Below are 72,089 nucleotides of genomic sequence, written 5' to 3' on the forward strand. Positions count from 1 at the left end.
ATCCCAATCTGTGGTGGCGAAGGCTAAAAGAAATGATGGCCCCCTCTCCCTTTCGTTCTGCCATGGACATCTGCAGGAGCAAAGAAGAGACTTAGGCAGAGAAGATTAGACATTTCAGAACGCCGCAGGATGGAAATATTCCAGTTTCAAAATGCAACGCTCTGCAGGTTTCAAGGCAACAAAGATGGTGTGGCAAACACAACTGAGATTATGAAAATAATTACAGTCTTTGAAATTGTAAGGAACATGAGCGAAGGTTCAGATCTATAAAAAGGGTGGTTAAAAGCTGTTGCCATGAGACACAGTCACATTATGCGGCTCGCATTATCAGATGGAGCAGGACATCATAAACCCCGTCAGAGTCAGATGGAAGAAAACATTTTCCTTCTGAATGTGCTGCAAATGGACTGTCAGGACCAGAATGGGGATGTTTGTCCAAGGGGGAGATAGGATGTCTGATGGGGGAGTATTAATCCTATGGTTCATACTCCTCCACAGCTGCTCAAACTTCTGGGACAGCAACAAGGGGGTGGGAAGCACACTGTCATTTACTGAGGCAGTAGAAGCTACAAGCAGTTTCTTTTCCGTGCCCTGATGTTGGGCAGGTTAGGGAATATGACAGGTTTTGAAGTGCCATTAGTGGGCAAGCAAAGGGCTGGTTATTTTGGCTCTTTGTTTTTATTTTATGTAAATTGTGGTGCCGTTTTGGATTTTTCTGTGCCATCCGTAAGTATGCCTTGCTCCATCTCTGCCTCACAACACACAAGGAGGTGCCACACAATAAATATTTTTGCCACTCCCAAGGAAAAAATGGCTGCTCCTGTCTTTAAAACGGAAGCAAAAACCCTGTAACAACTCTTTTTGTGTTCAAAAAAGAAGACTTAATATAGAAACAGCATTTCTATTTTCTTTTAATAAAAATAACAATAGCAATACAGCAGCAAGGACCTGATTGGCATTCTAAATTCTGTAATTTTAAAATGTAGGCTTTCGGGTTATACAGTGTTGAGATCTGTACATTTTAACAAACCGACCTGGTACCCACCAGATATGTGGAAGTGCATAATCCCCATCTAAGCATGGCCAAGGTTGATGGGATTAAAGCACCACATTTGGGAGGCCCCATGTTGTGAAAAGCTGCCCCAAAAGCAATGTATCAGCTTAAATCTAGCATCTCACTGATGAAAACAGGGACTGGCTACATGCCTATATTCACAACAAAGATGGACAAGTTCCTGATCCTGTCTCACCATTACATGCTGGAAAGCCTGCCTGGACGCAGTAGGTTCCCTGATTTATCATGCAGTAGCCTGTCATGGCCAGAATTTTTTGGCAGCAAAATGGGGCAGTCTTCTTGGAGTTCAAGATAAATGATGTAGATACAGAATTGTCCTTTATATGTAATCAGAACACATTTAACCTCCTGCAGTGTGCAAAGTGGCAAGCTGTCCATGATAGAGTGCCTTCGCATGAAATCTGAGTGCATGTAATAGGCATGTGTCCTGGAGGAGAAAGTGTTGTCGCTACCCCCTTTTTTTCTTAAGGAGTTGAAATATGAAATATGTGAAGAATGGTGATGGGGTGCGGAGGGGGGGGGGGACAAAAAACTGTGACTTGGAAACATGACTTTGGGAGATTATGACTCCCATGATCTGCCAGCAGAGCTAGCCTTTGAGTGTTGCACTAGGACACTGAAAGACTAGGTTTCATCTCTCTCTTTTCTTTTATTGTGTCAGAAGCAACTTGAGAAACTGCAAGTCGCTTCTGGTATGAGAGAATTGGCCCAGAGAGGCTGCCCAGTGGACACCTGGATGTGTTACCATTATGTGGGTGGCTTTTCTTATCTCCCCGCATGGGAAGCTGGAGCTGACAGACAGGAGCTCACCCCGTCTTGCGGATTCTGCCAATCTTCAGGTCAGCAGTTCAGCCAGCACAAGGGTTTAACCCAGTGGTTCCCAACCTGTGGTCCATGGACCACCAGTGGTCCCCAAGAATTAAAACCAAACTGAACCTAAATTTGATCAAAAACTGATTTGTAACCCTTTTAGTACTAATGTTGGAGAGTGGTCCTTGGTCAAAGTGATGCCTGGTCAAAGTGATCCCTGGTCAAAACAAGATTGGGGGGCACTAGTTTAACCCATTGCACCACCACAGCTCTGCTCATCCATAGAAACCCACTGGGTGGTGTTGGGCATAGGATCCACCCAAAATTATTCCTCATATTGGCTGCTATCCTGTCAGAGAACATTCATGGCAATTTGCATCCCAACTGATTCTTAGGGCCTCAACCTGCTTTAAAAAGAGTAATTTTATACCATATTCTGGCTGAAGATCTGAATTAGTTTTGTGTTTTTTCCCATGTGGTTGTCTTCAAAAGGCGATTTTGCATTGGAGCAGGAGACAGAATTAATAGTGGCTCAAACTTGGTAGGTGACACAGGTCAGCAGGTCACAAGATCATCCCTTCCAGGAAATGGACTTGGTCACAGATGGATTTTTAATCTTGAATTCACAGCAAAAATATTTTATTTAAGAAGGGGATGTATAGGCAGATAATCAGATATTTGTATACTCACATACTCAGTGTTAGTGCACCTCTGCACAGCAGGTTGGTTAAACACAACTTAGTCAGAAATAGAAATATGTATATTCACATACATGGCAGGAAGGAAAATGTTAAAGAAGCAGCCACTGCTTTGTGGCCATCAATAGTGCACATGGGAGGGATTTTTCACAGCAACCTCATGCAGAAATGGGTTTGTCCTGGAGACATGTATGGCCTCTTTAGACAACCTCATAATAATGTGATCTGCCACTAATAGGGCAAACATGACATCCATGCAGATCCAGAAAATATGGGGTGAATTTTCCCTCCCAGATGTAGACAAGCCAAAAGTCTCACGGTTTCAGAGGAAAGCAAGGGCAAGTCCCCTTTGGGCAAATCTGTTCAAGAAAATCCCAAGATAGCTTTGTTTGGTTGTTGTTGTTGATTCATTCAGTCGCTTCCGACTCTTCATAACCTTATGGACCAGCTTTGTTAGAATTGCCATAAGTGAGGGTTGAAGAAACTACGACCTTGCTGAGAGTTGAAGTTGAAATCCAAGAGAGCAACATTTCCAAGACACCATCTACATATATTCATCTGTTCCTTGAAAGGAAGGCATGATGGGAAAACTAATTTATGAAACACTAAATAAATGCGAGGTGGGGTGAGTAGAATTCCCTGGTTAAAAGGAGGCGCCCTGAAGGGACCATAGAAGTTTAACACTGGAAGTCAGCTACTTGTACTACATCTTTTAATAAAAGGCTGCACATCTGTTGAGGGAGAGAGACAGTGTGCCTCGGGGGAATCTTCAGGCCTTTAAATTGCTGCTCTAAGTTAGGAAGTACCCAAGTGAGGAAAGGTGGGGAAATAGCTCAGAACACTTAGCTGTGCCTCGTGAGTCAACAGCATTCATTTCCCTCATTGCAAAGAAGATAAAAAGGAAGAAAATCATATTGGGGTGTGCCCCAATATTTGGGGTGTGCCCACAACATCCAGTCAATTTACATGTTTTCCATTGTTAGAAATGTTTTTGTAGAAACATATGTTTAGATTAGGAATGGGGAACTTCTGTAGCCCAAAATCACCTATAATTCTTCATACCTTTGGTCCAATCCTCACTTTCAATACTTATTTCATTTGGCCAACTCCTTTCCCCCTAGGGATCCTTGTATTGCATCACAACTTACAACCTCACAACCTCTGAGGATGCCTGCCATAGATGCAGGTGAAATGTCAGAAGAGAATGCTTCTAGAACATGGCCATATAGTCCGAAAAACCTACAGCTACCCAGTGATTCTGGTCACGAAACCAAGAATTTTCACCAGAGAATGGTAGCTAGAATTCCTGGACGAACCCCAACATTTGTGAAATTTTTAGATATATGTTGGGTAAATGAGCCCACATAATCATAAAACTAGGAATGAAGTAATCAAAGGCAATCTATTTAAAGCTGATATAATGGCTCTAATCATGGTAACTTTTGCTAGGTTAAAGTGCTTTTGCGAGTATTACACAAAGAAGTATTCAGTACCTCTTTGCATAACAGTCTTGTTAGGCTATGCAATGGCAGGTGCAGCTCTGTCCCCCAACGCAAAGTGGAAACACTTGGCCAGGAGAGTGGGCAAGGAAAACTCCCACATGGAATTGCCCCCCTGCCCACCTCCATGCTCATATGAGGACCATGCTCATATGAGTACATATGCTGGTAGAGTGTCAACTCCCAACTCCTCCAGACAGAATTTCACAGAGTTTTTCCTCAAAACCATAGGAAAAGTAATCACATTACATTGGGATGGGTGAAGTCAGCAGAATTGCTGACCGAAAGGTTGGCAGTTCCACTCCGGGGAATGGGGTGAGCTCGTTTCTCAGCTCCAGTTTCTCATGCAGGGACATGAGAGAAGCCTCCCACAGGATGGTAAAACATCTGGGTGTCCCCTGGGCAAAGTCCTTGCAGACAGCCAATTCCCTCACACCAGAAGTGACTTGCAGTTTCTCAAGTCGCTCCTGACATTTTTTTAAAAAAAATGGGATAGGCAGCTTTGGCAGACAGGGGTTCAATTTCCTGTCTCCAGGACTTCCTAAGGACAACAAAGGCTGACAAAAATGAAGTGGTGGATACATCATTTCTGGTTTGAAAATATTTTAACCTGAGGGCAGGGATGACCTGTGACTTATTTTAAGTTGCATTTCTGATCTGGGAGACTCCCAGCAGAGGTGACTGTTTTTGCTAGAAAAAAGGCTGCCCAAGGGAGGGGAAAATAACTGCAGGCTACATGTGGCCTCGGGACTACATTTTACCCACCCCTGACTTAAATAGACATCAGGACTTTAACTGTATCCTATCCTGAACAGGCAAATTTGATGTCATGCATACTTAGCATATGTCCATTTAAATAGCAGCCATCTTACATACGGCACTGCAAATTCTATCAAATGCTTAACAGGGAAAACACAAATATTTATTTCAAAATCAATTTTTCTTGTTGATCTATAAATTTCAAGGCTGAATGGTTTTGAGTTCAACTCAAATGTGTTCCATGTTTATTAAGAGCTGGCTTCTATTTCACCATATGACTCATCCCATATCCCAATTTTTCCCTTATGTACTGAACTCAAAATATTTTTGCTGGTACAGAACAGGCATCCAAGATGTGATATCATGCTTCTTTCGTGCAAATTAATGAGAGTCATTTTAAGTCAACATGTTTCCTTAGTGCGCATCTTACAAATGTTCATCCTACCTACTTTTTGAGAGTTATGGTATCTGTGCCATTGTAAATTCTTTTGTTCCCTAGCGGGTATGTAGAAAGCAGATTTTTACACTTATAATTCTTAAGAGGAATTTAGTCATTACTTTTTTGACCCTTTAATTTCCTGGTTATATTATCTCCCTGTTGTGGATGGTTACTGCTATTCTGCATCTATTTAAGCTTTAATTAGCATATCAGGTTGCTTTGTTTGCATTTTATTGCCATTTACCCACAGTGTTTATATCCCCCCCCCCCACCTTATATCCAAGCATGCATATAGGTTTTAGCTGAGAATAACTCTCCATGCAGAAAGGACTCCAAGTCCATGAAAGCTTTTGCCAATGTATTAGGCTTTCCTATCTCACAAGACTCTGTATTGCTTTTGTGGTAACAGACTAACATGGTATGCCTCTGGCCAAATTTTCTAGTCGTTGCCTGTATTATTTCCTTAGGTCACTTTCCTTGCCATATTTACTGAAGGATTTTGTTAAACTGACAACATTTACAGAACATCCTATAACAAAGTGTTCTCTTGGACAGCTTAAAACATAAAATAAAACCAGTTAATATGCATTGATAGTGAAAATAGCAGTATGTCATTGTCATCTGCCATTATTTGGTGGCCCAGATGGGAGAGATTTATTTTTTAAAAAGTGCAACATATGCCAGTGGAAAAATAGGCAAGATATCATTATTCCACGCACTTCATCAACGCTTTAGTCTAGTTTGCAGACTCCGAATGTAAGACATCTGAATCAATTTACAATGAGTAGCTTTTCAAAATAAGAAAAGCACTAGCAGATACTGTCATGAAGTCAGCAGTAAATAAACATAGAAGCCCCAAAATCTAAAGAATGAGGTGGCCAATAAAGACATGGGTGAGGATACATTCACTTGAGTCAGGAATCTAGTTGAAAGTGGAAAAATGTATCTCCAAATGTAGTGTGATATGGAGGTCGACCTCAATGTAGAAGCCTGCATAATGTCTATGGGAAAAGCAAGAAGTATGGAAAATCAACTTGTCACTATGTATGTTTTAATTGTTTTATAAATTGTTATTTTGTATTTATTATGGTATGTATAGTGCAGCCCCCAGTAGTGCAGTGGGTTAAAGCACTGAGCTGCTGAACTTGCTGACTGAAAGGTCGCAGGTTCAAATCCGGGGAGCGGGGTGAGCTCCAGCTTCTGCCAACCTAACAGTTTGAAAACATGCAAATGTGAGATCAGTAGGTACCACTCCAGTGGGAAGGTAATGGCGCTCCTTGCAGTCATGCCGACCACATGATCTTGGAGGTGTCTACGGACAACGCCGGCTCTTCAGCTTAGAAATGGAGATGAGCATCATCCCCCAGAGTCGGACATGACTGGATTTAATGTTGGGGAAAACCTTTACCTTTACTAGAGTGCAGCACTGAATTTTTGCCATGATCTGTAAGCTGCTCCGAGTCTCCTTCAGGGTGAGAAGGGCAGGGTAGAAATATAGTAAATAAATAATAAATCCACTTATTTCTGGTTTAATTAAAAAAAATTAATCACCTACATGTTTAGCCCACCAACTACTGGATGACAATACTGCCAAACTGACAACTAGCAACAAGAAGTGAGACAGATGACTCCAAAAGAGCATCAGAGAACAAGTGCAGAATGCGCAACCGGGGGGGGGGGGGGGGTGATGTGATGCAAATGAATGGAATAAAAATCCTAAGTAGAAGGGGAGGCAGATGTGAGTTGACAAGGCAGTCTGTATTTCCACTAGAAATACATTTGTATTACTAAGCTGTAGACCAGTTGTAACAGTCAAGAATGCGGCAGACTTTTTGAGTTGAAAGTAAATCTACTTAGCAAGTTATCTTTTGCTGTCTGATTAAGATGGATAGGTTGTAGCTTTTACATATGCAGTAGTTAGTTTTCATTTTCATATATGTTGACAGCTTCATAATAGCTTTCTCCTTCTCTCTCTCTCCCTTTTTTGGGGGGGGGGGGAGATGGATGCTACCTTGGAAGTACATCATCACAAATACCTCAGCTGCCAAAGTTGACAGTAAATGGTGAACTCACAGCAGGCAGCAATGGCTGGGCATCTTCATTCCTCCACTACCACACATACGTACCTTTTTTGCATAAAGCATATATCACTCCTCTGTGCTGCAGGAAATAAACAACAAAGCGACACAGTATGGTTTGTTGGCATGCAGGAAAAATGGTTCAGGAGCACCCTCATCCGGGGAGAAGTTGGTACTACAGTCAAACAATTCATGTATTCAGGAAGTCCACGAATTACAAACATCTGACTTATTATCAACTCATAGTAACAAGTTGGTATGTAAGATAAACCTACCCCTAAGAAGGGAAATTCACTCCTGGAAGTTATTATGGGGAAAAGGTCCCTCAACTGAAGCTTTATCACCAATCTTTGTTTCCAAAACAAGCCAATGTTTTCAAAATCAAATTATCACAGGGACAGAAAGTGAGGTGAAATATTCTGAACAGGGACAGAAAACAAACACCACAGGGGTGTTAACACTTCCCTATGCTATCCAAAGCGTGTGTGTGTGTGTGTGACTGGAGTTACACTTAACAATGTACCTGTTCTGACTTACATACAAACTCAACTTAAGAACAAACCTACAGAACCTATCTTGTTTGTAACTTGGGGACTGCCTGTATATCCTCCAATGCTGATCTGGATGACATGGAAGAGCTCTCTGAATTCCAGCAGAACAAGCAAGATTTCTAATCCTGATCATTTAACACAGTGGTTCCCAACCTGTGGTCCGTGGACCACCAATGGTCCATAAGAACTAAAATATGGTCCATAGCCTCACAGTTACTACACCGTTGCAACAAGAGCAACTGGTCTCGTGAAACCCTCTTGTAGTGCCAAGGCTTATTAAACATGCTTTTCTGTGGACAAGCAGATACTGACTACTGAATGACATACACCCTGTTTCAGAAACTAGAGCTGATGTGGTCTATCCAAGGCAGTTTTCTGAATCAGCACCCCAAATAACCAAACTGAATCTAAAATTGACCCCAAAAACTGATTTACAATCCTTTTGGTCAAAGTGGTCCCTGGTCAAAAAAGGATCGGAACCACTGATTTAACAACATCAACAATTAAAAACCAAACTGTTGGGAGGAGGGGAGCTACAGGACAACATTGGTGTGAAACACTTAAGAGCTCAGATTGGCTATGAAACAATTTTGTGGGTGAAATGTACTCAGGGAACTCCTTGCTCTTTATTTCCCAAGACTGCTATCCAAGGCCCATCTATACTGACTTCAACTAGCTATATGCAGCCCAACAGTGTTTTCTCAGAGATTTATTTCCAAACCAAACATGGCAAGTGTGCAGCATGAACTTTTGTGAAAAACAAAATGACCTTCACAAGGCGGAAATCTGTCTATCCTTGTCATAAGCTATACATCTTCTAAAGCAGTGGTTCCCAACCTTTTTTTTAACCAGGGACCACTCTCCAACATTAGTACCAAAAGGGCTACGAATGAGTTTTTGGTCAACTTTAGATTTGATCTGATTATTTGGGGTGCTGATTGAGAAAATTGCGTTGGATAGATCACATCATCTCTAGTTTCTGATACAGAACATATACAGAACCTATGTGAAGTTTTGCAGGAAATACAGAACATATGCCATCTGCTCATCTACAGAAACCCATATTTCATAATCTAGAGCTGATGTGGTAGTAGTAACTTTTGTGGGTAGTCAGCCTCTCCTCTCATGACATCCCTGTTGCCTTGGCACTATCAGAGGGTTTTGCGAGACCAGTCGCTCTCGTTGCCGCAGAGTTTCGAGGCAACAGTGTAGTAATGGTGAAACCATGGACCATATTTTTGTTCTTGCAGACCACTGGTGGTCCACAGACTACAGGTTGGGAACCATAAATTCCTATTAACTGCTAGTGAATGATCTCTTCATCTGAAAGTGCTCTTTGTATCAAAAGCAGGGGGATTTCTTTTTTTACTGGTCAAGTTTGTTTTCTTCTCAGTATGGCATCTTTGCTGGATGCTTTAGAACATTGGTTTTCCCCACCCGCTCCTTCATGGGTTTTCTGCAGTAAGGAAAAAAGCAAGTAATAGAAAAACATTAATTGATAAAACAGGGGGAGGTTGCCCTTGTCCATGTTCATTCCCCCATCATCTGACATTCCTTCTCCCCTTTCGTAAAATTATGTAAATAAATGAGGCAAATTACTCGATAAAGCCAAATTGGGCAAATATTATCCTAGGCCACCACACAATAAACAGCACAACAATCATTTGGTAGGGGGTTGCTTTATTGGATGCACCAGATCAACAGAATCCCAAATGATCCAATCAGTTCCCCTTAGCAGCAGAGTCCAGGGGATTGGCAAAAGAATCCCATCCAAGAAAGAGTGCAAGGAAATAGTAGAGTCAACGAAGACACACATTTAAACCACGGCCCTTCCCTGCTATGTGCCAAAGTCCTCTCAACAGTGTCATCAGCCAACCCATGAAGCACGGGTGCCCTGCAAAACCAAGAGGAAACTCATGGAAAAAAGGCAGGGCCAAGTCTGGCCAAGGCTCAAACTGGGTTCAGCTCAGACGGAAGGACTAAAATAGTTTCTATGGGCTAATGTTTCAGGTGAAGACATAAAAAGGTATTGCATACAAGGGTTGCATATTTGCCACGTCAAAAAAATGGCTGTCCACAGTCCATTTCTGAAGCCCAGAGTTAGAGAAACGTGTAATTAAGTTGCTTGTCCCTTCTAATATACAAAGTCCTATATGTTCAGAGCAAGGTTAATATTTTCCTTTAAAAAGCAAGTCAACCTATTTCTAGTAGCTCTCTCTTATTGGGCCTGAGTAGTTGGACCCATGTTAGGACCTGTCTGGACACACTATTTTCCATTTTGTGTGTGCATAGCTGTAGACCCAAAAAAGCAGAGAGGACTGTTGTGGAAAATGTTCTACAGCAGCATCTTGTCCCATTCGTAATCCTTCGGCTTATACCCCTGACCCCACAAGAATGAGGCAAGAGACCATCTGAATATGATACACATAAGCCGCCAAAATGAATTTCTAAACATGGGACTAGGGAACCCAACCTTATAACCTCCTTAATCCAATCCACTGTTAGAAAGCAGACCTGAGCAGATGGGGAGAAAAGCACAGAAAATTCAAGTAAATGCTTGCAGGGAGGACAAAAGTGTAGGGGCTGCTCCAGGCAGCAGAAGCAGGACTCTAGTTTCCATGTGCTTCTCAGTGTTCAGCCATATGGCCCATGCCTCATCCTGTAGCAGCCCACCCAGATCCAGAGCTGTTTATATCATTTGACCCTTGTATCTCTGGCCTGCAGATGTAACAGTCCTCTGGCTCCATAGGCTTTGCAGTGGGATGGAAGGAGTCGCCCAAAAGTCCTGTATAAATACTTATTTACATAGCTGCCCACAACTCCATTCCCTACCCAAACTAGGAAGGGAAAGCTATGGAAGGACACAGGGCAGCCATTACTACTGGTAGTAATGGCTGTACACACACACAGCTGGTTGATGGCACAGCAGCACCTTATGGTCATGGGCAGACAAAGGCTTTAGTCCTCTGGAGGGTGCTGTGAGCCTGTGGAAGAGTCTCTGTTTTGGTGTCACCAATTAGCTTTCACAGCATTAATGTCACTCACTAGATTTTGCGCCAGGCAGATCCCAAAGATCTGAAATACAAAGGAGATAATGCATATAAAAGAGAGAATAGGGACACAATACTTGTACATACAGTATTGTAATTCTTACACCATCAGTACCCCACTGATGGTGTAAGAATTACAATACTGTATGTATTGTAATTCACTTTCATTACACAGCCCTCAATACTATCAATGTCATCATTACCATTCCTGATAGGAGCAAGGGAGTAATTTTGGACCCTTTGTCCTTCCAATAAAATGACCATTGGAAGTAAGACGTGGGTGCTGGGATGGAAGCAGTGTGGAGAGAGCACAAGATCCCCCTTTGCTCTCTCTGAAAACCATTTTAGAAGGCAGTTACAATTGGGAGCATTGAACCACATCAGAGAGTTTTGGTGGCCCGAAATAGAAAATCAATGCAGCATAACTCCCTTTTCTCTAATTATTATAGGGTACAATGCCTTAGGAGTTCATTCTGTCCATGAATCATACTCAAAAGTGTATTCCTTTCAAGGGGAACATGGGCTTCCCCATGGCTCCGCACTCCAATACTTAAAATGGAAAGAAAGCACCTTATATTTCCTTTCAGCATGTTGGGCTGATATTGCAATAACCGTGAGGATATAGAAAGCTGTAGAGGAGTTTCAGACAATACATAGTTATCAATCCATCTGGTCCCACAGGGATCTCATACCTTTCAGAGATTTTTGTGGGCAATTCTAATACAAAGGAGGATACGGTTCTAACGCAATCTGGAACCATTTATTTCATCTGCCCTTTTAATTATAAAGTTCATTTTAACTTGTTGGTGGTGATGTGCACCCTCAGTACGCTTCAAATTTATGAAAACCTTCAAGTGAACATATCATAAGGTTTTCTTGGCAAGATTTGTTCACGGGGAGTTTGTCCTTGCTCTCCTGTAATGCAGTCATAGAACCATAGAATCATAAAGTTGGAAGAGACAACATGGGCCATCCAGTCCAACCCCCTGTCATGCAAGAAAAGCACAATCAAAACACCCCTGACAGATAGCTATTTATCCTCTGTTTAAAAGCCTCTAAAGAGGGAGGCTCCACCACACTCTGAGGCAGAGAGTTCCACTGCTGAACAGCTCTTATAATCAGGAAGTTTTTTCCTAATGTTCAAGTGGAATCTCCTTTCCTGTAATTTGAATCCACTGCTCTGGGGTCTTAGTCTTCAAGGTGCAAGCAGAAAACAAGCCTGCAAGGTTAGCAAGTGTGTTTCCATGGCCAAGGAGGAATTCAGACACTGTTATCCAGAGCTGTAATCCAATGCTCAAAGCACTACAACATGTAGACTTTCTCATTTAAAAACTCCTGGCAAAGAATCAATCTGGGTCAATACACTAGTTTTATTTTGGAATAAAACAAATAGTTTATTTAATCATCTTGAGAGATGCTCTGATTTTGTCTGGAGATCCAATATAACTAAATCCTACCCACTGAAAGGTAGGTAATCACTTCCTTTAGCTGGACAATGTATTTGTGAGCAGATCCACAGCATTTTTGGATCCTTTATCAACATTACCCTGTCACGGGAAGCATCCTGCAAGGAAGAGAAGTCCAATATGTCTTGTTCTGGGACCAATTTTTTGTATGGATCACAAACCAAACACACACAGACACTGATACTTAAGTAAGCCACTGATAAGGTATATGCTAAACAAAAAGAGAAACAGTCTTCGCCTTGATACTCAAAGGTTTTGTATGATATATTTGATGTGAACTTTAGATTTCACTTCAAGAAAAATGCAGCACCATAGTGGTGGAAAAGGCAATCTTATCCCTTCAACCAAAATTGAGGCTCTTGCTTTTCCTTGTGAATGGATAGCTCCCAAATTTATTCACATGGCTGGTAAGATGTCCCTATTCATTTCTTGCTCTACAGAATAATACACTGACAAAAAGAGAAAAGCCACCCAAAAGCCCATAAACACATACACATTTTTCTGGTCCTTTCCAGAGCTCAGGCAAACCTCATACATTCAAATGAGCAATCATAACATTCAAAATTATTTTTAGCTGTTATTTGTTCCATCTGTGTTGTAAGTTACCTTGAAGCAAATAGAATGAATGTAGCCAATGCCGACTACTCCACTTTCTGCCTTATAATGTTTTAGGGAGAAGGAAAAGATTCTTGAGATGAAACAACATGGCCCATTTGGCCAAGTCATGGGGATAGTGCCGTTTTTAAAATTTCTACTTTTTAAAAACTACAACTCCTGACTACATCAGGATCACAGATTTTGAAAACTGTGTTTTTCAAACACAAATGGCAAGGGGAAGGGTGACACAGTGAAGGCCTCCTTGATCTGTGCAGTTGTCCCCATGATACTTTCCTCGTTTAAGATTAACCCAAGTATGGATGGTGCAGAGATTTGCCAAAGTTCAGAGAAAAGAATTCAGATGTCTTTGTGCAGGCTCCTCCTGTGCTGGAACTCAGGGCAACCATGTATAAAGCTTTCCATCTCAGGAATCCATGTCATGGTAAAAACAATAACAACAGCAGCTCAGAAACACAGGACCATATACCTGGAGCAATGCAACACCCACAAAGGTCCCGGCCACCACAATGAGATTGTCCTGGACCCATTTCTCAAATTGACCAGCACATCCTTTGGTATGGATGAAGCTCTGCTGCTCCAGCTCCTGTAGAAAGGCAAAAGTGTGCATGGGAATTGGCATAGACATATGATGCACTTTCTCTCATCCCTTAGTGAAGGTCAACCACATTGGTTGCCCTTCTGAGTTCTCCCCTCAGATACACATTACTCCATTTACCTATCTCACCCAGAGTTTTATCAATTTTATCCTGTGCATTTGGCCCTCCCACTGTGTTTTTATTCTTCCACTATTTTATTTTGTGTTTGTTTATTGTGTATTTGCATTGTTTGCATTTTACTTTGTTCCTAATATTTGCTGTTGTATTTTACTTTGCTGTATTGTAATCCTTGGACTTGGACTTATATTAGCTGCCCCGAGTCTCTTTGGGGAGAAGGTGGTGAGGTATAAATAAAGTATATTATTATTATATAGGCAGAAAGGAAAGGCCATCCCTGACTCACACAAGAGAAAACTGCTTTGGCTCCAACACAGTGAGACTAGGCAGCTCCTTCCATGTTTCCTGGAGTCAGCAACCCAAGTACTTATCTATTCCCTGGTCTTAGCACAGTGCAATCATCTGGATCCAGTGCTATGATTTCCAGTTGAGAGCATGCCTTACTTTGCTTCCCTTTGCCCTTAATTTGCTCTGAGCCTAGCTCTGTCTCATCCCAGCCGGTCATTTCAGAAAGGACACCCACCTGGCTCCAGCCACCACACCAACCTGACTCTCACCAGTTTAAGGCGAACATCGTAGCCACACTGTGTGTTGAGAACATCTTCCTGGAGGAGAAAAAAAAAGGAGGCACAAAGCTAACCAAATTTGCTCTTAAATTCCCTCAAACAACTTTTCCCAGAAAGTGATTCATTGCTTCTCCCTCAAATCTCTCTAGCATCTCCTCTGCCCTCCACACCCTATCAAACAGCTCCAACATCTACTTCCATCTGTGGTGCAGACAATAACACCATATCCAGTGGGTGCAATTACAGGAAGTCCCTTGGTTATGAACAAGATAGTTCTTATAGGTTTGTTCTTAAGTTGAATTTGTATGCAAGTCAAGAAAGTACATTTTTAAGTGTAACTCCAATCATATAGATAGTATAGAGAACATATACAGGGTGAGGCAGCATAACTTCCTCTATTAAAATGTGCACCATTCAGACATAGCGGAGCGCTAGTGGTCTCATTCGAGAGATAGGAGTATAAAGTTTTGTCCTGACACAGTTCAGTTGCCATCATGCCTTGGAACAGTGAGGAGCATGCTTTTGCCATTGAGGCCTACTTTTCGAGCGGATTTGGAGTGGCCGGCCCGATCTCCAGATTTGGCCCCTTGTGATTTTTTAAATGGGGATTTTTGAAATCTCGTGTTTATGTGAACCGTCCAAGGACCTTGCAAGATTTGAAGACCAACATCCAGGAAGAAATTGCCAACATAACGCCTGCTATGCTGGCAAGAGTCATGACAAATGCCAGAAATCAGTTTATTCAGTGTATGGAGAATGGGGGACATCACCTAACTAATTTGATCTTCAAAACTACGTAAAACAAAACTTTAGGCATGCGCCTACATTATAAAAAAAAAATTCTGATTCGTACAATGGGTTTTATTAAGTTTTGAAAAAAGGAAGTTATGCTGCCTCACCCTGTAGATAGAATAGAGAAGGGTTAACACCCCTTTCATGTTTGTTTTGCTGTCTATGCCCCTGTTCAGAAGACTTCGTTATCGTTTCACGTTCAGTCCCTGTAACAACTGGATTTTGAAAATGTTGGGTTTTTGTGAAGACAAGGATTGGTGAAGAAGCTTCAGGGGAGACAGCTTTTTTTCCCATAATAACTCCTACAAGAGTAAATTCCACTTCCTAGGGATACATTTTCTCTCACATCCTGTTGTCTCACTCCCGTTTGTAACTAGGAGTCATATGTAAGTCAAAAGTTTGCAACTCGAGGACTGGCTGTACACCAATCCATGACCAGTGATTTCGCTCTCTCTTTAATCTGGACTAGACTAAAAGTAGTCAACCTGGTGCCCCTCATATATTATTGAGCTAGAACCCTCCTTCATCCCAGAAGGAAGTTCAGATTATAAGAGTCACAGTCCTAAACATCTGGAAGACACTCAATTCCCTGGTCCCACCCTAGAGAGTCAATTGGACCTTTTAGTGATTTCTGCATTACATCTGAACTTGGCGTGCTCTCCATACATTCTCTAGGCCTACAGGGGACAAGCAACAAAGAATCTTCCATCACCGTCACTCCGCCACTGGCTGTTCCTGAGGTTATTTATGGCTGATTACTCATCCTTCTTGTCTCGGCTTCTTACCGCAGGATCCTTGACACAACAGGAAAAGGGCACCCCACAGCGTTCTCTGCTGGGGTTGGAGTCAGTGCAGTTGAAGTAAATGTTGAGATTCCAGTCATTAGGCCCGTGCGCTCCACAGCAAGACCACTACAATCATAGGGTACAGCATCAGACTGGGACAAATATGAAGAAAACAATCACACATTCATGGCACTAATGCGTGATATGGCTAAGGCCAAATCTAGCAGAACTGTTCCTGAGAATAGGACCCTTGGCAGGATTTGGGATGAGTCATTTAAGCGACATTTCCATGATAGTATGGTTGCATAAATCCCCCCTTGCATGGCAGCTGCTGAAATAATTTCTGCAACGTTGCACCTTTGTCATCAGCCACCAGATGGCAAGGTGAATTTCGGTTTGAGACCAGAACAAGGACCATTCTAATCCCACAGGGAGCAAAAGGCAGTTTATTGCCAGCTGGATACTCTGGAATATTTCTTTATTGTTATTCAATTTTATGGGGCATCTACATTATATTGGCATCAAATTGCCATTTCCCTGATTTTTTACAATTGTCTATCTGTTTCTACTCAAAGGGGCAGAGAATTCAACATTTTCAGAAATAATTCATAAATATTGGAAAACAGTGGGGGTTAATTTCAGTGGAGCAAAGCGATCAGACAATAACATTTGACCCTCAAATGTTCTCTGAACTTGCCAGGCTTAATACTGTTGGATTTACAGCAATGCATTATCTGTAAGCTCAATTTCTGCCACAAAATACAATAAAATTCAAGTGGTCAACTGAAACAGGGAAGACCTTCAACAGGTTCATCCAGTCATACCCTATTGCAAACTATGTCAGACGAAGTAGATACCAAAGCCAGAGAGGATATTTTGGCTTATGATAAGGTCATACAGGATCTGTACTCTTCTCTTCAGATTGATATTAACACAAACTGTCATACCCCAGCTAATGTACTGGAGTATTGCAACCATGCTGTTTTCAATTACCCTTAAACATTTGAATCTAAAACATCTATGTTCACCTATAGATGTCCCAGATTGGCCTATGGATGTCATTGGGGAACTATTAGGTTAAATTAGGTCTGACAAAACTACAATATATGATGGCATTTCTCTAGAGGTGTCAAAACATAGCATTAGTTGGTGAGCACCTATGTTGGCTTCTCTATTTTCTCTAATCAACAATATAATCTAGTATATTCCCTGCAACTTGGCCCTAAAGATTATCCCTATAATACCAACCCATTCATTTCTTATCTGTTATCAGAAACATATATACCAGTTATCTAAGGCTTAATTAAAAGTAAGGACTAATGATAACATTCTGGAGGAAAAGGAGATTGGTTTTTTAAAAAGCTTGTTCCATGCCTCATCATTGCCTAGTTTCGTCCCATCTTGCACTTAAATACACTGCACCAAAGGAAGACAATGTTTTTTTCCTGCATTTATTGATTTCAAATTGGTGCTTGGTTTGATTCCATATGACCTTCTCTAGAGTATATTGGAACAGATTTCCACTGACAAGCAACCGTTATTTCAAATCAGTTCCTGTACTATAATACAACAGTTTAAGTTAGCTGTACTAGTCAAGGAATCCCACAAATTGCCTTGACTCGGGGCTTAAGACAGGGATGTATTCTTGCCCCTACCTAATTTAATTTATATTCGGTTAACCTTCCTTAGACCTTGGCATCTTGCCACCCACCCACCAAAGACTGGCTCTATTAAAATGTCCATCCTTCTTTGAGGTGATGATGAGGTACTGACTTCCCAGATTCAATTGGGTCTTGGGAGATTGAGAGGCTTCTATGAGTACTGCATCAATAATCTCCTAACAATTAATTACTCAAGAACAAAAGTTTTGTTAAGAGGAAGATTAGGTTCTCACAGTCCATAGGAGAGAATAAAACTGAACAGGTGGACTACTATAAATATCTGGGTTTATGGCTTCACGAAGCTATAAAGTGAAGGAACAAGAATAAATACGTTAAATCTAAAGCGGAACAAAATGTACAAGCAATAACCTACTTCTTTTTCTCTGGAGGTGGTAAATTTCTCCCAGCAGCTCTCTGCTAAAATTGTCCCAACAATACTTTTTGGTACCACAATTTGGTTTCCTCTCACCAAGAGCTCATTTGAAAGAATCCAGTCTTTTTTTTTTCTTATATTAATATGTGTCACAGGACCTGTTCTTTACCTGGAGTATGACTTAAATGCCTTTATATTCCTGATATGAATTTACTCTGTTCATTTTTGGCTCCACTGAAGCCTAATCCTTAATCTCAACTCCCTGCTGTCCAAGGCAATGTCTGAATCTTTTAAATCACAGCAGTTGAGTGTAAAATCGTCTTGATGGGCTTATCTTCCTCCTTGTTTTTACTCATGGACCTAGATGGCACCGAAGTAACAGTTAAACAGAGGTTAATGGACACTGATTGCCCAACACTATAAGGAACTAGAAGAGGACCCTGCTGCTCTCTGTCACTGGGTTTACCCCTCTAGAAGGTTGACTAACTACTCCAAAATAAAGAAAGACTTTCTCCTTGCAAGGCTTTAATGTTTTCCACTCAAATCTATTAACTGACAGGTTTAATAAAACACTACTGAACAAGAGACGCTGTTTGAAACCACATCCCACATACTATAGTTTTTATTGGGGGGTCAGGGGAACGGTAAGGGATGACTGATTGTGTTCCATCATGCAATGTTTCTCTGGTCAGTGCCCTGAACCTCTTGTGGCTATCCCAGATAGACAACAACCTTGGGATCAGTGCAATGTCTAATTGTCTAATATGTTTTAGGTGTATGTCTGAAGATGTATAGTTTTAATGTGTAATTTTTAGTTATATGTCATTGTTTTAAATTTGTGATGTACCATTTTATTATATGTGAGGCATTGAATTTTTGCCATCTATTTGACGCTTTGAGTCCCCCCAGGGATGAGAAAAGTAGTATAGAAGTGCAATAAATAGTTAAATTAACTAATAAAATTTTGGATTCTGACAAATTACCCAGTCTTCAAATAGCAAAATTTCTAAATATAAATTTCTTTAACCAAACTATCTTTGTAGATATCATATTACTTTATTTAATGCCTATGTAATGCCTATGGCCAATCCACCCTGAACTTTATTTAATATTGTATTTTCATAATTACCTATTTGATCTCATTGTAATTTATACTGCTAATCCGAATGTTCACTGGCACTTTTCTAAAATGTACTTAGCATGCTGTGCTACTGGTCTGCTGACAACAATAAAGTAATGTATGTGTAGGTATATGGGAGAAAATTACATAATTGCTGCAACTGTTGCTCAGTTCAACACTACGCACCCCTCCACTCCTTAAAAAATAAAAATGGGGTTCTTCTAGTAGGGCAATTGCTTTGTTGCTGTAAGATTTATGCAAAGGTAGGGTAAAGCATTTTTGTGTGGCTAGATCCTAATAAGTTCGTATGTACTAATATACTCATGAAAAAGCAAATTCTGAACCCACCATTTAAAAAAATAATTTTTGTTTAGATTGTAGAACTAATAACATTGTCCCTTTATTATTTTTACAGGTTTTTCAAAGTTATAAAATGTATAGATTAAAAGATCAGCAAGCAAATGTCACCAGTGCTAAAATAATGCAGACTAGAAAAGCGGTATTGTGGGGATGGAGGTGTTTTGAAATCAGTGCTGTAAAATTGGCATTGAAATGTTTTGTTTTCAGTGAAATTGTATTGTGTAAACATTTGAGTGATGTTTTCCCCAAGGAAATGCAGTCAAATTTTCAGTGAAAATTAAATGATTAAATGAAACATAGATACACTTGCTGATAAAATGCTGCTTAAACAAAAGGTAATGTCCATGATTTACTGTTCTCATTTTTCTTCAGTCTGAAATGAAATAGAAAAAATTCCCATAGGGAAACAGTAATTTCATGACAACTGACTGTAGATGTACTCTAATATATGATTGGACATAGTGTGGCTACTCCATAATACTTGAGCGAAACAAGCATTTCTGATGTTTTATATTTAGGTTTTATATAATTTTTAGTAAATTACATTTAATTTAATTTATAGATGTCATGTTATAAGTTGTTGCCATAAGTAGGGTTATTTTGGGCTATTGTGTTTGTATCTGTTGTTACACTGAGGCATTGAATGTTTGCCTTTTCTGTCTGTTGGAATCTGCCCTGAGCCCCCTAGTTTATTATTATTATTATTATTATTATTATTATTATTATTATTATTTTGACGAAACTGTGATAGGTTATCCAGATGAACATACTGACAATAATATACTTTGATACACCTTTTCCACAGGCACCATCTTATCAGTGTGTTCAGTTTTTAATTTCACTTTCTAATTTGTTCTAAAAATAACACCTTTGTGCCATTTTTTTCAATGTTCACACAGTAAACTTTAAATGGAAAAACATTTCAGCACAATTTTAAATACTGATTAATGGGGAAAACATGCTGTCTTACCAGCTGACACGATATTAGCACAATGTTGTTTATTTTTAATCTTTTGCTGATGTTTTAATTAACACTAAAACACTTTTTGTCAACCTTAAAAAAGCACCACTATTGAAATAATCACACAACGGCACCTAATTATTATTTTTTTACACAAAGTACTTTCACTCTAATTTTAAACAGTAAATTAAAAGACAGATGGAAAGAAGAGAGCACTCAGGTAAACTTTCTTTCCCTGCCTAAACGGCCATGTCATACCTTCTGGTAAATGGAACATAATGAGTTATATGCCCCAAAGAGACACTTCATCCCAGTAGTGTACAGAGTAAGCTACAATTCCAAAAAAGTAAGGTTTGGGGAGCAAGAGAAGCCATTAGCCTGGAAGTAACCCAAAAGAGAACTAGAACTAAGTTAGGACTATTAGAATGACCATCACACGAATGGGATTCGCACAGGTAATGGCATCTTGGTTCATACTTTGTAAAAGTAGATAAGGTCTAGACAATCTAAGAACTAAGTTTTATGTCCCCGGGACTTACCATGGGCCCCTTTAAAAAAGAATTGATTAGAAATTGATTTTTAATTTCTCAAAACCAGTAGAAGGATACATGACTGGGGGAACAGCTGACTGTAGTGGGTAACGTGTGGCCAAATACAAATAAGGCTTGGATAATGTCTCTTCCTCAATGTATTCAGTACATGAGAAAAATACACATCCCTGAAGATGCCAGCCACAGATGCAGGCAAAAAGTCAGGAGAAAATGCTGCTAGAACACAGCCATACGGCCCAGAAAACACACAACACTCCAATGCATATCCCTAGTGATCTGCCCGCTAATGCAAAATAAATATTCCCTGAATGGGTTAAAATCTACAAAGTGGATCTTAAATTACTGTGTCATGTTGACACGAGTCCCCTTTCACTAATACTGCAGGTTAGGCTGGAGCTTCAGAAATAAGTTTTGAATTCAGACACTCAATAAGACCAAGCAACAGATGGCTCAACTTGGCTTCCAAAGCATCACATGAAAAGCAAGACTTTTCCATACAACACCCTGAGCCAAAACCCCACCACAACCAAGAGCAGGCATGACACTCACATATTCTTGAGCAAAGTCTATGAGGTTCTGGAGGTCGATGTCATCACGGTAGGCCTTGACATTATTGTTGATGAAGAAATTGAGCTGGTCCTTGATCCAGTCCTTGAAAATGAAGGCCAGAATACCTGCCGTCAGCTCCAGGAAAAAGATGAGCCCCAGAAACACAGAGAACTGGAGTGTGGTGAGGGATCAAAACAGAGACAGGTTGTCAATCAAGTGCAAGGCCAATGAAATCTGGGCATCCAAGAGCATTGCAAGCCCCTTCTAAGAACCCATCTGTTCAACCTAATCACAACTCTCAGGGATCTACTGCTCATGTGGAATTAAGTTGCTGTAAGAATTTTGCAGAAGGGGAAAATCATTCTTAATAAATATGTCACTGGGGAGCCTCCAAATTCTTATGTTATCTACATTCATCCTTCAATATTGCTGCAGTGCATTTCCTATCACTATTACACAGAAATGTACCTTCCTCTACAATAGAAGGAAATTAAGTTAACACCATATTCCTGCCTCCAACCCCAATTTCCCAGGAAGGTTCAGAGAGGGGGGAAATCCAGCAGCAGTGTCAGGAACACAATATGAGGATTGCAATGTCAAATCCTTTCTTTTTCTTCATTCTATACCTCTATATTAAACTCCCATCACATTAAGGCACATTGGCTGCCTATGAAACACTTCTATTTGAAGCAACAGATCCAATTATTTTTCTACAGCTTGTGCCAATCATTCCTACAGTGCCAAAAAGAAATCCAGTTGCTGTTAGTGTTCTTTGAGAAGCAATGCCTGGGCACAGCTCCACTTAAGCCTAAGAAGGGGAATACGTGACCTTCCAGATGCTGCTGATTTGCAACTCCCATCAGTCCTAGATATCATAGTCAATGAGAAGGGATCATCTAGAGTGCCACAAGTGATTCAGCACTGCCCTAGCCTCTTATCTGTATTTCTAAGGTCCAATGAAGCTGGATTAGAAATAAGATGATTACTAAGTAAAACTAAGATGTGTTTTCTAAGCACTGCAAGCATCCTGCATACATGAGCTCAGCAATCCTATAAGGTAGGCCAATCATTCTCTTCTCTGTATTACAAAGTATGTAGGTTGAAGCTGTATATGAGAGTGTCACTTAGGGCAAGCCAGTGAATTCATGTTTATGCTGAAATATGGATCAGCAATGTTGAACTCTAGAATTGCTATATAAATCTTTCCCAACCATACAGGCTAAAGATGTTGACGTTTTAGACCAACATACTTAGAAAGCACCAGGCCGGGAAAGGCTGTGATTTTTATTTATTTATTTATTTTGCCTTCAAGTCATTTCTAACATATGACAACCCTATCATAGGGATTCCTTGGCAAGATTTGTTCAAAGGGATTTTGAGGTGGACTTAGTGGGATTTGCCCAATGCCACCCACTGAGTTTCCATGTAAGGTGAGCCCTCCCCTCCAGAATCTTAGTCTAACACTCAAACCATTACACCATGCTGGTTCAAGGCTGTGCTACACCATTCAGAAAAGAAGGTAGCAGAAACAAATGACTTACAAATTTGAGCAGGAATGTATTCTCTCTCAAGGCTCCAATGCAGCCAGCAAATCCCAGGACAAACATCACCACTCCGACCACGAGGAAGAGCCAGACAGGATCAAAGCCTCCCAGGTCTGTGATGGAGGACAGATTGGAGAGCACCCCCTGGGCAGACACCAAGAAACATGAGTCTCAGGAAGAAGGACTAAACCTGACCACACAGCCAAGGATCCTTCCAGCGAGAATCAGGTTCAAATCTGGCATTGCATTTCTGGTATCCCAACAGTTATTACAGCAACCACCTCAAATGTTACAACAACCACCTGGGCATTAGTTCTGCCCAGCAGAGGACTTTTAACTGGTTGGAGTAGTTTTAAAATATTTTAAAAACATTTTAAAATAACATTTAATGCAGATTGCATTTAGTGCTTTTTAATTTTTGTATTTTGAACTGATGTAGCTACACTGTTTTAATGAATGGTGTAAGCTGTTTTAGGTGCCATGTGAGAGGAAAACAGGATATAAATTAAATAAATAATAACAACAAATAAAGTGTATAAAAACAATGGGAGAGCAAAGACAGAAAGTAGAGGGGTTGAAATTTATATATAAAATATTGGACGACTCCAAACTCTATGGTCCTAGGTGGCAACAGTTTGTGGAGAGCTGGAGGGTGCTGGAAAGTAGAGCAGTAGCATCTCACCCCCTGCTCTAGAAAGAGAAAATAATGTATTAAGCTGTTGGAGCAGCATAGTGCTCCTAATTGTGTGCATATATGGGCAGAGGAAAGAGGATGCTGTGTAAATAAGTAACATAATGTGTAATGAAAGAATTCTATATTCAGGACAAAAGCAGGCATCACTGCAAAACCTGGCACTTTTTCACATAACTACTTCAAGCAGGCTGGATCCATTGATGATTTCCCAGCAGTTGATGGCTTGAAGCTGACTTAGCACAGCATTTCATGCAAGGTCACACACAAATCCCACCTGTGGTTCTTTTGCTCTGATGGATGGCTCACCTCAAAAAACTTCCAAGTGTCTCTGGATACCAGAGTCATCATGATTTGCATGTGCACCTACTTTATAGCTGATAATGACTTAAGATCAGGAAATTAAATTCAAAGTAGAAAGACATGAAGTTTGTCCCTTATGTGATTGTGTTATTTTTTTAACAACAGATAGTGATGAAATGGGAAGGAGGGATTAATTTTTTGCCCCTGCCCCAGTCCCAAGCAGAACCCTCCACTATACTCCCACAATGGGAGGAAAGCTACATTGCAAATGATCTAAGTAGAAATGTATTTCCATATATATGTTTCAGAATAATATATAAGTCTTCAGATATTGTTTTAGTGAAGGGTTGGAAAGATAAAACAAAATGGACACTGACTAATTGGTGTAAGTATATAGTTACGAGTGGAAATAACAAATTGCAAATGGAACAATATAGATAAAATTGAAAAGGTTACAAAAACTAAGAGGATGTGGGAACTAGTTAGGAATTATTTAGGGAATGTGCTAAGATGTGGAGCGGAAAAATTAAGACTGAGATTGATTTTCAAATGTAACTTCTGTAGTTTGCTGTGTAAATTGCATGTACAAGGAGGGGAGGTTGGGAGTAGGATAAAACAATAAAATAACAATAAAAATATACCAGTCTTCAGATGTCACATCTTTTGCATGACATTTTCCCTTCTCACTGTAATATTTTCTTTAACAAACTAAAATTAAAGACTGTTTCAAAAGAAGGTTGACTTCAGTGATATTGTAACTGGCAAGAGGGCATTTAGAAGAAATTGTGAACATAAGAAACCCTACTCTGAATCAAATCAAAGGTCTGTCTTAGTGAGTATTGGAGTAGCTGACTAAATGCCCCCAGCAGGACACCCACAAGTGTGATAGCAGCACAGGGAAATTCAAGAGAGGTCAATGTGAGAAACAACTGATTGACTAACCTGGTTAGTATATCAATGGGTTTAGGAAATAGTGCCTATACTTGTTTTTCTTAGAAGCAACAGAGTGACTGATTCTGGGTGCTGGGGTGGGGGGTGAGTTAGAGACAAGATATACCAATGGAAGATTCCACATCATTATGTCTGAGAAAATGCTGGACAAGTTTACCTTTTCTGCCCAGGCCCAAAGACCAATGGCCAGGAACGCAGCTCCCAGCAACTGCAAAAGACAAACAGTACTTGTCACACAGAATGCAACAAGAGAGAGTAGCGTTCTTCCCCATCTACATCCCAGTAGCATTACACCCTAACTCACATCATCGGCATTGTCTGCTGAATTAAATCTATCAAGGTCCACACCACATTCTGCCCCCAACAGCCACCTTCCATATATTGAATGCACTGTTGAGAAACAACAATTCATTCTACCAATTTCCCCAGTCAAAGTACTTACAACTTTGCTTGAAGCTTTTAGATTCATAGAAGATATACCCAGAAGCTATAATGAAGTTTGCCTGGATTAAGAGATTAGTGAGGATTACAAGCCTGGGCTAGGAAAGAAGCTACTGTCGCACCAACAGCTTTTCCAGTCTCTCGACACCTGGGCATGACAGCCACCTAAAACTAATTAGCAACACAGGACAACTCCCAGGCATCCAAACGGTGAGTTGGGTTTCACCAGGAGCCTTAATACATATGAATGTTGATTTCACTTCCGCAAAAGAATCATTAGAGTAGTTGACCACACGGCCAGTTTGGATCTCAGAGCTTGGTAATTGTTGAATGCAGGACCAAAATTACTCCGGTTTCTGTCATCAGAGTCTTCATTTTGCCTTTCATGTTCTACCTTTCCTCTTCTTCCTTCCTCTCCACCAGCATTTATTATTTCCTATTTATACTGAGCCCAATGGGGCTTTTTCTCTACTATGTATTTAGCCTAATTTACAGTTTGGGGTACATGCTTATGTTTCACTCCACCTTATAATCACAAAGCAAGGGAACAGAGGAACAGGGAGAGTCAAGTGTATAAGAGGCAGAGAAATAGAGACTAAGTCTGAAACCCTCTAGGTTGCAATATGTTTTTTATTTTTTTATAAAATGAATGTTTGACTCTTTTTCAACATGTTTCAGGCAAAAATAGGGACACAACATCCCCCTTCCAGCCCCAATTTTCCCTGAAGTACTAACTTTCAAGTATATCCATTTGTAGAGCCCACAATTTACACATTTTAAAATTGAAATCAGAACAGGGTCATTGCCAATGGCAATGAATTGTTTGGTAGCTGTTACATTTCAGAGTTAAATATACACGAAGTACACTCTCCAACCACACACACATCACAAAAGAGTTGCTGTGGTTTGTTCAGTTATTTTCATTTAAGTGGTAAGCAGTCTCATTGGCTCTGGAAGCCATATTTCTTGCAAGCTTCAGTCAAAGTCAGAGAACTTTAGCACTAGTTCCTGAGCTTGATCTCTCTGTATCCTCAACAGATAAGAAACACACGCATCACAAAGACTACTAACTTCCTGCATCAATAGAACGTCATCGTCTAAGCAAGACTTTAAAGGAAAGAATATACTTCTCTCTCTTAAAACAAATTTGCAAGGCCATAGTACAGAACAGCTCTTACAACTTTCCAATCCCATTTTTAGTGGCAAAATACCCCACCGAAATGAATCCTGATTTATAAGCCCTGGGGAATCAAAGGCTAGAGACACAGCATTTGGTGTAATTCAAAGGCTGGCACAGTGCAAACAATGCCCACTCTGTTCCCATAGTGGGAGCTAGATATTCGTGGAACAACAACAGCATTCATAAGTGTTCTTTCCCTACCCACGCATTAGGCTTTGTCTATGGCAGTGGCTTCTTACTGAAAAGTCTTCAGACTAAGGAAATTTGTGTATAAGTTTCTCAACTAGTGGGGCACAAGGGAACTGGGAGCGATTGGGATGGCCCAACATGGTGACTCAGTTTTAAAGGACTCCCCAAGCCATCGGGCCCAACCTGCTGGTTGCCCAAGAAGCATCTCTGAGAAATGGTCATCCAGCCTCTATATTCAAATGTACAACAGAGAAAAATCTGCATTTCCAAGGTAGTCTATTCCATTGTCAAGTAACTCTTATGATCAGAACTCTTCCTAATGAGCTGCTAGAAACTGAACCTTAATCCAGACAAGACAGAGATGCTATTAGTCAGTTAGATAGAATAGGGAGTCAGCCTGTGTTAGATGGGGTCACACTCCCCCTGAAAATGAAAGATTGCTGTTTGGGGGTATTTTGAGGAAAAACTTCCTAATTGTGAGAGCTATTCAGCAGTGGAACTCTCTACCCGGAGCAGGCCCATAGCCAGGATTTCGTTTCGGGGGGGGGGGGGGCTGATTTTTTTTCAGGGGGGGGGTTCGGGGGGGCTGAGTTTCGGGGGGGGCTGAGTCTGAGTGAAAGAGGGCCTAGCCTAGCAAACCTTTTGTATCATTACCCCAATATCCCCATGCATATGGGATATATTGAGTATGGTGATCAGATCATGATATGAATAAACATAACAGTTTAAATAATGCACCAGTAAGGGCTTTTCGCGAACCACCATGAGAATTTTGGGGGGGGGGGGCTAAAGCCCCTGAAGCCCCCCCCCCCCCCCCCCGCTTCATGCCTGACCCGGAGTGTGGTTGAGGCTCCTTTTTCAAAAGCTTTTAAACAGAGGCTGGATGGCCATCTATCAGGGGTGCTTTGAATGCAATTTTTCTACTTTTTGGCAGGGGGTTGGACTGGATGTCCCACGAGGTCTCTTCCACTCTGTGTTTCTATGATTCTATTGTTAGCCACCTTGAGTCCCCACGGGGAGAAAAGTAGGGTATAAATAATAATAATAATCTCATATAGTTTGAATCTATTGGTTTGAGTCATACTCATCAGGGCATCAGGAAACAAGTTTGCTTGATCTTCCACTGACAATCTCTCAGTTATTTAGAAACAGTTATCAAATCAACTCTATCTCCTCTTATTCAGGCTGAACATGTTTGATCTACTTGAAGAAACACAAAAAAAAAAATCTCTACTCTGCAGAGTCCTATTTAAAATTTGAGTGCCCTGTGGGGTGAGAAGGGCAGAATATAAATACTGTAAATAAAATTAATAAATAATAAATAAATAAATGTTAAACTATATTTCCTTAAAATATTATTGCTATGTTTGAATCAGGCCTTTATCTAAAACCGACTTCATACTCAGCCATTCTTTGATCCCACCAAAGTTAATGTGTATATCTCACACAAATAAGTCATGCAATAGAAGGAGGATTTAGATTCACAACTACTAAGAATCAGTTCACCATATTCTTCTTGATATAGTAAGGGCAATACTCCTACGTTTGATTTATGTGGCAAAATCATTACTCTGATTTGATAACACTCATGGTCACAACATCAAGAATCATGCAAATATGGTATTACATATGCACAAATGAAATGCCAACAAAAGACCTTCTAGTACTACAATCACAGGGAGGACAAGATATCTTTTAGGTGCCCTTCAAGGTTTTTCCCCAACAATTCCAGAGAGCCTCATTCCCTTACCTCTAACACATATTTAGACATGACACATGCTGTGGCTTAAAAGTCTCTGGACAAAGGATGTGGCAGTCAACCAAGCATGTGTATAAAACACATTTGCCACCTGCCAGACAGCAATACACTGGAGCATTGCTTTTTTGAGATGGAAACTGAAGGGCTGTACACTCATTTTTTGTAAGTTAATCTCACATCTTCCAGGAAGCAAGTCCTTTCAAACAAAGAGGTCTGACAAAATACAATCCCCATCATCTTATTTATTTGCAAACCTTATGATAATTCCCATGTCAGATGTCATCTTTCTGTTACCGCCCAGGCTTGTTCAGCTGACAACTTTACAGCCTGGGAATAAACTTACCAAATATAGGGTATAACCTGGTATAACCTATGAAGCATACCACATCTCTATATATAAAATGCTCTGTTTGTTTTTAGAGACATCATAACTCAACAACCGCTGGATGAATTGATGCCATATTTGCCCACAACACACCTACTAATAGAAGGAGTGACCATCACTCAGAGAAACACCATAAAACACAGTGTCACGTACTTTTAAAAAACCCCAAAACCTAGAATATACTACAGCGCATGTGCGCAAACGACTTGCCTGGCCCTGCCCCCCTGCTGCGCGAGGGAAAACAAACCAAACACCTGTCCCACCTCCCTCGAGAAGAGACTGCAGAGGAGACCATCGGTAAGTAAAAGGAGGTTGGACTGGATAGCCTCCCAGTTCAAAGCAGGGATTTTCTACCATGATATTCTGGGATATAGGGCTGTGTGGAACGGCTCTGAGAGTAGAATTTCTAATCTAATGTAAGGGACCAGCAACATTTTTTAGTGAATGGTATCATATTCATACCCATTCACTATAATTGTTTCTCTATTTTCTGGAAACATATCACTGGCCACAACAGATGACTTCTGGGCCGGCACCAGTTCAAGGGCAAACCATGCTAAGTAAAATTGTCTTGGATTACTACACTATGCTACATCTCTGGCAAAGATCATCTCAGCGGGCAGCTTCCTTACTGAAACGGAGCCAGAAAATCAATTTCATTGAAGAACTCTTTATGTTTATAATCCCACCAGACCATGCAATGCCATCTGAACAAGGCACTCAAGAAACACAAGGGAAGAGAACAACAGCTGCAACTCTCGCTTTGCATGAGACGTATTTATGTAATTGTTCTGCCAGGTGCCTACTCAATCATTTAATCAAAGGCTGCTCAGATACGCCTCACCCTGCTCTCTCAGCAGGCTGAATCAATTCCTAGGATTTGCACAACATACGTGTCCTTTCAGATCTTCTTATCTGAATTTAGTGTAATGCCTACTACTATCTGGAACTGAATTCCTCTGAAGAGGCTTGCTTGTTGCTGCTCTTTCCAGTCTGAGGCTGAATGGATTACTCTAAGTTCTAGCTTTCCCTAGGATTACTCAGATACAGAACTTCCTGCATCAAGAAGCCTATCTATCTATTTGGAATGCAAGCCAAGACTATTACAACTGAAGCTGATGGAAAAGCTAATAAGTAGATTCCAACATTTGAAGTTGAGTTCATTATTTGGTAGATTTGATTATTACAGTAGCCTTGTTTAATCTGCATTATGAACCACATAGAGAGTACTGCTAGAGCAGTGTAACACTTTAATATTTTTTTTCTTAAACAGCAGTGTTCACTGAACAAGAAGTACAAGGTCAATTTTCATCACAACAGGAAACACGATATAGGAACCGACTATAATTAATCACAGCTTCCTCAACAATTGCACGCATTTAAAACAACACAATGTTATCATGACTTTCAAATATGACCAATAGAGTCCAGAACAATCACCGCCATTCAAGACAGGATGTCAACTTTGAGAGCTCCAAACTTATTCCAATGAAATGAAATTATTGTGAAGAACATTGTTTTATGGACAAAATAGCAGGTAATACAGACCAGTTACAATATTTCATATAAATTCACATATGTTTACATCTTTATTATTATTATACAGGCAGCCCTCAACTTTGATAGGCATCAGGGGTATGGTTTCTCACAAAAGTGGAACAATCTGTGACTATAGGCCTATTTTTTAAAACCTAGTGTTATTCAATAGTCGACATCTGGCAGAAGCAGATGATAGAATCGCATTGGAGCACCCAGAAATGCCTAGAAAGACATGTATAGGGCAGCAATGGAGGCTGCAGCAATAAATGAGTACAGTAATCAATGAATAATCAAATTTGTGAAGGCATACCTTGCAAATGTGGAGGAACGACTGTATTCAATGTCCACATTTGCAGGTTTGACTTTTGAGGATTTGATTCAAGGATTTGATTAATATGGTGTCTCTAGAAATCTCCAGCTCATTTTGTACCCCTCTGTGGTCAATTTCCTGTGGTTGCTGGTCAGTTGCACTGGAGGACCATAACTCCTAAAGAAGTGTTCTTGCGGGGTATAGTGCTTTTGTATTTGTGGTTTTTCCATTTTTACATGGGTTTTACACTTCTAACCTCAGGAAATGTGGAGGACTGACTGTCCAGTGTCCAAAGGTAGCACATTACTTCCTACATAATCCTGTGCAAGAATTTTGTTACATTTTGAACAGTCTGAAATCTCTTTATATGCTCTGGTTGGAGGCAAATGTTCCTTTCTGTTTCCAAAGAAAGAATAATTTGCTTATGCCCTGAAGATGTATAAAGGATAGAGATTACCTTTCCTGCTTTAAAAAGCATTTTAAGTATTTTTGTTTTGCTACAATACAGCTACCGATACTGTTTCTACATTTTTACTTGTTAAAAGAAATGTACACCAAACATCAAAGACGTTCACGTTACACTGAACAAACACAAGGTATGTTCACACCTGCATGCACAGCAATTCTGAGGGTTGTGAAAGTATACCTCTCCTGAGGCAGTCTAAAAATGTGTAAATTAAGGATGTCACCACTTCTTTTACCCTCTCGATACTGAAGGCTTCCTTTGTGAAAAGGAAAGCTTTCTATCCACTGAGGGCCTCCACACAATTTTAAAATCTAGCAAGTCAGGCTGAGGAGCTGGAGATATTTGCCCAATTCAGAACTTCTGGAGATATCTTCTACTGCATTACATTTGGTGGATACTTTGTGGCCCAGAAGAGCCGTTGCCGAGGAATTTGGAGAAGGGGAGTTGGTGAGACAATTCTGTGGGAGAGTGGAGTTATCTGTGAGAGGAAAAAATATGACCCCAAGGAGCGGTCCTGATGAACAAACAAAAAGACCAAGTCATAGGAGGCAGCTGAGGAGAGAAGGGCAGCCCAAAATCCCCTCACAGCTTTCTTCCAGCAGATGCAGTTATGGACTTCCACAGCCCTCTTTTTATGCATCAGGAGAGCCCTCTCTGATCACAGACCAAAGCAACACTTTGTCCTAAATAAACATCTAATACTTTTAATTTTGTTTTCCCTTGATTTGGTGTGTTTATAAATTTACCTTGTGTATATATATGTTTTTTTTTAAGTTCTTGTGGGTTTTTTCGGGCTATAGGGCCATGTTCTAGAGGCATTTCTCCTGACGTTTCGCTTGCATCTATGGCAAGCATCCTCAGAGGTAGTGAGGTCTGTTGGAAATAGGACAATGGGTTTATATATCTGTGGAATGGCTGGGGTGGAGCAAAGAGCTCTTCTCTGCTAGAGCTAGGTGTGAATGTTTCAACTGACCACCTTCATTAGCATTTGAAGGCCTGCATGTGCCATTTCATTACCTTTTATGCATGTGCTTAGGTCTTTCTTGAGACTTGCAACCCATACACAAGACAAATAGTGGATTAATGAGATGTGAGACCTAAGCATATGCACAACACATAACACTAGGGAGACGGAAGAATTGTGAAATGATAGGAAACCATGTTGTTTAACATCTACATGAAGCCGTTGGGAGAGATCATCCGGAGTTTCGGGGTGCGGTGTTATCTGTACGCAGATGATGTCCAACTCTGTCACTCCTTTCCACCTACTTCTAAGGAGGCTGTTCAGGTCCTGAACCGGTGCTTGGCTGCTGTGTCGGACTGGATGAGGGTGAACAAATTGAAGTTGAATCCAGACAAGACAGAGGCACTCCTGGTCAGTCGAAAGGCCGAACGGGGCATAGGGTTACAGCCTGTGTTGGACGGGGTTACACTCCCCCTGAAGACGCAGGTTCGCAGCTTGGGTGTGACCCTGGATTCATCGCTGAGCCTGGAGCCTCAGGTCTCAGCGGTGGCCAGGGGAGCATTTGCACAGCTTCGGCTCGTGCGCCAGCTGCGCCCGTACCTCGGGAAGTCGGACTTGGCCACGGTAGTCCACGCTCTGGTCACATCCCGCATAGATTACTGCAACGCGCTCTACGTGGGGCTGCCCTTGAAGACTGCCCGGAAGCTCCAGATGGTCCAGCGCTCGGCAGCCAGGTTGCTAACAGGAGCAGCTCTCAGGGAGCATACCACTCCTCTGTTGAGCCAGCTCCACTGGCTGCCAATTCCCTACCGGGCACAATTCAAGGTGCTGGCATTAGCCTACAAAGCCCTAAACGGTTCCGGCCCCACCTACCTCTCCGAACGCATCTCCTCCTATGAACCGACACGGACATTAAGATCGTCCGGGGAGGCCCTGCTCTCGGTTCCGCCTGCGTCACAGGCACGGTTGGCGGGAACGAGAGACAGGGCCTTCTCGGTGGTGGCCCCTCGGTTATGGAATGCCCTACCAAGCGACATCAGACAGGCCCCTTCGTTGCTGGCATTTAGGAAGAAGCTCAAAACCTGGCTTTTTGAGCAAGCGTTTGGCTAATCAGCGCAATTGTACACAGAATGACGGTAAACTGAACATAGGAACGGTATAAGGATATGAGACTGGATCTTGGTTGCGATCGAGGCATTGTATGAATGGTTGTGTGTTTGTTATTGGGTATGCTGTGTTTTAATTGTTATTGTTGTGGTAATTAATATTGTGTAAACCGCATTGAGTCACCTATTATAGGTTGAGAAACGCGGTATAGAAATAAAGCAAATAAATAAATAAATAAATAAATAAACTGCAACTTTCTGCTTTCACCCTTAAGGTGATGGCAGCAGTGCTCCTGTTTGTTCATCTCTCTGATACTCAGTCTCTCTTCAGCCTCATATCTCATAACAAGCAGTGACCAAACAAGACATGAGGCTAGAGAAAGAGTGAGGATCTGAGAAAGAAACAAGAACAAGCATTTTTTATTCTGCTTAATATCTTTTCAGTCTATTGCATTCATTTTTATTATTTGAACTTATTTGTATTGACTTCAAGTTGTAGCCACAATCATATGTATCTTGCTCTATTAACACAGTCAGGTAATATAGCAAGCAAAAGCATTTGATCACACATTGCTGAGTCATGCGGAAACATCAATTTTGACAGCAAGTTTGACATCTGGACTTCAAGGCACTCCTACTTAACCACAAAGTCTTCAAGGAATTTGTCAACCACTGGGTGGGGGACCACAAATAAGCAGAGGGAGACTGAATCCTAGAGTTGATAAGCCACAAACAAATTAAATAACAAAACAGTCCAGGGGTGAATGAGTTCATGGATCTGCTAGCAGATTAGCAAGAGTTTCTGACTTTCAGTTGTTTAACAGGGGCAACAACAAACTGGTCTCTTTTTCTGTTATACTATGGTAACTGAAGGACCTAGAGATTCCTAAAGACCATATTAATCAAAAACACATATATTCAAATTTACAATAGTTAAATCTGCAAATGTGGGAGGCTGACCATATTGAGTTTTTTTCACCTGGCTTCTCTTGGTGGATCATAGTTTTGTAAAAAAAATACTGCATATCAAAAGTCTGCCAATCACTCAGGCTGGATCTACATTGCTATATAATCCAGTTTCAGAATGCAGATTAACTGTATTGAATTAAATTATACGGCAATGTAGACTCACATAATCTAGTTCAATGCAGTTATTCTGCATTCTGAAACTGGATTACATGGCAGTGTAAATCCAGACTCAATCAGGAAGGTGAATTCATAACCCCTAGCACAACTTCCCACAACTATCACAAGAAGGAAAAAGCAAAGGTTGGAAATAGTGATAAATAACAAACTTCCCAGCTAAAATGCTCTCAGATGTTTACCAGCTTTCTCAGATAACATTCATGGGTAGAAAAGGTATGGTAATCTATTTCCTGAGCGATCTCTGCTGGCTCACATTGTTAGTACAGGTGCTGCTCCCAGCCAACTATCCTTTCCTTTCATATCCTTTTGTTTTGGTACATCCCACTGTAGCAGCCAGAGCAGAGCACTGGCTACAAATTCAACAATACACCTGAGAACAAGAGAAGGCATCTCAGAGGGGTGCAGGTTAAGGGCTGAATGAAAAACATAGGCACAAAGCAAATCAAAAGAACAGATCCAAATAGAAAAGACGCTCACCAAACAAAAGGCTCCTGGCCAGGATGAGCTGAGCATGCAATTCACAGCAATGAATACAAGTTTGATCAAGAGTAATGAGTTAAAAAACTTCTTTGTGCATGCCCACAAAAGCAGCTAACTTTGGGTGCTGTTCTGCTGAATCTAACAGAATGCAGGAAATCTGATGTAACATTAACAGACAGAAAATTACTTACCACTTTTTTTCTGTCAGGGCTAGGAGAATTCTGCCCCATACACATACACACACACACATACATATATTCCTTCTTTGGCATGTATGTGAGTGTATATATTCTTTCTTTGGTGTGTGTGTGTGTGTGTGTGTGTATCACACCAAAGAAGGAAATGCTAAAAGAAAGAAGTGTAGAGCATAAAGCTGAATTGTAACGCTACATACAATCATCCCCCCCATATTTGCGGTTTTGATTATTCATAGATCTGATTAAAATGTTCTCTAGATCCTTCAGTGTGTGGCTCTATGGTCAATTTCCTCTACTCATGCTGCAGGACTTAGAGATTTCTAGAGAGAACACCTCTTTAAGAATCTTTAGGTCCCCTACAATGTGATTCTGTATTCAGCTTCCCATACTGGAAGTCCTAGATATTTTCAGAGATGTGGTCTCTCAGGTAAAATAAATAGAAATTTATTTATTTGTGGTTTTTAACTTTCACAGTGGGCTCGGCTGCTAACCCCAGGAGATGACTGTACTTTGTATATAAAGATCCCAGGTTCAACTCTAAAGACCTCAAGTACACAGGCCATGTGTGGACCTTTCTCCTGAGATGATGCCCATCCAACGATTTTTGACCGTGTATTGTCGAAGGCTTTCATGGCCAGAATCACTGAGTTGCTGTAAGTTTTTCGGGCTGTATGGCCATGTTCCTCACCACCTCTGAGGATACATGGCCATACAGCCCGAAAAACTTAGAGCAACCGAATTTTTGACTGCATGGACTAATGGACTAATTAGAGTCAAGCACCCTCATGTGTTCGTTTCTTCAAACCCCACAAGTTTGGAAGCAGGAAATAATAATGATAACAGTAATAAGGAAATGCTATGTTAATCTTTGCTCTCTTCCCCAAGATAATTCACTTGTTCTGATCATGCAACACCTAAGGGAGACCCCTGCAATTTGGATGCATTTCTCAGGCATTAAGCAAATCATTCAGTGCTCTGCCACATTCCCTAAGTTGGTCCCTCAAAGCCAATCAACCAATTTCAGGAATTTGCTTCTGATAAGGACAGCCAGCAGGTGCAATTGAGGATTTGTTTGATTCTCCCTTTATCAGTAGAGCCTTGGGGGGGGGGGGGTGCCAATAGAGAGAAAGCAGGCTCCTTCCTCTGAGCTTAGCACTTCAAACTATGTTTCTTGGAATTTGGTCCTTAAAGAACAGACATGGGCAAACTTCGACCCTTCAGGTGTTTTGGACTTCAGTTCCCAAAATTCTTAACAGCCTACCGGCTGTTAGGAATTGTGGGAGTTGAAGTCCAAAACACCGGGAGGCTGAAGTTTATCCATGCCTGCCAAAGAGTTTTAGAGCACATATGACTGGACCACATATTCAATTGGAGGCTGAGAGGCATGCAAATATCCACGGGGAAGAAAAGGTGCCCTGAGCTCACAACCTCTCACTCGTTTCCTTTTTGTTGTTGTTGTTGTTGTTGTTAGCCTTGATGATGTTTCTGACTTATGGCATCCCTATCACAAGGTTTTCTGGGGTTGAGGTTATGTGACTCCAAAGGTCATCCAGTGGGTTTCCATGGCCAAGTAAAGAACTGAATCCTGATCTGGAATTATGGGAGTTGCAGTTTAGGTGAGGCACCCACACTTTTTGGCAGAGAAGGCTAAAAGCCTTATAAAGGGGCAGCTCCCACAATTCACACCACTGAATCAGGGCAGTTAAGGTGGGGTCACACCACAATTATTCTCCAATGCAAACGCACGCTTGGAGATCTCAAGGATATTGTATATTATTAGCATGGTGGCGCAGTGGGTTAAACCCCTGTGCCGGTAGGACTAAAGACTGACAGGTCGCAGGTTCGAATCCGGGGAGAGGCGGATGAGCTCCCTCTATCAGCTCCAGCTCCTCATGCGGGGACATGAGAGAAGCCTCCCACAAGGATGATAAAAACATCAAATCATCCAGGCGTCCCCTGGGCAACGTCCTTGCAGATGGCCAATTCTCTCACACCAGGAGTCACTCCTGACACGACCAAAAAAAAAAAAAAGCATGCAAAGTATATTATTTTCACAGAATTGTTTCATTCCCTATTCCAACATTTAATTCTTTCATTATAAGTTTACTGTTATGACTGTGTATTATTTTGTATTACTCCTGATGTTGTTTGTTTACTTTGCAACGCATTGAAAGTTGGTCTGTTCTGATGCTGTAAACCAGTGGTTCTCAACCTGGGGTCCCCAGATGTTTTTGGCCTTCAACTCCCAGAAATCCTAACAGCTGGTAAACTGGCTGGGACCACTGCTGTAAACTGCTGTAAACTTCTGTAAACCATCCTAAGTCTGTTTTGGGAAAGAGGTGCAGTCCAGAAATAGTTTTATTATTATTATTATTATTATTATTATTTGTATAGGTTTGCTTTGGGATACTTTCTGCTTCTTAGGGTGCATTTATTTGTTATTTTATATTTATATATTTTGTTATGATGTTTTTTATGTTGTTCTGTGTCTAATTATGTTGTATCATTTTTGGGCTTGGCCTCATGTTAGCTGCCGCAAGTCCCTGTGGGGAGATGGTGGTGGGTTATAAATAAAGTTTATTATTATCTACACCAGGCGTGGGCAAACTTGGGCCTTCCAGGTGTTTTGGACTTCAGCTCCCACAATTCCTAGCAGCCGGCAAACTGGCTGGGATTTCTGGGAGTTGAAGTCCAAAACACCTGGTCTGCCCGTGCCCGCACTGTAGAATAAAGGCATGGCTCAGTGCTATGAAACCATGGGAGTCGGAGTACGAGAAGGTTTGCCTGCCAAGGAGTGAGGGGCCACACTAAACTCCACTTCCCAGGCAATAAAGTGATGCCAAACTGCATTCATTCCACCCTAAGTGTGGGGAAAATGGAGCAGTCCAAGAGGCTGACCTTTCTCCTCGCGGAGTAACCCCACAAGGCACCTAGGGGCCCCCCAAGAGCACAACAGACCCCTCCCCTTTTGCCTAGGAAGGGCTCTCTGTCTTCCCGACGCAAAAAGGCAGGAGGTCCTGCTGGTTTCCCGGCAGGCATCGTACACCCCCCCCCCCCCATCTCTCCAAGGCAGGCCCAAGCTCGGTGCGGACAATAAGGGTTGGAATGACCCAGCGCCAGCGGGCCGGGACTCCCCCAGAGTGGGCTCTCCGCCCGCTCCCTCCCTCTCTCCCTCCCCCCCCCCCCGCACCCCGGGAGCACAGCGGTGCGATCCGGCGCGCGCCCCCATTCTTCCCTGCGCGCGCCCCTCCCTCTGTGTCTGTCTCACCCAGAAGAGCACGTTGGAGGCGAAGAGCAGGTACTTGGAGCAGCAGCTGACCTGAGGCCCCTGGAAGTGCAGGGCTTTGCCTGGCATGGCGGGCGAGGGGCCTGGGCGATGCCCGCCCGCCTCACAGCCCCATGCCGCCCGCCCGCCCCCCCGACAGACACAGAGCCGGAGAGCCAGCAGCAGCAGCAGCAGCGCCAGCGCCGCCTTGCCTCGCGCGCCCCCTAGAGGAGCGCAGGGGGAACCACACCTGACCTACGCCGACGAGCACAGTAGGGTCAGTGGGTGCTGGAGGAAAATCCTGAGAGTGGGTTGTTGTAGCTTTTTCCGGGCTATATGGCCATGTTCTGGAGGCAATTTTTCTCCTGACGTTTCGCCTGCATCTATGGCAAGCATCCTCAGAGGTAGTGAGGTCTGTTGGAAGTAGGAAAATTGGGTTTATATATCTGTGGAATGACCAGGGTAATGTTTCAGCTGATCACCTTGATTTGCATTCAATGGCCTGGAAGCGCCTGGGGGGAATCTCTTGTTGAGAGTGAATTGATGTGCCTGATTGTTAACTCTCTGTTGTTTTGCTGTTGTAATTTTTGAGTTTTTTAATACTGGTAGCCAGATTTTGTTCATCTTCATGATTTCCTCCTTTCTGTTGAAATTGTCCACATGCTTGTGGATTTCAATGGCTTCTCTGTATAGTCTGACATGGTGGTTGTGAGAGTGGTCCAGCACTTCTGTGTTCTCAAATAATATGCTGTGTCCAGGTTGGTTCATCAGGTGCTCTGCTATGGCTGATTTCTCTGGTTAGAGTAGTTTGCAGTGCCTTTCATGTTCCTTGATGCGTGTCTGGGCGCTGCGTTTGGTGGTCCCTATGTAGACTTGTCCACAGCTGCATGGTACACGGTAGACTCCTGCAGAGGTGAGAGGATCCCTCTTGTCCTTTGCTGAACGTAGCATTTGTTGGATTTTGAGAGTGCCTTGGACCGCGAGAAGATCCAACCAGTCCATCCTCCAGGAAAGAAAACCCGACTGCTCGTTGGAGGGAAGGATATTAGAGGCAGATGAAGCACCATTAAAGCCCTGGCAGACCATGCAAAAAAGAATCTGCGAACCCCACCTCCTCCAAGATGAACTTAACCACCTAAACTGGGCTTTATAGGCCAATGGATACTCCACCTCAGACATTGGAAGAGCTGCAAGGCCAAGAACAAGCCACAAGAGTAAAGACAAAGATCCACCCAGAGGAAAAGTGTTCCTGCCATACATCAAGGGAACCACTGACTGCATAGGGAAGCTGATGAGGAAACACAACATACAAACAATCTACAAACCCACCAAGAAAATCCAACAAATGCTACATTCAGGAAAGGACAAGAGGGATCCTCTCCCCTCTGCTGGAGTCGACTGTATCCTATGCAGCTGTGGACAAGTCTACATAGGGACCACCAAACGCAGCATTACCCAAACACAAATCAAGGAACATGAAAGGCACTGCAGACTACTTCAACCAGAGAAGTCAGCCATAGCAGAGCACCTGATGAACCAACCTGGACACAGCATATTATTTGAGAACACAGAAATGCTGGACCACTCTCACAACCACCATGTCAGGCTACACAGAGAAGACATTGAAATCCACAAGCATGTGGACAGTTTCAACGGAAAGGAAGAAACCATGAAAATGAACAAAATCTGGTGACCAGTATTTTAAAAAGTATAAAATTATAACAGTAAATAAAAAACAAAACTCAAACACAGGGGAACTCCAGAGAAGAAACAATCAGGTCAGGAACACCTAATCACCTCTCAACAAAGGAATTTCCTAGGCGGTAACAAGCGACACCTAAAAACCGCCAGGTCATCAAATGCTAATCAAGGTGACCAATTGAAACATTCACACCTCGCTCCAACAGACAAGAGTTTTTTCTCCCACCCTGGACATTCTACAGATATATAAACCCAATTTTCCCAGTTTCCAACAGACCTCACAACCTCTGAGGATGCTTATTTATTATTTATTTATTTACAGTTTTTATATTCCGCCCTTCTGACCCCGCAGGGGCCTCAGGGCGGATTACAGTGTACACATATATGGCAAACATTCAATGCCAACTTTTGACATACAAACATACAGACATACACAGAGGCTATTTAACTTTTTCTGGCCGCCAGGAGAGCTGTCGCTTTCATCATCCATCTGCGACACTGATGAAGCACTTCCGCATTCCCCGCATGCTTCCCTGCTGAAATGCTTTGTTGGAGTCTTCTTTATGGCCTCATAAATCAGTTAATTTAGCCTCCCCACACTTTAAGGTGGTACCTAATTTTCCTACTTGACAGATGCAACTGTCTTTCGGGTTGCAAAGGTCGACAACAGGCTACACACAATTGGTTGGAAACCCACTCCAACCCAGGCTGGCTTCGAACTCATGACCTTTTGGTCAGAGTGATCTTAATGCAGCTGACACTCAGCCAGCTGCACCACAATCCCGGTGCTTGCTACAGATGCAGGTGAAACGTCAGGAGAGAATGCCTCTAGAACATGGCCATACAGTCTGAAAAACCTACAACAACCCAGTGATTCCGGCCATGAAAGCCTTTGACAATACAAAGATGAAATATTTTGGCCATATAATGAGGAAACAGGAAAGCTTGAGAAGGCAATAATGCTGGGGAAAAGGGAAGGAAAAAGGAAGAGGGGCCAACCAAGGGCAAAATGGATGGATGGTGTCCTTGAAGTGACTGCCTTGATCTTGAAGGAGCCGGGGGTGGTCACAGAGCTGATAGGGAGCTCTGACGTGGGCTGGTCCAGGAGGTCATGAAGAGTCGGAAGCAACTGAACGAATAAACAACAGGGTCAGTCACTACTTGCTCATCACACATAGGCAGGGAGAAAGCACCCTGGAGTGCATCTGTAGTGTAGTATTAGTCCAGTTTTTGCACCATTTGAACTACCAGGACTCAGTGCTGTGGGATGGTAGCAGCTGGAAGTTGGCAATGCACCAGCACTCTGGGAATAGAAGGCTACAAAACTTGTGAAATGACAACTCCCTTGATTCTGTATCATTGAGCCATTACATTGCATTGTGCCTCTGAGGATGCCTGCCATAGATGCAGGTGAAACTTCAGGAGAAAATGCTTCTAGAACATGGCCATATAGCCCGAAAAAGCTACAACAACTCAGTGATTTCCAGCCATGGAAGCCTTCAACAATACATATACTTCGACAATGCATTGTACTTTTTTATTTGTGATCTTTTCCATTTTGTAGGGCTCCTGCACTTCTAACCTTAGCAAATGTGGAGGGCTGACTGTAGATAAAAGCTATTTACAAAACCTTGTGCTACCAGTTACTTTCCCTCAGTTTCAAAGGTGCTGCAAGATCCATTTGCATTAAGAAGCAAGTGACCCAAGAACGTTGATTCCATGCTGAAAAAATAGTATAATAATAACAGAATCATAGAGTTGGAGGAGCCCATAAGGGCCATCCGGTTCAACCCCTTTCTGCCATGCAAAAACACACAAACCACTCCTATCAGGTGGACATCCAACCTCTGTTTAAAAACCTCCAGAGAAGGAACTTCACCATATTTCCAGGCAGCATATTTCACTATTGAACAGCTCTGACCATCAGTAAGTTCTTCCCGTTGTTTTGATGGTATCTCTTTTGCTGTAGTATAATAAAATATAACACAAGACAATAAATCTATAATATCCCAATTATGACCAGGCAGAAGAGTGGTCACTAAACTGGAAAGTTAAGCCATATTACTTAAGAAATGACTCACACCAGGTTATTTTAAAGTTTGGTCTATATTTATCTGGGATGGCTGATTCATCAAAGCTACACACTGTATGGTGTGCTGCCGTCAATAAGTGTGCATATGTGAATTCACCCAGAAGGACATTATCATTAAGAAACATTTAAAAACTGCATACATCTCAAAGGAATTTAAGAAACGAGCCATACCTCTACTCATCTCAACTAATTATAAATATAGTAGTCCCAAGGACTACAGATAATGTACAATATCGTAGTGGAATATGTTAAGAGGGAAACACAGATCACAAAATGCTAGGATAACCAGCTATAAAATGTGTTTTATTGTTCACATTAAAGTGTAGGAAGCAAGAAGAGGATGGGAGATTTACAATGTGAAAGCTGACAAATGGATCTCTGCTTCAAGATAATAGCGAATTGCTCATCTTATTTCCCACAGAAGGAAAAACCAGCTGTGGTTTTACAACCACGGGGAGCTAGACATGGGGTTAATATGGTGAAGAAACAGATCTTAACTGTAAAAGCAGTTGATATAGAAAAAGAGAGAGAAAGAAAGAATACAAATGATCCTACTGTGAATTCTCCCCCATTACTCTATAGAAAGTCTTTATGTGATTTCCGTTGGCCTAGTTATGAGTTTATTCATTTGTATTTCACAGGTTAACATAATAATGGAAAAAGATATATAACTGTCTCCGTTTTCCATTTACTACAGCAAAGCCAGTTTACAAATAGTTCCTTTCTATTCCCACTGAATCTATAAGTGTCCTTCTCAATCAAGACCAACGGAGCTCAGTGGGGCTTCAGCATGAACACACTCGGGACTAGATGACAAATGTCACAATGATTGCTGCTGACTTTGAAGGCTGTGCATTGTCACATGCAGCAACATTTGTAGCGAATCTAAACATCTTTACTCTTCAGCTTGGGATCTGCCTGTTTCCTGAACAGAACGGATACTTCTGGGAAGTGTGTGTGGGTATCTAGGGATGAAAAAGATCATGATTTATATTCCACTTTTTCTCTCTTACAAGAGACTCAAAGCAGCTAACAATGATAAAAACAATACAATGTCTGATGTAAAACCTAAAACACACAAGCATTAAAATGGAATTTAACGTAGAACTATTAAAAATACTTGTATGAAGGAATGACAGCACATTAATCAAACCTGCAGATGAAACCAAACCAAGAGGAATAGCAAAGACTTTGTTTTGGGTTTCATCCTTGGACTGCACAAGTCTCCTGTGTCATCAAGTTTCCAGACCTCAATGAGTAGATAGACTAGATATAGAATTAGGCTGAGGGAAACCTCCTCTACATTTTTATGCTTTCTCTTTCCTCCTCCTCCTTGCCAGAGTCTCCTCCCCCTTTGAAGATGTAGCAATGGAATCTCTGTGGAGGGAATTTCCTTTTTAAAGTGTTGTCGAAGGCTTTCATGGCCGGAATCAATGTGTTGTTGTAAGTTTTCTGGGCTATATGGCCATGTTCCAGAAGCATTCTCTCCTGATGTTTTGCCAACATCTATGGCAGGCATCCTCAGAGGTTGAGGGGTCTCTGGCAGACGTCCTCAAACTCTGAGGATGCCTGCCATAAATGTGGATGAAACATCAGGAAAGAATGCTTCAGGAACATGGCCATACAGCCCAGAAAACTCACAGCAACCCATTCCTTTTTGAAGGTATTTTTATTGCCCTGGACTGGCCATGTGGCCATTCACCACCTTTGTTTCTTCTACTTTTTCTTCCTTCCAACGAGGATGCACATTTTGCCTCTCTCTCTAGGTAAAATGTAGCTGCATGGATTTTTTTTGACTTTTTGACTTTTTTTACCTTTTATCTTCTTAGGAGATGAAACTTAGTAAGCTAGTTAGCTCCGAGACCTTTTCTATCTAGAATGTATTTTTTAACTTCAATTAATATTTTTGAACCTAAATTTCTGACACTGCAATCCTGTGCCATCATAAGGAGCAGAAGTTTATCCCTGCTCAGCACATGTAAGTTTCTGCTGGTTATAAAGTTTACTTCTGGGACTCTGCTATATTTATGGTGGATTCACTCCAACTGAGAGTTGTTTTTGAGCCTAGCAGCTCAGATTCCCCAACACTTTGGAATCCTGATTCTTTATTATTGTAACAGTTTAACAGTTTCAAAAGTTAATTTCAATAGAGATTAGTGTAAAGTCCTGCATTTAGACAGGAAAATCAAATACTCCCACCAGTATGGGTAATTCTATGCTTGAGAGAAGCATATGTGAAGAGGACTGAGGGTCTTAGTGGCTCCTTCAAAATGATTCACCATCAGTGATATATTGCTCCAAAAAAGTACAATGCTATTTAAAGATACATTAGCAGAATATCACATCTGGTCATCTGAAGTAGAAATACTACATAGTTCTGGTTAGTCAAACCTCATGTGGAGAATGTATTCAGTTTTGGGTAACACAGTTTAAGGATATTGACAAGCTGGCATATGTCCAGAAAATGGTATGAATGGTCTAGAAATCATATCCTTTGAGGAACACTTGGTTTGGAAAATACAAAATTGAAAGGTGATATGACAGCCATCTTTAAATATCCGAAAACCCATTTGCATCTATTGATTCTTGTCCCACTCCTGCTACTTCAAGGAGTGGGACAAGAATCAATAGATGCAAATGAACAAGGAAGGACATTCTGGCTAAATATTAGGAAGACTTCTTGATGATGAACTATTCAATGCTAGAATAAATTTCATGTAATATGGTGGGTGCTCTAAACAGGAGTGAGATGGCCATGTGGCAAAGATAGTTCTGCTGGATTATATAAAGTTAGGAGTCCCTATCAACTGTATAGTTCTATTTTTCCCACTTTTGGACAACACACAGTTGGATTTACTGAGATTGTAGGTTATTTTATTTATTCATTGTGTCAGGAGCAAACCAAACAGTTGTATTGCATTAAAAACAAACAAACAAACAAACAAAGTTTGCAAACTTGGAAGTTGATTAAATGGTCTTTGACCAGTATCTGGCCACTTGGAGTGCCTCTGGTGTTGCTGCAAGAAGGTCCTCCATTGTGCATGTAGCAGGGCTCAGGTTGCATTGCAGTAGGTGGTCTATGATTTGCTCTTCTCTAAACTCGCATGTCGCGGATTCCACTTTGTAGCCCCATTTCTTAAGGTTAGCTCTGCATCTCGTGGTGCCAGAGCGCAGTCTGTTCAGCACCTTCCAAGTTTTCTGTGTGCCCAGGGGGGAGTTTCTCATTTGGTATCAGACATTGATTGAGGTTCTTGGTTTTGAGCCTGCCATTATTGGACTCTAGCTTGCTGAGGTGTTCCAGCGAGTGTCTCTGTAGATCTTAGAAAACTATTTATTGATTTAAGTTATTGGCATGCTGGCTGATACCCAAACAGGGGGTGTCACTGCCTTGGTCCTTTCACTATTGGTTGCTATTTCCCGGCGGATGTCAAGTAGTGCAATACTGGCTAAATAGTGTAATTTCTCCAGTGGTGTAGGGCGCACACACCCCGTGATAATGTGGCATGTCTCATTAAGAGCCACATCCACTGTTTTAGCATGGTGAGATGTGTTCCACACTGGGCATGCATACTCAGCAGCAGAGTAGCATAACGCAAGGGCAGATGTCTTCACTATATCTGCTTGTGATCCCCAGGTTGTGCCAGTCAGCTTTCGTATGATATTGTTTCTAGTGCCCACTTTTTGCTTGATATCCAGGCAGTGCTTCTTGTAGGTAAGAGCACGGTCCAGGGTAACTCCCAGGTATTTGGGTGTGCTGCAATGCTCCAGAGGGATTCCCTCCCAGGTAATCCTTAGAGCTCAGGATGCTTGTCTGTTCTTAAGGTGAAAAGCACATGTCTGTGTTTTAGATAGATTAGGGATCAGCTGGTTTTCCCCGTAATAGGCAGTAAGAGCACCTAGAGCTTTGGAGAGCTTCTGTTCAACCATCTCAAAGCTCCCTGCTTGAGCGGTAATGGCACGATTGTCAGCATAGATGAAACTCTCTGTCCCTTCTGGCAATGGCTGGTCATTTGTGTAAATGTTGAACATGGATGGAGCTAGCCCGCCTCCCCGAGGCAGGCCATTCTGTTTTTGCTATCTGCTTCTCTGGTCCTGGAACTCAACAAAAAAGCCTATGAGGCGGGGGAGGTGGTAATCCTTTGCGATATTATACATTTTTCTCAGGAGGAGGTGGTAGTTTACAGTATCATATGCTGCTGACAGGTCAATGAAGACAGCTCCTGTGATCTGCTGCCTTTCAAAGACATCTTTTATGTGCTGAGTCAGAACTTTGTAAAGGTGGCAGAAAAAGAAGATTGGTCTATAGCTTTTTGGATCATTACGGTCTTTGCCTGGCTTCAAGATGGCTATGACTCTTGCTTTCCTCTAGATTTTGGGGATCTGACAGGATGCAGTGCAGTTGATCATCAGCTCCAGTAGCCAGCACCTTGCTTTGGGGCCAAAGTTCTTGATTTGTTCCATCCGTAGATCATCCAGGCCAGCTGCTTTGCCATTTTTACATTTATTGAGAGCCATGTCCAATTCAGTAAATGTAAAAGATTGTAGGTGAGGAAGAGAAAGGAAACAGGCCTACAGATCAACTAAGAGACCAGAAAAGTTTGTTGCTATTTTTTTTAAAGTTGTTCCTGGTGCTGTTTATACAAACATGCCTAAACGAACAAAGATCTAGGTGGAATCAGAGGAGGATGGGCTAATTGGCAGCACATATACTAAAATTGGAGGATGGGCTAATTGGAGCATAGGACAGATTGATGGATAGCTACCTAATCCAGCAACATAGGATGTGTCACCATTTGTTTGTTTTATTCAATGCATATTCCTGAAGCAGAGCTTCTGAAAAGAATGAATGTGTATATATGGGTGGAAGTGGTCAAAGATCATGGTGTGAATGGTCCCACATTTTTGTAAATTTCATTTTTTTAGATAACCAAACCTAATCTAAAGTTGACCAAAAACTTTAGAGGGGTCCCTGGTCAAATGGTTCCTGGTCAAGTGGTCCCTGGTCAAAAAAATAAAAAAAAGGTTGGGAACCACAGCTTTAAGGATATAAATGGAGGTCTGGTATTTTCTGGGTTTGTTTTGGGCAGTCTCTTTTCATTATTGTCACCATTCTTGTCACCTTAAGAACTCTAACAAGCTGCCACTTTCAAACAGAAAGTGTTTTTATTTTGTTACCTTATATCTACCAATTTAGCCTTCAGATTTCTACTTAGCCTGCCTGATGGCAGGTTTCCATTTGATTAGCCAAAGTCTTCAGAGTCTATTATGCCATTTTTAGTGCCTAACACAATTTGGAAACTCAAGGGTATCTTTTTATCTTCTGTTATATAATCTTCCAATGGGAGAAAACGCCTTTAACTTTTAAGTGTGTGTCCGTGCGTGAGCACTTTAAAACAACACAGCCTCTTAGCTACATATACTTAACAGCCTGTAGTCATGGTTACTGTATGGTTTAAGATATAACCATACAGTACTGCATTCTGAACATGAAATATAAGGTTGAAATTGTATACACAGGGTGGATTCAATTTCAAAGTAACATATTTCATAATGGCAACATGTTATAATTTCACAAAAAATCACAAATGGTTTAATGAATTATCAAGTTTTACTCGGTATTTTGAGCCAGAAAGAAATCTTTTAAAAACTCCAGAAAAGGAGAATATCTCATTAGGCCTTATGTTTCAGATTTCCTTCTTGCAAATGACTCCGCTGTCAGATAATCTATATTGTTCTACGGGTCTTTTATTAGTGTCTGGCATCGAGTTTTTGACAAACAAACAAGTTCTGTCCAGACAGGTGGAGTTAACATCAAGTTTCCATTTTTTATCTCCCTAATCCCCTTCTTTTTCAGTAATATAGATGATATCTCTATAACTCTAATTTAGTAACTAGAGCTCCACAATTACTACCCCATTTTTACTTTTCTTTGTGTGTGTGTGAATAATTCTACGTGTTTTTATTTATTTTTAATGGATAGTAATAAAAAACTATTATAAAAAAACAATTCTATTTAAGCATTCTTTAGAATTAGAAAGCAAGGAGCCTGAGGAGATTTTTCTTCTTCTGTGGAGTAGTTGGTCTTAGGTATGGAGTGGATGGCAAATAGCCACCTGCAAGATACATGTCAGCAGTCTTGAGGAACATCCTTCCGTCAATGTTCAGTGAGGGGAACAGAAAATAGTGATGTTTGGAAATGTATACTAAAGTTGCTGGGGAATGTACTTTCCCAAACAGTTTTAATATACTTAGGAAATGAAGTTTTGTCTCTTTTGTAAAAAGTCTATACATTTTTGTGCATTCTTTTATTTTATAGACTTTTTACACTTATGTCCTCATAAGATTTCCTTAGGCAAGGAATACTTAGAACTACTTTACTATTGCCTTCCTCTAGAGCAGGGCTTCTTAAACTTTTTCCACTCATGATCCATTTTTGCCCAAGAAATGTTAAGGGCCCTTCTACACAGCCCTATATCCCAGAATCTGATCCCAGATTATCTGTTTATCCCAGATTATTTGGCAGTAGAGACTCATATACGGAGCCCTTGGTGCCACAGTGGATTTAACCGCTGAGCTTGTTGACTGAAAGGTTGCAAGCTTGAATCCGGGGAGCAGCGTAAGCTTCCGATGTCAGTCCCAGCTTCTGACAATCTAGCAGTTCAAAAACATGCAAATGTGAGTAGATCAATTAGGTACTGCTCCAGCGGGAAGGTAACGGCGCTCCATGCAGTCATGCTGGCCACATGACCTTGGAGGTGTCTACGGACAACGCTGACTCTTCAGCTTAGAAATGGAGATGAGCATCAACCCCCAGAATCAGACACAATGTCAGGGGAAAACCTTTACCTTTACCTTAGAGACTCATATAATCCCATTCAAAGTAGATAACCTGGGATCAAATCCTGAGATACAAGGACAGTATAGAAGGGGCCGAATTCACCTTAGGTAAATAGGTGTATAATCAAACTGAAACTGAAATATAGCCAACAAGAAAGTAAGTCAGTCTTGCTAAATAAGGCAGACTGAATTTTTATGAAGTACAGCTGAAGCATTTGCTGTATGTTGTTGATAACATTCATGTAAATAAAAAATAACTAGAGGGCAAGTAACACAATATTTTCATAATATTTTCAAAAACCCCACGTTCAGTTAGGGGATTGCAAATAGGATTGTGACCCAAAGTTTAAGAAACCAAATCCACCCACATTTCAATAAGACCCTTTCTCTGTTTGCTTTTTTAAAAGTGCCTACAAAAATTACTTTTGTACTACCACTTCTAGAATCCCACAGGTGGTATTGTCTATAGTGACTAAGGCCCCTTCTACTTTGTCAAATAAAATCCAGATTATCTGCTTTGAACTGGATGATATAACACTGTAGAGTCAGATAATCCATTTCAAAGCAGATAATGTTAATTATTTCTTCTTATAATCTGGATGATATGGCAGTGTAGAAGGGGCCTCAGTTATCAATTTTTTTCCAGTCATGCTTGATACGTGATTTCAGCTCTCAAAGAATCATGGGTTCGGAGGCAACTACTGTGTCAGACTACACAGAGAAGTCATTGAAATCCGCAAGCATGTGGACAATTTCAACAAAAAGGAGGAAACCATTAAAATGAACACAATCTGGCTACCAGTATTTAAAAATCTCTAAAATCAGGACAGTAAATAAAGAGCAGCACTCAAAAACCAGGGGAACTCAGGACCATCTCCCAACAAAGGCTCCCCCAGGCAGCAACCAGCCAGGCTTTGAAGCTACAAGGCCATTAAATGCTAATTAAGGTGGCCAATTGTAACATTCACACTTGCCTCAAGCAGACAAGAGTTCTTTATTCCATCCTGGACATTCCAGATATATAAACTTCACTTGCCTAATTTCCAACAGATCTCACAACCTCTGAGGAGATCTGCCATTGATGTGAGTGAAACATCAGGAGAGATTGCTTCTGGAACATGGCCATATAGCCCGAAAAACCTACAACAACCCAAGAAAATAAAAAACAGTTACAAAAAGAGATATGAAACATATTAAAGGTTATCATTAAAATCCACTCCCTTTGTCTTGGGGTGTTAACCAAATCATGTTTCTGGGGGAAAGGGTCATCCTCAGATGTTAGCTTTTGGGACCCTTCATGGTATCTTCCTTGCCTGCAGGTTTTGGGGTCCAGGGGTTTCGACAACATGGCAGAGGTTATAGAAATGTCTAGAAAGAGCACTTCTCCCAATATGATCCTGTAGGCCCTTTCAGCAAAAGTTGATCACAGAGTCATGCTGGCAGATTTAGACATTCCTAGAAAGGTGTTTGCACAAGTAAAAAAAATCATTTCCTAATTCATGGTTTTTCACTTTCATGGGGGACCTGTGCCTCAGTCTAACCCCAACAAATGTGGGAGGTTGACTGTAGCTTAAACCGCAGGCCTGGCCAGTACAAGGAAGCTCTTCAAATCCTTGCTACACTCTTAGTCTTGCATATTTTGTTTTCTCTCTTCTGCCTGCATTTCACAAGTCCGTGTGAGATGCAAACATACAGATGTACTCATATGTGTCCTTAACTCTTGGGCTGCAATCTTCTCTTCCCATCAGAATTACAGTGCGTCACACAACAACAGAAAAATATAGGAGGTGGCAGCTAGTGAACAATCAATGACAACTATATTATTCTTTGTGAAATATGTTATATCTGTTACTTTGGTCTATGTATGGGCTTTGAGACTGATAAAGCTGGGTACAAAAAAGGAGTGCTACAGGCCACTAAAGCCTAGGTTTCTATTCTTACCAGTAAGAGAAGTACAGAGAATGAATCTTTACTTGTAAGAAGAGATTAGCGTCAAGTCATTTTAAATGCATCCTGAAGCCTCTGCGAGCTGCATCAAGACTCTAGTTACTATTACAGCTTTAAGCCAGACCTCTAAACAGGTTTAAGTGGGGAGCACATAGAATGCAAGGGGGGGGGGGCAACATATAAAAACCGGAAGCTTTTCTGAAAATGGGTTGGATAGGGCCAGTTAGAAATAGAGATAGAGACCAGGGCAGACAGGAAGCAATTCAATCTTGAAAAGAGTTGGATTGGGCCAGTTTAGGAAGAGGAAAATAGAGCAGATCTCAATAGGATTTTGAGAGTAAAGAGTGCAAAAAGAGTTCAAGGAGAGGTGGTATTTTGTTTGACACCAAGGTGTGCTATCAGTGTAAGGCTAGTTTTGTTTTATACAATAAATCTTTACTATTTTATTTTCTACTAGCTGTACCTGCCACACATTGCTGTGGCCAACCTTCCCTTCCTCTTTCTCTCTTCCTTTCTTTCTCTCCTTCCTTCCCTTTTTTCTTTTTTTCTCTTGCTCTTTCTTTCCTTCCTTCTCTTCCTCTTCCTTTCCCCCCTTTCTTTCCCTTCCTCTTTCTCCCCTTTCTTCCTTTCCTAGCTACTCTTGGACTGCAACTCCTAGCAGTCCTGATCGATCTGTCTACCTACCAATCTATCTCTAATCTAATCTATTTATTTGGAGGATTGCTGGGAGTTGCAGTCCAGGAATAGGAAATTGGAAATATGCAGGGATTGGGATGCTCTCAAAGAAATTCAAGGAGAAGAAAGCTTGCATTTTGGAAGAAGTGCATTTGGATCATCCTCTAATAAAGGTCCTGGTCTAGGGGATGCTGGGAGCTGTAGTTTGAAAGAAAGTGTGGATATGCTACTGTGTGTTTTGTTTGCCAAAGGGAGTCATTTTTGCCCATACACTGTGGCATCCTTTTGCTTTTTTGGCTTTTGAAGACCCTTCTGCTGTGTTTTTCAGTGGTTTTATGAGTGATAGTCACTTGTTGGCCTGATTGGTGTAGTGTGTCCAAATTTGGTGTCAATTCGACCAGTGGTTTTTGAGTTATGTTAATCCCACAAACAAACAAACAAACATTACATTTATTCATATAGATCTATTGATGTTTTATAGATATTTGTCTGGAAGTTCTAGTTTAGTGTAATAATTAATAAGGACACCATTCATGCTTTACCATACTCAACACATGCACCTCTCCTGTATAGGCATCTTGAGACCCGAGATTCAAGGATCTTTGGGGTAAAAGAGCAAGTTGAGCAATAGGAGTACAATATAAGGTTTGAAATTACAGGATCAAACGGGAAAGGACTATGTACATAGGTTTATATTTAATTTTTTCCCTTTGCTTTTCATATCAGAAATGTAAAAACATCTGCAAAATAGTAAAGAACAGGAATGGAAAAAGAGAAATATTTGCTGCATATTTCATAAATGAAGTAATAGATTTGATCATTTAAATGGCTCATCATCTCCCAAAGTTCAAAGTCTAGAACAGGGTGGAGAACTAGTCGACTAAAAACTATTGGGTTAAGTAGCCATGTTGATACCCCAGGGGAATTTGAAGGGGCGCCCCCTCTCACCATTTTAAATGTCCCCCCATTTTCCCAACACTCCCAAGGGATAGAGTGCAATTTTGTTGCATTTTAATAATAATAATAATAATAATAATAAATTTTTATTTGCACCCTGCCACCATCTTCCCGAAGGGACTCAGGGTGACTAACAAAGCACTCCAAAGTGCCACACATAAAATAAACATAATTACATAGACATCAAAGCAATAGAAACATAAGCAGACATCCATTAAATATCACATAATAAAATTAAAATTACAAATTTTACCCCTATTGGCCTTCTATTTTAAAAGGCCTTTGGTTTTGATGAGCTCGGAGGGGGGGGGGGGGCGGGGGGGGGCATAAGAATGGCCAAATTCAAACTCCAGGTCTGGGGGCAAAAAAGGGATGGAAAATTAAGGGGAGGCTATAAGACTGAAAAATAGCCCCATGAGCCATATGCTGCACATGGGCCACAGTTTCCCCAGAACTGTTTTAGAATACTTCCCCATACCACTAGACACTTGCACAAGCTAAGACATTCCTCTTCACACAAAGCTCTGCTTTAGGCCCATTAATGGCTACCCTTGCAAAGGATAATAGTAGCCCTACTATTCCCTGTAAGAAAAGAAATTCTGCCATTGGTTAACAATTTCTTCCTCCCACTGATCTTATAGTGTTTCTGATTTAAAGTGAACCTATCACAAGTTTTCTTTTGGCAGAATTTGTTTGTAGGGTTGTCTTTGCCTTCCTCTGAAACTGAGTGTGACTTAATCAAGGTTACCTAGTAGGTTTCCATGACAGAGCAAGGATTCAAACCCTGGGCTCCCTGCATCTTAGTCTAATGCTCAACCCACCACACCATGCATTGGAAATTTTTCAGCACTAGAGACTTTCATTGGCACTAGTAACACACATATAGCAGATTCAGGGCTAGTTGTTACAGCCCAGTCTTACTGCTCACTTAGTTCACAGTAATTAATAAGCAGGAGCTGTAGAAGCAGCAGCTCTGAAATTTCAGAAACAAACTTGATATGATCTCTTTTCTACAATCCCAGCAAGCCACTTCATTTACTTTCAAGTCAGCTCTGTAGCATCCCTAACAGGCGGACAAGGTGCTTTAGAGCAGAAAAGCAGCCATTGCAAATCCTTTCAGTTCCAAAGTTTCTCTGTTGAGTAGACATCAACTTGCTAGAATCTTACTTCAGGAGGACAGAGATACATTTATAAGCACTAATTGTACTATGTAATTGTACTTTGTTCCTGGGTTATAAATGTCATTTCCAAACTGGTTATATCATAAAAACATGGAAAAAGTTTATTAAACTGCAAAAACTTTATTTTTCTGGGACATCCTGCAGCACTTTTTGCTACAGTTTTTCAGTAAATATCTCATAGAGTTTGTGGCAGCCACAAAAACGAAGTTTCTAGAGTATAACAACTACCAGCTGTAGGATATAGACTACCTAATGTGAGCCAAGAGCTGTGTCTCCATAAGGCTTCTTCTATGTGGCTCTAAACATAAATGGCTAGCTGTGAGTGGGTGCTCTTACAGAAATTTGGCATCTTTTAGAGATGCTGATGACAAATCTTCCATCAAAAACAGAAAATCCATACAACAGCAAGGAAAAAAATTGACATAATTGCGGAAATGCCACAGGCATACTTTCATGAATGAAAAACAGTCCATTTTTAAACACCCAAGAAGGTTTATATTAAACAATTTGACATCCTTCTTACAAAATAAAACAATGAGTAAATTAGCCAAATAATGACTACATAAATTAAGGATAGTTGCAAATTAAGAATATATGGTGACAGGTCTGTTGGTGTGCATTTTGGAGACCACATCCTATAAAAGGACCAAGCTTGAGAGGTTTGTTTTCATCATATGGTTGTGTAGAAACAGGTGTCGTTGTCGAACCGCAATGACACCCCCCAAGAGGATATATAGTTTGCCAAGGGATTCTTAATAAATGTATTATTTTAAAATTAACTTTACAATACTTTTTCAAACTGTTGTTATTTTGAAGCATCAGAGATCAAGAACGGACTGGCGGCAACTTCACCCCTCCTAAAAGACATTCTAATCCTTTAATAAATCATATCTGTGTTTTCTTTAACTGTCTATGTAACTTGTATCTCTCAGTATACTGTATCTATTTCTTTTATATGTATGCATAAACTTCTTTATAAAATGTAACAAGATATATCCCAGAAACAGTCTCCTCTTCATAACCCTGCTGAGGTATTTCTGTGATGGCAAGATGGTTGGGCAAATCCCTCTGGCTGTTTCCTAGCCAGGCAATCATCAAAAATCCATTGTTCATATATCCAGCGATAGGTAGCTTCCTGTGCCAGGCCAAATAAGCCCTGGATTATTTGTCTAGCTAATGGTTCACTTGCGGCTGAGAGATTGACAGAGGAAACAGAAGTTCAGAGTATGTACATTTGTCAACCTCTTTATTTGACAGCCCAGCCTTTGATTGCCCAGAATCATCACCTTCTGCTTTAGAAACCTCATGCCTTTATCTGCAAAAGCTCCTATCTTTGTCAAATTTGGAACGCATCATCATTTCTTTAGCGTTCTCTTTATAAATGACACCTCCTCATAGGGGACATTCCTTCAACTGATTGGCTCACTGGCCGTCCGATCCCGAGCTGTCATTTCCCTGCAAAAAGGAATACCTGTCTGAAGGCTTTTAAACAGAGGCTGCCTGGCCATCTATCAGTGGTACTTTGTGCTTTTCCTGTATGGCAGGGGGTTGGATTAGATGGCCCATGTGGTCACCCAACTCTATGAAACAGCAACATCAGCAGCACTCTCAACAAATCAGAGTGTGGATCCATACAGGCCCCTCTCTCAGCCAATCAGTGAAGGGAACATGAGTTTTGAATAGCTTTCAAACTGTATAAGACATCTTGCTTTCTCTGTATGTTTTAGGCTTGTACACTTTGAAGCATCTGCTTGTACTTGCATCCCTTTTGGGCCAAATTGAATACACCTCTGTGACTTGTCTTCAACCTGGTGTTTTCCTACAAAAATCTTTCCAAGAACAAATCAGTTCACTACCTAGGAAGCCATACTGTACCCCAGAGTAATACAGAAAGATGTTCAGACTTCTGTAATGAGTATTGTGATTCAACAACCATGAAAAGACTGAACAATTCTGTTCATTTGGGGAAGCCAATTCTCTGAAAGTAACATTTCTTCCCATCTGATGTTAGCTAAACATAACATTTATTATTTCCAAGGTTTTTGGACTGAGTCAGAGCTAGAGGGGTTTTTCTTTTTGCCTCTATGGGATATACCATACCATGTTTAGTGAAAAACACTGAGTTCAAAGAGTCCCTCATCACAATAATCAAGTGTGGTGAACTAAATGCAGCACAACAGTGATCCCAAAAACACAAGTAGATCTACAGCAATGGCGTAGAAGAATAAATCCTGTGTTTCAAGGGTCTATTCAAAGTCTGATTTTAAACTCCATCAAAATGACTCAACAGAAACAGGAATCTGCTCATGAAAACAAGTCCTCAAAGGTTACTGAGTTAAAACTATTCTATAAGGACAGAGGGTCAAAATTCAGATGTGAGGGATTGACCAACAGTTACAAGAGTGCTTCCTTAAAGTCATTGCTGCTTAAGAGTGTGCCACCACACACTAAATCTAAAGCCCCATACTTTTCCACACATGGATATTTACTATATTTATATATTACTATATAAATATAGTAATAAATAAATAAATAATGGATATTGACCGCTGAAACAGTTGAAAATACATTTCATGTTGTTTAAACAGGTTATGTATTGCTTTACATCTTGGTTTATGGAGTCAGATGCAGATCTAATAACATTTTAGGATCATACATTTTTCCTCACCACTGTATACTTATCTCTAAATGGATGACTTTTGGCCTTTCAGATGTTGCTGAACTGCAACTACTATCTGCCCTATATGGCATAGTAAAGGCAAAGGTAAGGTAAAGGTTTTCCCCTGACATTAAGTTCAGTCGTGCCCAACTTGGGGGTTTGGTGCTTATCTCCATTTCTAAGTTGAAGAGCCAGAATTGTCCATAGACACCTCCAAGGTCATGTGGCCAGCATGACTTCATGGAGCACTGTTACCTTCCTGCCAGAGAAGTACCTATTGATCTACTCACATTTGCATGCTGTCGAACTGCTAGGTTGGCAGAAGCTGGGGCTAACAGCTGGAGCTCATGCCGCTCCCTGGATTCGAACCTGCGACCTTTCGGTCAGCAAGTTCAGCAGCTCAGCACTTTAACCCACTGCACCACTGGGGGCATAGCCAATGGTGAAAGACGGTGACCACTTCAAAACAGCTGAAAGATCACAAGTTTCCTGCTCCTGACCACTTGCCCTTAAGACTAGGGAAGCCACAAAGTAAACTAACTGTGGTGCAATGATGAGTGCCACAGTGAAGAGAGAAATACATGTCAGGATGCTCAATCTGTTGTCCAGCAACAAAGGAGTTCCCACTTTCCCCCAAAACTCCAATTCAGACCACAGAGACAGAAGACTGTGTTGCAACAATTTAATACTGACAGATATAAATGTCATTTCTATTACAACCATCTCCAACCATCCTGTAATGGCAGATCTTTCCAATAGTAAAGCTCCAAGCTGGTTGCTTCACACCACAAACTTGTTCTTCATGAGGGACCCACTCTTGGTGGCTGTGTCTGCATGGGCCTGGTAACCAATCACCACTTTTGAAGATAAGCCCAGACGTTCCTTGTATATACGCCTGAAAGAGAGCACATGCATGTTGTTTTGTGTCTATGTGTGTTCCATCTCAGCTTGTCTCCTCTCTGCATCAGTCACTATTATACTTAACCTGCCATTCCAACCACAGTTTCAGAAAACTTCCATAAAAACATGCCACATGTACCTGGTACTTTTCATATATAAGCACATCAAAGAAAACCATGGAATCCCACTTTACTTTACTTGTTACGTGTTCCGTACATGTTCTACCTTACAGAAAGTTGAAATTAGATTTATTACATATTGCTCAATATCTCATAACAAAAGGCAATGTCAGGTACCCAATATGAATGACTGCATCCCGATTCTCTGCCTCCCGGGTCCAGATAGCAATCTTGTCTCCTTTGGTGCGTATATTGATGACTGCCCCACAGACATCATCGCTGTAGTCGCTGAACATTTCTCCAATCAGACACAGCAACTGGAAAAAGTGACAGGAAGAAAGGCTGTAAAGTTCACATGGAAGTTTACATATGTTCATACTTGCATGATGCACTATGGCTATAAAACATTTCCCTGGAAGTTTTCTTATCTGTAATGAAGAACTACACCATATGAACTAGGACCAAATTGAGTAGCTTACCTTAAGTCTAGCAGATACTTGATAAGGAAGTGAGGGAAGGAGAAATACCTATTAGGCTTATGAACATAGTCTAACAAAATGTTTCTGGAAATATTATTAGCCAGGAGGGCCAATGGCTGTGAGATACTGGGATTTGTTTTTAAAAGCAATTTTGCCCACCTCAGGATATTCCTCTTCCCTTTGTCCTATGTCATGTGGTGCACATCACTCTTAATATACTACCATAGCTTCAGCTGCTGAAGAGGAGAGAACTTGGAGGGCATCCTTACTTCCCTAAGAGAGGTAAACCTCAAATCCAGGTCAGACACCATGTCATAATCCAGGCCAATACCACACTTCAGAATGAAGAAAAACACATATACAACAGCATTCCGCTTACTTACAGTCTCCAACCAGAATCGGTCAAGCTCTGTATGCCGCTGCTGTTTGGCTAATGTGATAAGCCAACGACCACCACATTTGTTCCAGTTATCTTCCCACATAGGTTCAATACCATCCTGTCCAGAAAAAGCAAAATGACAAGAAATGCATGCCGCTTCATTATATGTGAGTTACTCATTCTCTTATGTTATGTGATGCTACAGAGTATTCTTTTTCTTTCAGAAATAAACCAGATTCCCAGTAAGCTGTTCAGAGCCTTGAGGCTTACGGGAAAGTACAGACAATGAGAAATTCACTGCAGTCCAAGTAAATCTTTGTTACTCACCTTCCCTAAGGAAGATAATTCATAGTGTGTAACAAAATGGGAATGGGGTGATAAAATATATACCAAGATTACGATGGGGATTTTAGCATTAGTGTCGTAGGAGGATCATCTACCTTCCAAAAGCAGTATGGAAAAAACCACTCAGCTGCCTCATGTAGGACAGGTCTTACCTTGAAAAGGGAGTAGTCACAGCCAGAAGTCAATTTGCTGGCCAACTGGATATGGCTATACAGCCTGACACCTCAAAGGAAGGAAACAGGTATGTCAGTAATTCAGTAGGAGGATACATACTGTACTACCTGCTGCAAAGATATATGCTGGGATGCATTTAAATGCAAAAGAAATGTTGCCTTGCAAATGTACCATGCTCAAGAATGTGTGCTGTAGCCTCTATTGGAAAATAGCTTTGTCTGACGTTGAGTCTCTGCCTAAGTTCAATTTCAATTTGTTTGCACTCATCCAGACCGTCACATTAAGGGAGAGGTTTCTGAATTCTATTATATAGCTGAGACTTTTTGACTGGAAAACTTCATGTGTTCAAAAAGATGGCTTGCAAGTCTACAGTTATTTAAGTTTATCTTAGAAAAATGCATAAACCAACCCTGCATCAATAAAATACACTAGTATTAAATTGATCCCAATTGAAAACCTTGGCAAGATGATATTAATGGCATTCTTATTTGAGAATTAGACATTTCAAGAAAAGCAGCTTCAAGGCCTCCTGTCCCTCCTTCTGAGAAACACAGGCAGTCTTTTATCTGAGTCTGTCCACTAAAAATGGCTCAGTGACAAGATTTCACTGTTTCAGTAAGGATCCAAAGTGGAATGTACTCACGCCCAAAAGTCTTCTACAGTGTCAAATTTGGTGACAAGGCGCAAGTTGTCCTGCCAGGTCTTGCTCTTGTCATTTTTGAAGAACCATAGAGCCCACCTTCAAGGATGATTAAAATGAAGAATTAAACCACAAGCCATGATTACAATTTTCACATTGGGGAGATTGGTGGATATAACAATAGCGTAATACTCTACAAGTGTCACATAGCTAACCATTATCCCTTATGGCTGGAAAATATTGCTCATGCACATCTATCCTAATCTAAATTGCATTAGGCTAAATTGCACGCCCTATCCCCTCCGAAATTTCTATCCCAGTTATCTCCTACCTTGCTCATGCCCAGCATTATTTTTAAATTTTAATTTTACATTTGGCCCAGCCATAGGTTTTTAAATGCTTGTTGTGTTACTGTATTGCTTATTTTTATTTTTGCTTATGAGTTATATTTTAACTGTTTTGTATTGTTTGTTGCTATTGCTTTATTATTGTTGTATTGTGGGCTTGGCCTTATGTAAGCCACACCGAGTCCCTTGGGGAGATGGTAGTGGGGTGTAAATAAAGTTTTATTATTATTGTTATTGTTATTATTATATTAGGCCCGGGGTTTTGTTTGGGTTTTTTTTTGTATTGTCCTTTGTTGTTCAATAGGTCCAGTTTTTTGTTGTTGTTATTATTTGTAGTAGTAGTATTATCATCATCATTATCCCCTCACATTCTGCTCCTGAATGAGACTAAAAAAAAACACCTCACAATAGTAAAACAATACAATTTAAAATTTAAAATCTAAAAGTAAATATACAATTATTAAATACAAGAGTTAAAATAACAGGAACCCAATAAAACCTATCAAAACAATCAAAACGCTACACAGCACCCCTTGGCTCATTCTTAAAATGTTCTCCTTTAAAAGCAAGCCAAGCTAGGCAGAGCTGCAAGCAGCACTGAGAATTTAGATCACCGATCTTTCTCTCTCTCAGAAGCCTGCTTGCAAAAGAAAATGGAAGCCCAGCTTGGCTAAAAGACACATCATGGCTTTTTTCTGTTCTGATTGGCTCAACAAACAGGGCTCACAGGGAAACCCCATGCATGCACCTGCCTCTCCACACTCCACATGTAGCCGAAAGAAACCAAAAGCAGTCATTTTCGGCAGCCATGTGGTGACTGAAAAAAAAATGGCAGCAAAGCCTATGGCAATAAATGCCACTGGTATCACAGCACATATTTCTAAATTAAATCAACCATGTTCTTTCAAGTAAAAGGGATGTATAGCCATTAAGAAAAGAAAGCTGCAGTATTATTCTACAATGGCAATTTTACAACAGAAATTGTTAACATGGCATTGCTGCCGGTCATTGTCCAACTCTTTTGCTGCTCAGCTCATACCTGTTTTGCAGAGGGTGCTTGGTGATGTGCTCCACAACCACCTCTCCTCTCGTGGCCTTGTGCTTCTGCTCCTCTTCGTGTGTGCTTACCTGACATTTGAATGAACAGATTGTACATTATGACAACAGGCATTAAAGTCACCTCTTGCAGGTTTGTCCCAGGCTAGAAGTCACTGCGTAGGCTAAAATTAGTCAATGAATAAACAAAGCCCAATTCTCAAGCAATTCACAGATGAAAACCATAACACACAATGTTTTCCCCTTTTGCTGTTTATTGGTGTTGGGAGGCTTTATTGAGAAAGATCTGATAACAAAATCCATGGAGTGAGGGTTTTTAAAAAGGACAGTATAAATTCAAAGCTTAAGTCAGTGATAATGACACAAAATCTATTGGACTCAATGGAAGAAAAATTACAGTATTTGGGGCATATTGCAGGTGTAAAATGAACTGTGGTAAAATATAAAAAAATACTCAAAATATGCCCCCAGAAGAGGAAAGTGAGCAGCCAGTCTACATGCCTGCCTTGGCTCTCTTCTCCTTCACTTCACTTGTCCCGTTCCTTCTGTCCACACTGGAGGCCCACTCACCTCATTCCCTGTTCCAGCTCTATATTTCCTGGATGTGTGAATGGAAACATGGTTCAGGCCCAGTGACTCCACCAGCTTGATTTTCTCCCAGCGACCAAAGATTTGAGAATGAATTAAGCCTGACTTAACTGAACACAGCTCAAAATGGACACTCTTCTTATCAATGTTTCTATAAAAATGCCATAGTGTAGCACTGGAGATGACAGCAAAATAATTAGGTCCACAAAAATTTAACTGCAAATATGGAGGGACAACTATACTTCTTTCATATATGATTACAGTAGCAAAAACATTCATGTCTCAAACTTGCAAACCAAACGGAGCGCTGCCAATAGAAGAATGGGTTGTTCAGGCTGTTGAGTTAGGCCAGGCCTGCACCACTCAACATTTTTAAAAACTTCTGTGGACTGCTCTTCTCTCTCTTTCTTCCTGCCTGCTTTCCTGGTCAGGCAGGCAGGGGAAGGGTCGACCCCTTCCACATGTGGCCCATGGGCCATATGCCGTACAGGCCTAACTGCCAAAGAACAAACCAAATGATGGATGGGAAAACTTTTTGAGTAATAAGAAATTAAATAATGTAATGGTTACTAGTAATTTTGACAGGACTATCTAGTTGAATCTGTAATGGTAGAATAACATTGCCACCCAAAATATTTCCCCCATTTTATTATAGTTTGATTTGAGATGGGTTAGAGGTCTTTTATGACTTTGTTTTGCAGTTAGATAGTTTTTAGTATTGTACTTTAGCTCTTAAGAAATACAAAGATTGATTTTCATTCTTTAAAGAATAATAAAAAACCCTTTATTTGTATTCCACCCTATCTCCCTTTTTCCCTGAACGTTTATTACTTGGATTCTGAATTGTTTATATTAAAATTAGTAAGTTATGAATGAGGAAGAACAGATGAGCTGCAGCAGTTTGCTTTTGCCTCAAACTACTGGGAAGGTCAAGATTGTATCATTTTCTCATCATTAGCTCCCGCTCTCTGAAAATGGTTTCATTCTGTACATGTTGCAAAAACTAAACAATTCATGTTAGATATCTATGAATTTGTTCCCAGGAATGGGGAAAGTAAGTGATCTCCCACAAAGCAGCTTTGCCAAAGTAAAGGAGCTTTTCTCTGCTTGCTGGGGCCCTGGGGGCGACCAGCTTGAAGGGCTCAGGGCCCAATTAAGCAGTTTGCAGCCTCTGTGGCAAAGGGTCAAGCACCCATGGAACAGGTCGAGCTGTCTGCAGCTGGTGCCTTCAGCTGGCTCCAGGGGACAGGAAAGAGATAGTAAGGCCACTCGCCTGCTGAAAAGTCAGAAGGATCAAGCACCAAATGCCAAAGCTACTTTCTCTCCCTTATCATCAGAGCCAGCCCTATCAATATAAAAAATAGCATGTCCATGGAAGAGTAGCAAGTAATAGTTACATTTAATAATTACAGTATTCTGCATTTAATGTCCGAGATGAGAAATGTAGGCTGAGTGTCCTTCTACTGTGCCAAAATAACTGAAGGACCTTTCATATACACAATAATAGCACTATGATTCCTCTTTAATTGCCATGGCTGCATCCTATGCACTTGAGGAGCATTTAAAATTTTTAGCCAGAGAGTTCTAACACCTTTGGCCAAACTACAATCCCCAGAATTGCACAGGATGTTGCCAACGGCAGAGAAAGTGGAATCACACTGGTATAATTGCATAATGTGAAAATGCTGGATGGTTTGGGTGCCATGAGCTTCAATTTGGGGTGAGTTGCCATTTGCTCCTCTACCTTATGCAACAAAATATCTTTGACCAGCTCTGTTTGACACATATTTATTACGAACTGTGAGGAAACAGACAGTTCTGTCACCCCACCAAAATTAGGGGTGCCCCTTGTCATTTCATGGGCCATCTCAGAGCAAAAATAACGTACTTTCTACTGCTCAGACGACACACTGAGTGCATGTACACTGTAGAAATGCAGCTTAACACCACTTTAAGAGCCATGGCTCAATTTTGGGAGTTGTAGTTTGGAGAGGCACCAGCACTCTGACAGATAAGGTTAAAAACCTTGCAAAACTACAACTCCTAGGATTCTACTGTAACAATCTTACTGTAGTTATATACCTGCTGGCCTATAACAGGCAAGATAAATGCCAGCTGCTTCCGGAATCCCTTTCTGAGTATGTGCAAACAGCAAAACAGAGAAGATATAAAAGGAGGTCAGCTCTACCTTTCCAAATAACCTTGATATAATAAAGAAGCCTTGATCTGTAAGTTGGGCCACCAAAATGGAAATATTCAGAATAGTAGAGGCTGGATGCATTTTGGAAGAAACCCCCTAGAAGGTTACTCCCTGCTTCCTCTTTTTTGTTTTTGTTTTCTTGGGTAAGATTTACCTGACAAATTGCTTCATTTTGAGTTTTGGATTCAAGTTTGCTAAAACATGTCAAGTGTGTGTTGGGGAAGGGGGTTGCTTATTTTTCGCATGATATTTCTGCCTCTGGGACCAATTTTTTACACCAACCCTACCAAATGTGATGCCTTCCTGCTGTTTATGTAAACACTCAATGTGAGAGCTTTCCTTTAACACAGGTAAGGAATCTCTTCTATCCTCCTTGTGTGACACCAGCTGCAGGGTCAATATAAAGGCTCTCAAGGTTCCTATGGGATTTATACTACTTTTATTCTCAACAGGGCACTGTCCTTTCACTTTCAATGCTGAACAGACACCTTGTCTGAAACCAAGATCTCAGAATGATAGTAATTCCAGAGGCCAAACGGGTATGAAAACAGAATCCAATGTTTATTTACAAAGGTTAAGCAGAAAAGAGTGCATTATCTATATAAATAAAAATGTAATGTTCATTTGTGGGATTAACATAACTCAAAAACCACTGGACGAATTGACATCAAATTTGGATACAACACACCTTTCAGGCCAACAAGTGACCACACTGAAAAACACAGCGGAGGAGAGTTAAAAAGCAAAAAATAATAATACTATGCATGTGTAAAACCACATATATAAATGCAAACACACATATATACACATATACACAAATATATACACACACAAAACACATATACACAGACTGGGCCACAGCAATGCATAGCAGGGGATGGCTAGTTTATAACATTTAGAACACAACACTCTCTCCTTTCAGGCTAAATCAGACCTTTAGCAATCACTCAGCCCAAACTCTTTTTTCCCACTCCAATCCTAATTCAAACTCCTCCCAAACGTCTTTTTCCTTCTTGTCAAGTCCCAGGACCCTTCCACACAGCCCTATATCTCAGAGTATCAAGGCAGAAAATCCCACAATACCTGTTTTGAACTGGGTCATCTGAGTCCACACTCAGATAATGTGGGATTTTCTGCCTTGATGTTCTGGGATATAGGGCTGTGTGGAAGGGCGCTCAGGCTGAATGAACGCCATTCAAACTCTTTTCATTCACAAGCAGTTCCATGCAAATTTCCTCAAACATTCCACCAATCAGTATCTACTTTATCACTTCATTCTCCCCCCACCCCTCAACAGTTTCTTACTGTCCTAATAAACCAAAGCCAGGATATCACAAAGATCAAATCAAAACCAAGTATGAGTTACCTTCACCTCACATGATGGCAAGAGAATACCTTTAACAGCTGTACAAGAAGTAGGAGATTGTTCCTTTAAGTGACCCTTCCTCATCACTAACATACAATGATTGTTGAGTAGAGCTTCTCCAACTAAATTGGCTCTCCTGCCAGTGTTAAAGGAACAGGAGAGTTTCTGATAAAGTATTCTGAGGTATAGGTGGACCTCCCACGCATTTGATGAATAGAAGGCATGAGTTGTTATGAGTTTACCAGACTGTATGGCCATGTTCCAGATGCTTCACCCACATCTATGGAAGGCAACCTCAGAGGTTGTGAGGTCTGTTGGAAACAAGGCAAGTGAGGTTTATATATCTCACTTGCCTAGTTTCCAACAGACCTCACAAACTCAGAGGATGCCTGCCATAGATGTGGACTAAACATCAGGAGAGAATGCTTCTGGAACATGGCCATACAGCCTGGAAAACTCACAGTAACCCAGTGATTTTGGCCATGAAAGCCTTTGACAACACATAGAAGTCCTCTCCCCCCATCAGCTGCTCAGTACACAAAACTTGAAAGTGCTAATTTTTTTTTAACTACTTCTCCCAGAAATTTGAGAATTGTAGTCCAAAAAGGCAAATTTTCCAAGTCTGCTCTGGAGTTAAGTATTTGGACAGCCCAAATGTCTTCATAAAAACTTCCAATTTGCAACTAAATACAATATGCTTTATTAGTAATATGTTCTCCTTAATCCAGTAGAACTTAACTTTCTGGTAAGTGTGCATAAAACTACAACCATGAGAAAGAAACCGATTTTGTCAAAAATGTTGAGAATTCAAGATACAGCCATCCAGCCTAGTTTCCTCCCCTCCTGCTTCAAACAATTTTCTATCTGCTATCAAGGCCAATAAGGCCTCTTCCTTGAACAAGGAGTTTTGAGAGTGACGGAGCTCTATTTCAGGGACACAGCAGCCCACAGTTGCAATTTATAGCCTGGAGGGAAGAGAGAAGTGGAACTAGAAATCTGTGCTACTTACCATCATAGCTGCTGCCATCTTCTAGAACAATCATAGATTCCACCTCTTCAAACCTCACTTTTATCTAGAAGTCTGCTTTGAGAACCGCCTTTAATCTAGAAAACTTCACTTGTTAAAGAGACAGCTCCTTTCTTCTTTCCATCATATATCATGGGGGTCAATAAAAATGAAGAATATACATTTTTTTTCTTTCTGTGGCTGGAACGCTTTGCTTAGGGCACTATGGAGCACAAGTGATCTGGTCATTTGTTTCTGTCTAGGGTCAGACCCACTCCATACCACTTTCTATAAAGGTGACACGTCAATGGGATTAATGGAAGTAGATGTCCTTTTCATGTCAAAATTAAGACAAAAGAAAATAAGGTCATCAGAGAGGCTGTCCCTGTGGAGCCAAGGTGTTATGAAAAGCACAAGCGCTAAAAAGTACGAAACCAGAGTTGTAAAATATATTCCATTTCATGCCTCTAACAAAGAAAACTTGTCACTAAGGGTTGCATCCAGGTTGATTTAGCCCAGGCATGGGCAAACTTTGGTCCTCTGAGCATTTTGGACTTCAACTCCCACAATTCCTAACAGCCAGTAAGCTGGCTAGGATTTCTGAGAGTTGAAGTTCAAAACACCTGCAGGGCTGAAGTCTGCCCGTGCCTGATTTAGCCATTTTACAGCAAGTTTTAGCAACCTGTGGCTCTCCTGATGGTTTTGAATGACACTTTCCATAATCCCACCCCTTTGGCTATGCTGGTTAGAGCTGATGGGAGATGGAAGCTTAAATAACACCTGAACGGCCATTGCTTATCTATATTTCTACTTTTATTCATATATTTAAATTAAATATGTATTTATATACATTGTTCATATATATTCACGTTTTTATCTTTCCTTTCGTCCAATAAAATCAAAGCAGCATATACAGTTCTGGGTTGTTGTAGATTTTTCAGGCTGTATGGCCATGTTCTAGAAGTATTCTCTCCTGACATTTTGCCTGCATCCTCAGAGGTTGTGAGGTTTGTGATAATAATGAACCTATTTGACTTCCATTTTTGGGCAAGGTGATTGAACAGACAGTGGCGCGGCAGCTACAGCAATTCTTAGATGAGACTGCGGGTTTGGACCCTTTTCAATCAGGCTTTCGTTCAGGACATGGGACAGAGACTGTCTTGGTAGCGATTACTGATGAAATTCATCGTCAGTTAGACCGAGGCGGATCAGCGCTATTGGTACTCTTGGACCTCACAGCTGCATTCGACACCATGGACCATGACTTGTTGATTCATTGATTGGCTATATCTGGTGTACAATGTTTAGCCCTGAAATGGTTCAATTTGTTCCTCCGGGACTGGAGACAGAGGGTGGAGTGGTTAGGCCAAAGCTCTGAGAGCTCCTGCCTTTGCTGTGGAGTTCCTCAGGGTGCTATCCTCTCACCCCTGTTATTTAACATCTACGTCCGGACACTTGCTGGACTGGTGCAGAGCTTTGGCATAGAGTGTTACCAGTATGCAGATGATACCCAGCTACTCTTGTGTCTCGAACCTGGGACAACCGCGATTCCTGAGAACTTTAGGCTGTGTTTGGAAGCAGTGATGAGTTGGCTGCGAGCGAGCAGACTAAAAGTGAATCCTGCAAAAACTGAGATACTCTGGCCCAGCCAGCTGCCAGAATTAATCCAGTCTCTGCCTGATTTCGATGGGGAAGCTCTGGTACCGTCTGCCACTGTTAAAAGCCTTGGGGTTGTGTTGGACTCATCGCTAACGATGGAGGCCCAGATCACTGCCATAAGTAAGCAGGCCTCTTTTCATCTTTGCCAGGCAAGGAAATTGGCATCCTACCTTTCGGTAGAATCATTGGCAACAGTAATCCACGCAATAGTCACCACGAGGCTGGACTATTGCAACGCCTTATATGCCGGCCTTCCGAAGTCAACAACCCAGAAGATTCGGATGGTCCAAAATACAGCGGCCAGGCTGCTAGCGGGATCATCTATAAGATCCCATATTACACCGATTCTGCAACAACTGCATTGGCTACCAATAGAACATTGGATCTCTTACAAGATACTGATCCTGACATTTAGAGCTCAAAATGACCAAGGACCTTTCTATCTTAGGGACCGCCTCATACCTTTTCTCCATCAGTGGTCACCTCGATCCACCCAGGAAAATCTCCTATAGATACCGGGCCCTAGGGAGGTACACCTGGAAGCAACAAGGCGTTAACCCAATTTTCCTAGTTTCCAAAAAATCTCACAACCTCTGAGGATGCCTGCCATAGATGCAGGTAAAATGTCAGGAGAGAATGCGTCTAGAACATGGCCATACAGCTCGAAAACCTACAACAACCCAGTGATTCTGGCCATGAAAGCCTTCGACAATACATATATAGTTCTCTTCCTCCCCACTTTATCCTCACAACTATGAGATTGATTAGGTAGACAAAGGACAAGGCACTCTTTCAATTACACAGCTCTGATGAAACATGAGAGAAGCCTCCCACAGGATGGTAACACATCCAGGCGTTCCCTGGACAACGTCCCTGCAGACAGCCAATTATCTCACGCCGGAAGAGACTTGCAGTTTCTCGAGTTGTTTCTGACGGGGGGGGGGGGGGGGGGGGAGGTAGTTCTAACAATGTAATCCACAATTCTCAAATTCTGCTTCTCCAGATGTTTTGGCCTTTAGCTCCCACAATTCCTAACAGCTGGTAAAGTGGCTGGGATTTCTGGGATTTGAAGTCCAAAACACCCGGAGAAGCAGAGTTTGGTATAAGCAATACTTCACATTGGCTCTCAGGAGAGTTGTCTACTCCTTCTTCAACTAATCAAGCTACAACATATGAGAATCATAGAATTATTCAATCATCCAGTTAGAAGAAATTCCAAGAGTCATCCAGTCCAACTCTCTGCCACACAATCAAAGCACTCCCAACAGATGACTATTCTGATTCTGTTCAAAAATCTTCAAAGAAGGAGATTGCGGTACGCTCTGAGGTAGCATATTTCACTTTCAAACAGCTCTTACCATCAAAAGGTTTTCCTAATGTTAATGTTAAAATGATTATGTGTTTTGATTATGTGTTTTAGCAATGTTGTAACCTGTCTTGAGCTGTGAGAAGAGGCGGGTAAGAAATAAAATTATTATTATTATTATTATCATTATTATTATTATTATTATTATTAAAGTGCAACTTTTTTTCCAGTCCTGCTGTAAGTTTTTAAAAATATAATCTGGCAAAAACTAGAAATGTGTATATATGTATAGTGGCCAGTGGATATGGAAAAGAACGTAGCCTTCCTCATTATATACTGAATATTAAACAAAGAGATTTTAATTTTAAAAATCCATCAAGCTAGTCTTGTATTGAAAATTATCCTCAAATAGGGGATATACAGTGTAAGTGTCTATTTAAGTATGTGTATGTGTGAGTACATTTGTGTGTGTATACTTAAATTAGATTCTGAAAAATAAAATGTTGGTGTTTCAGAGTGGTTTGACACTTTTCATTCCCCTGGCAGGCCTTCCGGGCTATTAATAACCAGCATGATAGGCAAGAATTCATCTGGGGAAGCTTTTCCCCATCACTGCCTCTCTCTACACTGAAATTATTTCATTCAGTTGCTGCATGTCACAGAGCTGTTTAAAAAACAAATGGAAGCTCTGCCAGAGAAGAAAGTGGCAACCCTGCTTTTGAAAATAGATGCAGTCACCAGGTTCCAGATATTCCATCCAAATGGTTTACTGCTGAATTCGGGGCATGGCCATAACATTCTCCTAAAGTTGAAGGATGTATTATCACTCCTTCTCAGAGCATTGTGAGATAGATGGTAAATAGAAATACATACAGACATATACATACACACACGTATGTGTGACCCATTCAAAACAGACACTTACAGCACTATGGTTCCACAATAATTGCCAAGGCTGCATTCTCTGTCACTAAATACATAAACCACTGGCCCTGCTTTAGCATTCAATGAAGTATATCTGCAAGGAATGAAAACTGGGCAATCCAATGAACCACTTGTATCCCAAAGCATCTATTTTTCTGTGTACAGTCTCACTAGAAATCCAAAATCATGCAAAATTGGTGCTCATGCCCCTAAAGTGCTGCCCTGCATCCTTGTTTAGCATGTTTTCCAAACATTTAGTCATATCTGGTTTCATAACAATATTCAAACGAGTTTAGAGGGTTTAGGAAGTGGAGATGCACACCTGTTATGAAGGCAAACAAACAAGCCATGCACAGCTACGTAACAAGGTTCCGATGACACATGTATTTCAAGACCCCTTTAGCTTAAATACAGAGAGCAGATACCGGTAGCGAGGGGACCTGTTTTTGCAGTGTTGCACACATGGAGCTTTTGTTCAAGCCTGAAGTCTTGTAATATAATCCATATAAGGAATGAGGCTAAAGAGAGGAGTCTGCAGGCCAGGTTCCAATATCTCTGGCTCACATCAGTTCATCTGATCATTACAACACACTGTTTTCCAAGTCACAAAATGCTATCTTTGTGTTTACTTACTCAACCTCCATTCTTTTGTTGCTGCTATTTGCCAACATGTCTACTTCAACTTAGGGTAAACCCATGAATAAGAGACTTCTAAGAGCTCCAGTCATCAGCAGCCCAGCTCAGATCTTGAAAGAGCTATGTCTCCTTTGACTAGTTGAACTGTGAAGCTTTCTTTTTTTGACTGATTTCTACTTTGCTGAATATTTTGTCCTTCGTAACGAGTCATATCATCTCATGGTATATCCAAAGTATGATAGTCTCAATCAAGCCATTTTATCCTCTAGGTAGAGGTTGGGCTTGACCTCTAGGACCCATTGTATTTGTTTTTCCTGCACTCCATTTCATATGAGTTGATTCATATGAGCTGCTCCAAGTCCCTTGGGGAGAGGGGACGGGATATAAATAAAGCGTTGTTTTTGTTGTTCTCCTCCAGCCTCCTCCTCCTCCTCCTCCTCCTCCTCCTCCTCCTCCTCCTCCTCCTCCTTATCCTCCAGACTTACTATTTTCACAAACATACACAGACGTTTAAACATATATTTTTACTTTTCAGGATTTTACTAGTTCCTTAATAGCCCTGGTCTAGGATATGATGTCAAAAGTCATGACTGAGATTATTTGAAATCCTGAAATGACAACCAACATTTTTTTAAAAAAATTATTCTAAACCAGAAATGGGCAAAATGGTGCCCATGGACCACATAAGGCTCCCAAAGTCTATTTTTGTTATTCCTACGACTATTTTTTAAATGTTTCCAAATCTCCCCCGAGAGACTGTAGGAGCAATTTTTCCACATTTTTGTCCACTCAAGTCACTTCCAGTTGTAAAGAAGGCCTCTCCTTAGCTTAAAATCCCTAGCAGTTACCCAAAATTTGATGAATATCCTCTCCTTGCCATCTAGACATCAGTAACAAACACTGAGGACAAAAAAAATATATTTTACAGGGATTTAACAAAGTTTCCTGTGGGACTACTTATGTTCCTCCAAGTTATTTTGTTTATTGTTTCAGAAGTGAACTGTTAGATTTTATAAAAAAAACACAAATTAAAAAACTTGGCATTATACAAAATTTCCTTTGGCCAGAAGCTGGCCACTTTGAGTGCCTCTGGTGTTGCTGTGGGGAGGTCCTCCTTTGTGTATGTGGCAGGGCTCAGACTGTATTGTAGTAAGTGGTCTGTGGTTTGCTCTTCTCCGCACTCGCATGTCGTGGACTCCACTTTGTAGCCCCATTTCTTAAGATTAGCTCTGGATTTTGTGGTACCAGAGCACAGTCTGTTCAGTACCTTCCAAGTCGCCCAGTCTTCTGTTTGCCCAGGAAGGAGTTTCTCGTCCAGTATCAACCATGGATTGAGGTTCCGAATTTTAACCTGCCAATTTCAGACTCTTAGAATCAAAGAGTTGGAAGAGACCTCATGGGCCATCCAGTCCAACCCCCTGCCAAGAAGCAGGAATATTGCATTCAAATCACCCCTGACAGATGGCCATCCAGCCTCTGTTTAAAAGCTTCCAAAGAAGGAGCCTCCACCACACTCCGGGGCAGAG

The 72,089-nt window shown here is 41.1% G+C and overlaps 2 protein-coding genes across 4 annotated transcripts; both read right to left on the minus strand.

Moving 5' to 3' along the window:
- Positions 1 to 9,572: 9,572 nt before the first annotated feature.
- TSPAN17 (tetraspanin 17) lies at positions 9,573 to 38,560 on the minus strand. Of its 3 annotated transcripts, none has more exons than XR_009630786.2 (8): positions 38,394 to 38,560; positions 25,121 to 25,171; positions 23,016 to 23,162; positions 21,475 to 21,645; positions 15,900 to 16,025; positions 14,280 to 14,361; positions 13,510 to 13,626; positions 9,573 to 10,984 (listed from the first exon to the last, which is right to left on the minus strand). XR_009630786.2 is itself a non-coding variant. In XM_060765612.2 (8 exons), exons 1-8 carry the CDS (start codon positions 38,478 to 38,480, stop codon positions 10,954 to 10,956), a joined length of 789 nt encoding a protein of 262 aa, XP_060621595.2. In that variant the 5' UTR covers positions 38,481 to 38,560; the 3' UTR covers positions 9,573 to 10,953. The 3 variants fall into 3 exon arrangements, 2 of the variants coding, with proteins under 2 accessions (XP_060621595.2, XP_060621594.2); XM_060765612.2 differs by having other exon boundaries at positions 14,303 to 14,361; XM_060765611.2 differs by having other exon boundaries at positions 14,314 to 14,361; positions 38,394 to 38,559.
- Positions 38,561 to 57,168: 18,608 nt separating this feature from the next.
- EIF4E1B (eukaryotic translation initiation factor 4E family member 1B) lies at positions 57,169 to 66,171 on the minus strand. Its single transcript, XM_060760995.2, has 7 exons — positions 66,042 to 66,171; positions 60,862 to 60,950; positions 59,479 to 59,574; positions 58,814 to 58,877; positions 58,321 to 58,434; positions 57,636 to 57,775; positions 57,169 to 57,334 (listed from the first exon to the last, which is right to left on the minus strand). Exons 1-7 carry the CDS (start codon positions 66,057 to 66,059, stop codon positions 57,220 to 57,222), a joined length of 636 nt encoding a protein of 211 aa, XP_060616978.1. The 5' UTR covers positions 66,060 to 66,171; the 3' UTR covers positions 57,169 to 57,219.
- Between the last annotated feature and the right edge of the window lie 5,918 nt (positions 66,172 to 72,089).

The sequence above is a fragment of the Anolis sagrei genome, chromosome 2, assembly GCF_037176765.1.
Source record: "Anolis sagrei isolate rAnoSag1 chromosome 2, rAnoSag1.mat, whole genome shotgun sequence".
Taxonomy (NCBI): domain Eukaryota; kingdom Metazoa; phylum Chordata; class Lepidosauria; order Squamata; family Dactyloidae; genus Anolis; species Anolis sagrei.

Excerpts from the sequence above, each read along its gene's own strand:
- TSPAN17 (XM_060765611.2), bottom strand. The coding sequence starts at position 38,480 with ATGCCAGGCAAAGCCCTGCACTTCCAGGGGCCTCAGGTCAGCTGCTGC. Across the intron at positions 23,163-25,120 it reads TTTGGGCCTGGGCAGAAAAG|GGGGTGCTCTCCAATCTGTC; the intron begins GTAAACTTGTCC and ends GTGTCTGCCCAG. Across the intron at positions 13,627-14,313 it reads ACGATGTTCGCCTTAAACTG|GAGCTGGAGCAGCAGAGCTT; the intron begins GTGAGAGTCAGG and ends GCCTTTCTACAG.
- EIF4E1B (XM_060760995.2), bottom strand. Across the intron at positions 59,575-60,861 it reads AAGCACCCTCTGCAAAACAG|GTGGGCTCTATGGTTCTTCA; the intron begins GTATGAGCTGAG and ends TCATCCTTGAAG. Across the intron at positions 57,335-57,635 it reads GATGCAGTCATTCATATTGG|GCGTATATACAAGGAACGTC; the intron begins GTACCTGACATT and ends GCTCTCTTTCAG.